This window comes from Coregonus lavaretus, assembly GCF_964263955.1.
Source record: "Coregonus lavaretus genome assembly, chromosome: 4".
NCBI classification, from domain to species: domain Eukaryota; kingdom Metazoa; phylum Chordata; class Actinopteri; order Salmoniformes; family Salmonidae; genus Coregonus; species Coregonus lavaretus.
In genome coordinates, this window is record NC_139991.1 from 60,443,462 (window position 1) to 60,515,550 (window position 72,089).

The 72,089-nt window shown below is 43.6% G+C and overlaps 2 protein-coding genes across 4 annotated transcripts; both read right to left on the reverse strand.

The window, feature by feature from the left end:
* Positions 1-23,150: 23,150 nt before the first annotated feature.
* LOC311127629 (complement C1q-like protein 4) lies at positions 23,151-24,486 on the reverse strand. Its single transcript, XM_084159454.1, has 3 exons — positions 24,052-24,486; positions 23,720-23,848; positions 23,151-23,543 (listed from the first exon to the last, which is right to left on the reverse strand). Exons 1-3 carry the CDS (start codon positions 24,311-24,313, stop codon positions 23,242-23,244), a joined length of 693 nt encoding a protein of 230 aa, XP_084015580.1. The 5' UTR covers positions 24,314-24,486; the 3' UTR covers positions 23,151-23,241.
* Positions 24,487-25,635: 1,149 nt separating this feature from the next.
* On the reverse strand, positions 25,636-30,292 carry wdr45 (WD repeat domain 45). Of its 3 annotated transcripts, none has more exons than XM_084159708.1 (11): positions 30,160-30,292; positions 29,742-29,839; positions 29,538-29,612; positions 29,219-29,323; positions 28,347-28,452; positions 27,985-28,079; positions 27,612-27,691; positions 26,997-27,205; positions 26,643-26,744; positions 26,378-26,523; positions 25,636-26,201 (listed from the first exon to the last, which is right to left on the reverse strand). In XM_084159708.1, exons 2-11 carry the CDS (start codon positions 29,788-29,790, stop codon positions 26,092-26,094), a joined length of 1,077 nt encoding a protein of 358 aa, XP_084015834.1. In that variant the 5' UTR covers positions 29,791-29,839; positions 30,160-30,292; the 3' UTR covers positions 25,636-26,091. The 3 variants fall into 3 exon arrangements, with proteins under 3 accessions (XP_084015834.1, XP_084015832.1, XP_084015833.1); XM_084159706.1 differs by having other exon boundaries at positions 29,742-29,866; XM_084159707.1 differs by having other exon boundaries at positions 29,742-29,862; positions 30,160-30,247.
* Positions 30,293-72,089: the final 41,797 nt, after the last annotated feature.

A 72,089-nucleotide genomic window follows, 5' to 3' on the forward strand; every position in this document is an offset into this window, starting at 1 on the left:
CTACGGTCACAAGACGCAGGCCTCCTAATTGTCCCTAGAATTTCTAAGCAAACAGCGGGAGGCAGGGCTTTCTCCTATAGATCTCCATTTTTATGGAACAGTCTGCCTACCCATGTGAGAGACGCAGACTCGGTCTCAACCTTTAAGTCTTTACTGAAGACTTATCTCTTCAGTAGGTCATATGATTGAGTGTAGTCTGGCCCAGGAGTGTGAAGGTGAACGGAAAGGCTGGAGCAACGAACAGCCCTTGCTGTCTCTGCCGGGCCGGTTCCCCTCTCCACTGGGGTTCTCTGCCTCTAACCCTGTTGCAGGGGCTGAGTCACTGGCTTGCTGGTGCTCTTTCATGCCGTCCCTGGGAGGGGTGCGTCACTTGAGTGGGTTGAGTTACTGACGTGATCTTCCTGTCTGGGTTGGCGCCCCCCCCCTTGGTTTGTGCTGTGGTGGAGACCTCTGTGGGCTATACTCGGCCTTGTCTCAGGATTGTAAGTTGGTGGTTGGGGATATCCCTCTAGTGGTGCGGGGGCTGTGCTTTGGCGGAGTGGGTGGGGTTATATCCTTCCTGTTTGGCCCTGTCCGGGGGTTTCTTCGGATGGGGCCACAGTGTCTCCGGACCGCTCCTTTCTCAGCCTCCAGTATTTATGCTGCAGTAGTTTATGTGTCGGGGGGCTGGGGTTAGTTGGTTATACCTGGAGTACTTCTCCTGTCTTATCCAGTGTCCTGTGTGAATTTAAGTATGCTCTCTCTAATTCTCTCGTTCTCTCTTTCTCTCTGAGAACCTGAGCCCTAGGACCATACGTCAGGACTACCGGGCATGATGACACCTTGCTGTCCCCAGTCCGCCTGGCCTTGCTGCTATTCCAGTTTCAACTGTTCTGCCTGCGGCTACGAAACCCCTACCTGTCCCAGACCTGCTGTTTTCAACTCTTTAATGATCGGCTATGAAAAGCCAACTGAGAGACCTGAGCCCTAGGACCATACGTCGGGACTACCGGCCGTGGTGACTCCTTGCTGTCCCCAGTCCGCCTGGCCTTGCTGCTATTCCAGTTTCAACTGTTCTGCCTGCGGTTATGGAACCCCTACCTGTCCCAGACCTGCTGTTTTCAACTCTTAATGATCGGCTATGAAAAGCCAACTGAGATTTATTCCTGATTATTATTTGACCATGCTTGTCACTTATGAACATTTTTGAACATCTTGGCATGGTTCTGTTATAATCTCCACCCGGCACAGCCAGAAGAGGACTGGCCACCCCTCATAGCCTGGTTCCTCTCTAGGTTTCTTCCTAGGTTTTCGCCTTTCTAGGGAGTTTTTCCTAGCCACCGTGCTTCTACACCTGCATTACTAGCTGTTTGGGGTTTTAGGCTGGGTTTCTGTACAGCACTTCGAGATATTAGCTGATGTAAGAAGGGCTATATAAAATAAAATTGATTGATTGATTGATTGACAGTACTGTGCAGCCGTCTTCATCGATCTGGCCAAGGCTTTCGACTCTGTCAACCACCGCATTCTTCTTGGCAGACTAAATAGCCTTGGTTTCTCAAATGACTGCCTCGCCTGGTTCACCAACTACTTCTCAGATAGAGTTCAATGTGTCAAATCGGAGGGCCTGTTGTCTGGACCTATGGCAGTCTCTATGGGGGTGCCACAGGGTTCAATTCTTGGGCCGACTCTTTTCTCTGTGTATATCAATGATGTCGCTCTTGCTGCTGGTGACTCTCAGATCCACCTCTACGCAGACGACACCATTTTGTATACATCTGGCCCTTCATTGGACACTGTGTTAACAAACCTCCAAACAAGCTTCAACGCCATACAACACTCCTTCAGTAGCCTCCAACTGCTCTTAAACACTAGTAAAACTAAATGCATGCTCTTCAATCGAACGCTGCTGGCACCCGCCCACCCGACTAGAATCACTACTCTCGACAGGTCTGACCTAGAGTATGTGGACAACTACAAATACCTAGGTGTCTGGTTAGACTGTAAACTCTCCTTCCAGACTCACATTAAGAATCTCCAATCCAAAGTTAAATCTAGAATCGGCTTCCTATTTCACAACAAAGCCTCCTTCACTCATGCTGCCAAACATGCCCTCGTAAAACTGACTATCCTACCGATCCTTGACTTCGGCGATGTCATTTACAAAATAGCCTCCAACACTCTACTCAGCAAATTGGATGTAGTCTATCACAGTGCCATCCGTTTTGTCTCCAAAGCCCCATACACTACCCACCACTGTGACCTGTACGCTCTTGTTGGCTGGTCCTCACTACATGTTCTTCGTCAAACCCACTGGCTCCAGGCCATCTATAAATCACTGCTAGGCAAATCCCCGCCTTATCTTAGCTCATTTGTCACCACAGCAGCACCCACCTGTAGTCTGCGCTCCAGCAGGTACATCTCACTGGTCATCCCCAAAGCCAACACCTAAATTGGCCGCCATTCCTTCCAGTTCTCTGCTGCCAATGACTGGAACGAATTGCAAAAATCTCTGAAGCTGGAGACTCCCTCACTAACTTTAAGCATCAGTTGTCAGAGCACCTTACCGATCACTGCACATGTACACCGCCCATCTGAAATTAGCCCACCCAACTACCTCATCCCTTTTGCACCCCAGCATCTATATTTGCACATAATCTCTATCATTCCAGTGTTAATACTAATTGTAATTATTTTGCACTATAGCCTATTTATTGCCTTACCTCCATAACTTGCTACATTTGCACACACTGTATATATAATTTTTTGACTTTATGTTTTTTTTACCCCATATGTAACTCTGTGTTGTTTTTATTGCACTGCTTTGCATTATCTTGGCCAGGTCTCAGTTGTAAATGAGAACTTGTTCTCAACTGGCTTACCTGGTTAAATAAAGGTGAAAATATATATATATATATTAGCTAGCAGTCATCATCATGAATCAAGTTTACAACCTACTGGCACATCCTTTTTAATCCTTGAAATATTAAGAGAAATAATGAAGAGAAATTATAGATAAAACGTATTGGTGCTCATCGGACCTTGGACATAAACAACCCAACAAGTTGGAAATCGCAAATTCAACATTGAGTGGTTTGGAAGGAATCAGTGGCTAACTGCAAGCATTGCAAAGCAATCACTAGCCTGCTATTCAGTGGAGTGGGTGTGTGGTCCCAAGTCTGGGTACATTTTGAACGGTCATCCAACTCGAATTGTAAATCGGGAACTCAGGACTCTTTCTAGAGCTACGACCTGAAGATCACTGACGTCATCATGATTCCCAGTTGTATTGAAAGCACTATAAATCCAGAGAATTTGATGACAAAATTTGCCCATGAAGGACCGCCACGCCACCTTCCTGTTCGAGTGAGCACAACAAGGTGAGTCCAAAATGTATTGTATGCTGCTGCATAAATGATGTTATATGCCAGGGAGATATGTATACTGTTGTGTAGTAAACTGTTAGTAGCCAATGTGCCTCACCCTAATAATTTGGTATATTTTCTCCTCTTAATTTCGCCTACTGTTCTGACTGTTTTAGAGAAATGTCATCATCGAATATTGTAAGAGCTTTCATTGTCTGCTTATATGCCTCCGTTATTTATCCTACAGTTCTGACTTGGTGTACAGTGAGAATACTGTAAGAACGGCCCATGTTCTGAATTCTGTCGCTGTACATTTAGAAAATGCTTAACAAATAGTTATATTGACTACGTTCGTCCTAGCTCGCTCATTAATGTTATTAAGCGGATAAGAGGCAATCCGAAATTACGGATTGCCTCTTATCCGCTTGTCGTCCCCTTATGCCATAGTTTGTACATCTAAATTGTCAGTAGAAACCACATTTGTTTAAGCAAGTCAGCCATATCAGCTATGTTTTTTTTAAGGCAGTAAATTAGGCTGAATTAATTGTTTCGCTGCCAGACAAGGCTCAGCTGATAGCTAGGTGTAGCAGTGCCCTGTAGCTCAGTTGGTAGAGCATGGCGCTTGCAACACCAGGGTTATGGGTTCGTTTCCCACGGGGGGCCAGTATGAAAAATGTATCCACTCACTAACTGTAAGTAGCTCTGGATAAGAGTGTCTGCTAAATGACTAAAATGTAAATGTGTTGGGACTGCTGTTGGGACAGCTTTATGTGGGCCCTAACAGTTTGTGGGCACCGTTTGTCACCGCTATAGTGGAATTAATGTATTGTTTAGTGTAGTGGCTTTGCTGGCATGCATCCCCCATTTTTTGGGGGGGGTTTTGCCCCACCAAGATTTACATGCTAAAATCGCCACTGTACCTGTATGACTGTGACACATTTATACATTCTATTGCTAGTGACAACAAGGTGAAATTAAACAAAATGGTACAAACAGAGAATGTAAATGAGGCTCAGGTTCAAAACCTACTGCCTGTGGAGAATTTAAATTAGGGAATGTCAACTGCTCAGAGAAGACCCTCAGACTGCCAACTTAATATGCAAAATGTACACACTTTTGAGGATAAAGAACCTGCTACTGATTTTCATCCTGATGTAGCCAAGAGTTCGTATGAGGAAGTGTCAGTGGTGCAGCTCAATCAAATCTCAGACACCCAATATATTGGGAATGAATAATACCACTTAGAGACAGAAAGTTGTGGTAAAGGTTTATCAGATGAGGAAATAATAAGCTCTATGAAAACTGAATCAGATGAGCAGCATGTAACTGGAGAGGTTGACGTCAAGGACACACTGAAATGTGTTTTGTCAGATGAGGCAAATTTTGGAGGGTTAAGGGCATACCACTCCAAATAATGGTATGTTTACATTGACTCATGATGAATGGGAGAGGGTCCATTCGGAGAGAAGTGGTAGGTATTTCAAAAAGTTCTCATGGGTAGGCCTATTTGCAGGAAAGATTAACAAGTCCATTCCTTACTGTGTAGTACATTTTCGATATCATCAATTTTCAGTCGCTCAGAAAAGGATATCACTTTTTCTTTTTTGCTCCAGAGAGGGAGCAACTTGCATTGTCATTACATAATACTGCCGCAAATAAGGTACATAAGGAATTACTAGCCAATGCCGACCTCCGATGATTGGGCACTCAGAACAGAAGTGGCAATGGAGTAGATACATCAGTATTGAGAAACATAAAATCTAAACAACCCACAAATAACTTTTTGAATTCTGATGAAATCAAGTCACTGTAATTACTAAAAGAAAAATACTAAGAATTTAACATCAGCACAAAGAATAGGTTTTCCTGTAAAGTGCTATATTTGTACCGTATAGTGTCCATACACCCCATTTTTAGCTGTTTGACCACAGTAAAAGTCCAGCAACTCTCCATATTATTCAGAGCCCAATGAAATGACACCATACATAGATTCTACAGACCCCACTGAGTACTCCCCACCAGTGGTGTAAAAATACTTTAAAGTACTACTTAAGTAGTTTTTATGGGTATCTGTACTTTACTTTACTATTTATATTTTTGACACCTTTTACTTCACTACATTCCTAAATAATAATGTACTATTTACTCCATACATTTTCCCTGACACCCAAAAGTACTTGTTACATTTTGAATGCTTAGCGGGACAGGAAAATTGTCAAATTCATGCACTTACAGTTGAAGTCGGAAGTTTATATACACTTAGGTTGGAGTCATTAAAACTTGTTTTTCAACCACTCCATACATTTCTTGATAACAAACTATCGTTTTGGCAAGTCGGTTAGGACATCAATTTTGAGCATGACACAAGTAATTTTTCCAACAATTGTTTACAGACAGATTATTTAACTTAGAATTCACTGTATCACAATTCCAGTGGGTCAGAAGTTTACATACACTAAGTTGACTGTGCCTTTAAACAGCTTGGAAAATTCCAGAAAATGATGTCATGGCTTTAGAAGCTTCTGATAGGCTAATTGACATCATTTGAGTCCATTGGAGGTGTACCTGTGGATGTATTTCAAGGCCTACCTTCAAACTCAGTGCCTCTTTGCTTGACATCATGGGAAAATCAAAAGAAATCAGCCAAGACCTCAGAATTTTTTTTGTAGAACTCCACAAGTCTGGTTCATCCTTGGGAGCAATTTCCAAACGCCTGAAGGTACCACGTTCATCTGTACAAACAATAGTACGCAAGTATAAACACCATGGGACCACGCAGCCGTCATACCGCTCAGGAAGGAGACGCGTTCTGTCTCCTAGAGATGAATGTACTTTGGTGCGAAAAGTGCAAATCAATCCCAGAACAACAGCAAAGGACCTTGTGAAGATGCTGGAGGAAACAGATATAAAAGTATCTATATCCACAGTAAAACGAGTCCTATATCGACATAACCTGAAAGGCCAGCAAGGAAGAAGCCACTGCTCCAAAACCGCCATAAAAAAGTCAGACTACGGTTTGCAACTGCACATGGGGACAAAGATCTACTTTTTGGAGAAATGTCCTCTGGTCTGATGAAACAAAAATAGAACTGTTTGGCCATAATGACCATCGTTATGTTTGAAGGAAAAAGGGAAAAGCTTGCAAGCCGAAGAACAGCTCTGTCAGGAGGAATGGGCCAAAATTCACCAAACTTATTGTGGGAAGCTTGTGGAAGGCTACCCGAAACGTTTGACCCAAGTTAAACAATTTAAAGGCAATGCTACCAAATACTAATTGAGTGTATGTAAACTTCTGACCCACTGGGAATGTGATGAAAGAAATAAAAGCTGAAAGAAATCATTCTCGCTACTATTATTCGGACATTTCACATTCTTAAAATAAAGTGGTGATCCTAACTGACCTAAGACATGGAATTTTTACTAGGATTAAATGTCAGGAATTGTGAAAAACTGAGTTTAAATGTATTTGGATAAGGTGTATGTAAACTTCCGACTTCAACTGTATGTAAGAATGCTGTTCATCAACGAAAGCTCAGCCTTCAACACCACAGTGCGCTCCAAGCTCATCACTAAGCTCAGGGCCCTGGGTCTGAACACCTCCCTGTGGAACTGGGTCCTGGACTTCCTGACCGGCCGACCCCAAGTGGTGAAGGTAGGCAACAACACCTCTGCCACGCTGAACATGGGGGCCCCACAGGGGTGTGTACTCAGCCCCGTCCTGTACTCCCTGTTCACTCATGACTGCATGGTCACACAAGTCTCCAACTCAATCATCAAGTTTGCTGATGACACGACAGTGGTAGGCCTGATTACCATCAATGATGAGACAGCTTACAGGGAGGAGGTGAGAGCCCTGGTGGAGTGGTGCCAAGAAAGTAACCTCTCCATCAACATCAACAAAACGAAGGAGCTGATCGTCAACTACAGGACACAGCAGAGAGAGCACACTCCCATTCACATCGACGGGCCGCAGTGGTATGGTCAAAAGCTTAAAGTTCCTCGGCGTGCACATCACTTACAACCTGAAATGGTCCCTTCACACAGACAGCATGGTAAAGAAGGCGCAACAGTGCCTCTTCAACCTCAGGAGGCTAAAGACATTTTAGCTTTGCCCCTAAGACCCTCACAAATTTCTAAAGATGCACCATTGAGAGCATCCTGTCGGGCTATATCACCGCCTGGTACGGAAATTGCACTGTCCACAACCGCATGGCTCTCCAGAGGGTGGACACACCACAGGAGGTTGGTGGCACCTCAATTGTGGAGGACGGACTCGTGGTAAATGCTGGAGCGGAATGGTTTCCATGGTTTCTATGTGTTTGATGCCATTCCATTTATTCCGTTCCTGCCATTATTATGAGCCGTCCTCCCCTCAGCAGCCTCAACTGACACACTCACCACTACGCACACACCCACACACCACTTCTGCTGCTGCCATATTGTTTGCTGCTATTATTATTATTATTATTATTTATCCTTCTATCAGTCACTTTCTCCTAATCTCTTGCCTACAGGTACCCCAGATAGAGACAGAGGGCAATTACCAATGTGTCTGGACAGCGTGGGGGTAATATAACTGGGTGTGCTGCCATCACTCAAAACGGGGTCCTCCATCACAATGCCACACTGGGTCCGTATAACACCGGCCATATGCTCACTTTTCTGGATGCAATTTATACAATGCTTGTCCCTGATCCAGATCAGGAGCTTGCTAGATTTGTGGTTATATGGGACAGTGTTAGTTTTCACCGGGCTGTTCTGGTCCAAAACTGGTTTGCCACCCATCCACAATTTGTAGTTCTGTACCTACCCCCATATTCACCTTCTCTACATCCCATAGAGGAATTATTCTCAGCCTGGCGCTGGAAAGTGTATAATCGCCAACCCTATGCCCGCATGCCGCTTCTCCAGGCAATGGAGGACGCATGTGGGGACATAGAGGTTGCCTCTGTCCAAGGTTGGATACGCCATGCTAGGAGATACTTCCCTCGATGTTTGGCAAGAGAAAACATATCTTGTGATGTGGATGAAGTATTGTGGCCAGACCCAGCCCGGAGAAGAGATGAAGCGTATCTTAGCACTGGTGACTGCCTCCCCACTACCAATTCCTGGACTGCCCCCCGGGACCCCACACACACAATTGTGTTCTTTACTGTATTCTAAAGAATATACTTTTGGTTTACATATGTTTATGGTTTTGTTGTATGCTACTGTATACAACAGTAATGTTTGGCCTAATAAATATTTTCTGTTTCTACATTACATTGGTGTTTACAGTGTACTTGTTACCCCTCTCAGGAGATTACTTTCACTGTAGAACATTGTATTGAAATGTAGATATAAGCCTATGAAAGACCAAAGAGCTTTAGATTTAGAACAACAGTGTTTACATGGTATATCCATAAATGTACTATTATGAAAGAAGTGTTTGCCATTTGAAGCAAATGCTTCATTCTGACGTGTTTATGGCATTTTGAATGCAGTGTTACATTTTGAAGGAGATGTGAGGCGTTTTGCATTTTGTGTGTGCAGTTTTAGGAATTGTGTGTAGAGTTTTGAAAAAAGGAGACAGTTTTGAAAACGTGTGTAAGCAGTAATGGGACTGAGGTGCATATACTGGATGTGGTGGCAGTGGCGGTACGTGCGTGTGTCAGTGTGTGTAAGAGTGATGTCCTAAGGGGGAAGTGTTCTACTTAACTGCCTTTCCACTGTTTCCCCATCCCACATTAATCTCCCTCCCCAGGGGAACAGTTCTATCGATTTGTGGTTCCCGGGACGTCAATCAAATTTGAAAGGAGATGAACAAGATTGGAGAGAGATGAGAAGCAGGGGAGGGAGGTGTTAATCTAAGTGTGTGCAGTGTGTGTTTGTGGGTGTGTGTGTGTGTTAGCGCATGTGTGTGAGTGCACTTGCGTGTGTGTCTTTGTTAGTGTGTGTGTGTGTGTGTGTTAGTACATTATTTTGCTCACGTCATCACCTCGACTCATCCAAGGTGTCAGACACAGACAAGGATGTATGATCAATCACACTACACTCATAATAATATCCATATGCTGACAGGTTAACTATGTGTCCATAGACATTAAATGCAAACACAGCGTGTTAGTATTCTATGATATTATGTTTTGCGTTCATCTTCAAACCTGGTCCAGGAGAGCATGATGCAGTACACCAGCCCAGCACCAACACAGCACATTACACTAATTAACAGTCAAACTTGATTAGCTAAATCACATGTGGTAGTGCTGGGCTGGAACTAAAGCCTGCACACCCTGAACACTGGTGAGGTATATTGAGCCACCCACGGCCCACCTACAATTCAACACAGGCTCAAAACCATCTGTGTGCAAGCATGCAGGCGTGTGTTTACTGAAAGGAGTAATCCATTAAAAGCCTACAATCACACACTTTCCCTCAATAGCACTGCTACTGTGTAACCTCATCTCAACATCTATTTCTCTCTTTCTCTCCCTTCCATCTCCCTCTCACACCATTTTTCTCTCCCCCAAGAGCAAAGATCATCAGTCTGATTGTACATCATTTCCCTCCCTTACTTCAAGAGGAATAGAATGGTGAACTCAACACATCATGATATCACAGGCTGGGCTGGTGTGACTGTCAGGTCTGTTCTAGTCAATACATTTCTACCTGAACACTTTGTAAAGTTGTGCCCTCCTGAATAGCAGGTGGGAGAGAGAGAGAGAGAGAGAGAGGGGGAGGGGGAGAGAGAGAGAGAGAGAGAGAGAGAGAGAGAGAGAGAGAGAGAGAGAGAGAGAGAGAGAGAGAGAGAGAGAGAGAGAGAGAGAGAGAGAGAGATTCAGTCATGCAGACAAGCTTTATAGGTTTAGATTTGTAGACAGAGACAGAGCTCCAAGAGCAGCTGACAGAAACTCTGCCAACATTCTAATGTGAAACAGTTACTCAGACACACTTCATATTCAGTTCATCCTTCATTTCCTTAATTGTACCGAGAGGTAGTGTTTTTTCAGGAGAGTTATGCCGCGTTCACATGCTAGTCGGAACTAGGAAACTCTGGAATTTCCGACTTGCTAACTGGTTGTTGTTATACACGTGCCAACTTTCAACCAGCTAGCAAGTCAGAAATTCCAGAGTTCCGACTAGCACGTGAACGTGGCATAAGTGGAGAGAAGCCTGAGAGAGGTGGTTTTGGCCTCGTTTGTTGGACAATTTTTTTTTAATTGACAGGCTGAGATGAAGAGAGAGAAATAATAACTGTCTTATTATCAGATTATCTCTTTCTCTCTCTCACACAGTTGAGACAATGTAAATCACAACACCAATCTCCCGAGTGGCGCAGTGGTCTAAGGCACTGCATCGCAGTGCTAGCTGTGCCACTAGAGATCCTGGTTCGAGTCCAGGCTCTGTCGCAGCCATCCGCGACCGGGAGACCCATGGGCGGCGCACAATTGGTCGTCCAAGGTAGGGGAGGGTTTGGCCGGCAGGGATGTGGGTTCGTTTCCAGTGTAACACAAAACAAACAAAAAAACATGTATTCGTTCACTAACTGTAAGTCGCTCTGGATAAGAGCGTCTGCTAAAATGAATATCATTTTGTCTGACTGGAGAGAGCAAGATGTGACTAGATGTCACTTATCTAATTCTCGCTGTGTATCTGAATATGTAATATGTAGAGAGAAGCTGTCTTGTTTGTCTACTGATTGTGATCGGACCCCAGCTGTGCACTAAAGCCCAGTCTATCTGTGAGGTGTAGATTAGCGTGCTGGGTTGTGTGGTTCAGAGTTAGGGCACCAGGCAATATTTAATTAAGGTACAATAACATAGTTTGATTGTAATGTAAAGTATTGTGCTAGATTATTAAACTATGAGATGCTGAAGGTGGAGAGAAAAAGAGGGAGGAGAGGGAGAGAGAGGGGGAGAGAAAGAAACAGAGAGCGGAGAGGACAGAGCTGACAACTGTTGTTAATGGAGACAGGATAAAAGCAGTGACAGTCTGATTGGAGCAGAGGGAAAGGTCAGGGGGTCAAGAGAGAAAATTAGCCGGGGTTGGAGTGCTGTCGTCATAGCCCTACAATAAGACCAGAATTGACAGGAAGATTCAGACAGAACTTCCTGTTTTGTTCGAGTCCTGTGAGTGATTCCTTCTTTAGTCAAATCAAATCAAATGTTATTGGTCACATGCTTCGTAAACCACAGACTTAGACTAACAGTGAAATGCTTACTTACGGGCCTTTCCCAACAATGCAGAGAGAAAGAAAATAGAGAAATAATAGAAAAGTAAAATATTTAATAATAAAATAATTAATAAATACAAAATGAGCAATGATAACTTGGCTATATACATGGTGTACCAGTATCAAGTCGATGTGCAGGGGTACGAGGTACTTGAGGTAGATAAAACTAGGAATAAAGTGACTAACCATTATCCATTGAATGAAATGATATCAATGAGAGTATAAGGATGGATGTGTGTGCATGTGTGTCTCTGCATGCATTTGATATTACAGTTGTACTATATTGAGAGATACGGAGGCAGTAGGCCTAGTTGGGGGTAAAACATGTATTCATAAATATATTAATTAATTAATTTACCAGAAACCAAACAACAACTATTTCTCTCTCTCTCTCTCTCTCTCTCTCTCTCTCTCTCTCTCTCTCTCGCTCTCTTTCTCTCTCTCTCTCTCTCTCTACCTCTCTCTCCACGTCTCTCTCTCTTTCACTCTCTCTGGCTCTCTCTCTCTACCTCTCTCTCTCTCTCACTCTCTCTCTCTACCTCTCTCTCCACCCCTCTCTCTCTCTCTGGCTCTCTCTCTACCTCTCTCTCCACCTCTCTCTCTACCTCTCTCTCTCTCTCTCTCTCTCTGGCTCTCTCGCTCTACCTCTCTCTCTCCACCTCTCTCTCTCTCTCTCTCTCTCTCTCTCTCTCTCTCTCTCTCTCTCTCTCTCTCTCTCTCTACCTCTCTCTCCACCCCTCTCTCTCTCTCTGTCTCTCTCTCTACCTCTCTCTCTACCTCTCTATCCACCTCTCTCTCTCTCTCTCTCTCTCTCACTCCAACTCTATTCTCACTCTATCTCTCTCTCTCTCTTTGTGAAGTTAAGATCTTACCTCACCTCCTCTTTGTGATAATTGTTGTCTATTTTACTTCCGGTTTCCAAAAGTCACATTCTATAGTTGGGCTGACTAGTAATGAGGACCGCCCTCTACTCTGATCTGCATGGTGCTAGCATCCCACAGGCTCTAATTACGTGCACACATGCACACACACACACACACACACACACACACACACACACGAACACATAATCCACAGTGTCACACAATCACACTGAAAAGTTAATTTCCCTCATTGCTGGTACTAATGGACTCTGACACACAGGAGGACGGGAGGCGTGCATAGATTCCATTAGATTCCAGGAAAACGTTTTAATCACTGACTTTTAAATGTGTGTGATGAGTGTGATGACTGCACCAGAAGAAGGAAACACAGACCTGATTGCTGAATGTGAACCTCAGTCTCTCTTCCCAGCAAACAAATGCTGAGTGTATGGTTGCTTCCCAAATAACACACTATTCCCTTTATAGTGCACTACTTTTGACCAGGACCCATAGGGCTCTGGTCTAAAGAAGTGCACTATGTAGGAAATAGGGTGCCATTTGGGCACTGCCTATGAGTGCTCCTGCAACAATCTTCCATCTGAATAACTGTTCTTATTCTAATGAAGCATAATTACAGTAGACACTGTTAATTAGCAGGATCATCATGGCCGCATTGTATCTGTTCATTAGAATTATATACAGACAGACACAGAGCGGAGGAGACACTCTCTGGAGAAAAAAAACACACTCAGCAACCCCTAGAAAGTGTTTAGTTTTCTCAGAAAACCAAGCAACTTTCTAGGACAACCAAAGAACCCTTAACAAAAACGGATTAATATCTATTTTTGAGGAAGAACAGCTTGTGACCCCTACTCTCCCTCGTTATGTTGTTAGCGAGAGAGATAAAGAGAGAGAGACCCACAGAGCACACCACGTCATTTCAACGTGGATATGTGGGTAATATTTGGTTGAGACATTGATCAATGAGATTTCAACCTTTATTCATCCACTAAAAAGACAGCCAGAAGTTTGTTGCATTCACAATGTGTTATCACTATACTTTCAACCATCTAAACTCACAACCAAATTCCAATAGAAAAACAATGTCAGATGTTTTGGATTTATACAACAACTTAATGTGTTGTCACTGTGCTTCAAACTTTATATAAAGTGCATTTAAAGTTAGATTTGATTTGATTTAGTCCTGTTCTTTAACTTAGATTTTTGGTTGAGATGGAGACGAGAATCCAACATATCAATTACTAATTTGTAGACAAACTGAAATTAAAGCCAGACTAAGTCAGTGGCACAGATGGAACTAACTATCTAAGCAGAAGATACATCTCCTTTAAATGTTGATATTTAATTTCATTGACAACCAAACCCAATTCAATATCCAGTTTGTCTACAAATTCATAATTGATATGTTGGATTCACGTCTCCATCTCAACCAAAAATTAAGTTAAAGAAAAGGACTAAATCAAATGAAACTTTAAATGCACTTTAAATAAAGTTTGATTTGATTTAGTCCTATTCTTTAACTTTGATTTTTGGTTGAGATGGAGAAGTGAATCCAACATATTCATTAACAACTTGAAGATTACATTTAAACAACCAAAGCTTGAAACCCTAGGCTTATTGTATTGTCTATTTTTAGTTGAATCCTGGGTTGAATTAAAACAATAGCGGTTGATGACAAATGCAATATAGGCATAAATATTGATGATATATGACTTGTAAAGTATGGTTACATTTCATTTGCTCTGTTAAACCTACCCTTTGGAATGACTTCGATAGAAACAGGAAATCTATTTAGTTATTAAAAGATCTCTCAGTAATCATTCTCATGATAGCATATTTACATTTTTAGTCATTTAGCAGACGCTCTTATCCAGAGCGACTTACAGTTAGTGAGTGCATACATTATAATTTTTTTCATACTCGCCCCCCGTGGGAATCAAACCCACAACCCTGGCGTTGCGAACGCCATGCTCTACCAACTGAGCTACATCCCTGCCGGCCAGTCCCTCCCCTACCCTGGACCAATTGTGCGCCGCCCCATGGGTCTCCCGGTCACGGCCGGCTACGACAGATCTCTAGTGGCACAGCTAGCACTGCGATGCAGTGCCTTAGACCACTGCGCCACTCTAGTAGTAGACAGTGACATATCAAAACTAAGCAGGGTTTGGTTAAAATCCTGGATGGGAGACCAAACGAATAGCTGTATATAGATCAATTGTTCAATAGGAGGTGCTGCCCAGCCTATAGTTTTTTTTCTGATAGTGGATATAACTTTGAAGATCTATATTTTCAAAGCTGCAAATTCAACAAACATAGTTTGTCTATGTTGAAAATTGGTTACCATGATGACATAATCCTGTGGTTGAAATTTCACCCTCAAAACAACAGTTGATGACTTTTTTCAAATTCCAATGTATTTTCCACATAGATTCCATGTCACAATATGTTGACAAATTACGTTGAAACAACGTTTATTCAACCAGTTTGTGCCCAGTGGGGAGTGATCAAGAAAATAGAGGGAGAGGAAGAGAGAGAGTGAGAAAAGGATAGTGAGGGATACAGAGTGGTTGTTATGTGGAGAGAGAGGTGAAGAGGTTTGGCCTTACGTAGATCTGCTGGCTGAGGCTAGCTGGCTGCACACACACCAATCAGTCTGAACCCTGTCTGACGTTTTCTTTCTTGTGGTGTTGTTTTCTCTGTCTCTCTGTGTCTTTGTCCTCCTAAACAGCTTCTATCCCCTAGCCATAAGACTGTTAAATGGCTAACAACTAATGCTCTTCCACAGACTATTGACTCTATGCCCATCCACAGGGATCTACCCACTCAGACAAACACCCTCACTGTTATCCTTACTCACACGCACACCAGTGGAGGCTGCTGAGGGGAGGACGTCTCATAATAATGGCTGGAACGGAGCAAATGGAATGGCATCAAACACATGGAAACCATGTGTTTGATGTGTTTGATACCATTCCACTTATTCCACTCCAACCATTACCACGAGCCCGTCCTCCCTAATTAAGGTGCCACCAATCTCCTGTGATGCACACATATATACTCACATGCACACACTCACATACATCTTCACTCACACACTCATTACTGACACCACAAACTTATGCCCACACGCACACAACCCCTCACACCTACACTGCTGCTAAAATTATTATTGATTAAATGTATTACTACCACTTTGCTGCTACTCACTGATTATTGATTGTCATTACCATTAGTATCTACACTATATATAAAAAATGTGGACACCCCTTCAAATTAGTGGATTCGGCTATTTCAACAACACCGTTGCTGACAGGTGTATAAAATCTAGCACACAGCCATGCAATCTACATAGACAAACATTGGCAGTAGAATGTCCTTACTGAAGAGCTCAATGACTTTCAACGTGGCACAGTCATAGGAATGCACCGTTCCAACAAGTCAGTTCATCAAATTTATTCCCTGCTAGAGCTGCCCCGGTCAACTGCAAATGCTGTTATTGTGAAGTGGAAACATCTAGGTGCAACAACGGCTCAGCCGCGAAGTGGTAGGCCACACAAGCTCAAAGAACGGGACGGCCGAGTGCTGTAGCGTGTAGCGCGTAAAAATCGTCTGTCCTCTGTTGCAACACTCACTACCGAGTTCCAAACTGCCTCTGGAAGCAACGTCAGCACAAGACCTGTCGTCAGGAGCTTCATGAAATGGGTTTCCATGGCCGAGCAGTCGCACACAGGCCTAAGATCACCATGCGCAATGCCAAGCGTCGGCTGGAGTGGTGTAAAGCTCACCGCCATTTGACTCTGGAGCAGTGGAAACGCGTTCTCTGGAGTGATGAATCACGCTTCACCATCTGGAAGTCCGACGGATGAATCTGGGTTTGGAGGATGCCAGGAGAACGCTACCTGGACGAATGCATAGTGCCAACTGTAAAGTTTGGTGGTGGGGGAATAATGGTCTAGTGGAAAGCTTTCCTAGAAGAGTGGAGGCTGTTATAGCAGCAAAGGGGGACCAACTCCATATGAATGCCCATGATTTTGGAATTCGATTTTCGACGAGCAGGTGTCCACATACTTTTGGTCATGTAGTGTATCTATGTATCCTGCTACTGGTCACTATTACTCCTGTTTACATGTATATATTAGTATATTAGCATAAATATTTATATTACTGAACAAAAAAAGAAACGCAATGTGCAACAATTTCAAAGATTTTACTGAGTTACTGTTCATATAAGGATTGAAATAAATCAACTGAAATAAATTCATTTGGCTTAATCTATGGATTTCACATGACTGGGAATACAGATGTGCATCTGTTGGTCACAGATACCTTTTAAAAAAGGTAGGGGTGTGGATCAGAAAACCAGTCAGAACCTGGTGTGACCACCATTTGTCTCATGTAGCGCGACACACTTCGTATGGAATTGAATGGCACGACCATGGGCCTCAGGATCTTGTCACGGTATCGCTGTGTATTAACATTGCCATCGATAAAATGCAATTGTGTTCATTGTCCGTAGTTTATGTCTGCTCATACCATAATCCCACCGCCACCATGGGGCACTCTGTTCACAACTTTGACATCAGCAAACCACTCGCCCACACGACGCCATACACGTGGTCTGCGGTTGTGAGGCCAGTTGGACGTACTGCCAAATTCTCTAAGACGCCGGCTTATGGTAGAAAAATGAACATTCAATTCTCTGGCAACAGCTCTGGTGGACATTCCTGCAGTCAGCATGCCAACTGAACACTCCCTATAAATATTGAGACATCTGTGGCATTGTGTTGTGTGACAAAACTTCACATTTTAGAGTGGCCTTTTATTGTCCCCAGCACAAGGTGCACCTGTGTAATGATCATGCTGTTTAATCAGCTTCTTGATATGCCACACTTGTCAGGTGGATGGATTATCTTGGCAAATAAGAAATGCTCACTAACAGGGATGTAAACAAATTTGTGCACAAAATGTGAGAAAATAAGCTTTTTGTGTGTATGGAACATTCCTAGAGACCAACACTTTACATGTTGTGTTTATATGTTTGTTCAGTATATATTCCAGATCCCAGTCACTTTTCAGCCCTGTTTACAAGTAGAATTCCTTCTGAAAATATTCAGACCCCTTGACTTTTTCCACATTTTGTTACGTTACAGCCTTATTCTACAATGGATTAAATACATACAAATTATCATACCCTACAATGACAAAACGAAAACAGGTTTTCATTGATCATCCTTGAGATGTTTCTACAACTTGATTGGACATGATTAGGAAAGGCAAACACCTGTCTATATAAGGTCCCACAGTTAACAGAGCAAAAACCAAGACATGAGGTCAAAGGAATTGTCCGTAGAGCTCCGAGACAGGTTTGTGTCGAGGCACAGATCTGGTGAAGGGTTATCATAACATTTCTGCAGCATTGAAGGTCCCCAAGAACACAGTGGCCTCCATCATTCTTAAAAGGAAGAAGTTTGGAACCACCAAGACTCTTCCTAGAGCTGGCAATCGGGGGAGAAGGGCCTTGGTCAGGGAGGTGACCAAGAACCTGATGGTCACTCTGAGATAGCTCCAGAGTTCCTCTGTGGAGATGGGAAAACCTTCCAGAAGGACAACCATCTCTGCAGTGCAGTGCTAAAGAAATCTAAAAACCTGTTTTTGCTTTGTCATTATGGGTTATTGTGCGTAGATTGATGAGGGGGAAATGCACTGTATATCCGCCTATCACGCCTACACTGACACTCTTGCACACTCACACTAACACACACACAGACATACACTCAGTTACACAGGTGCTGTCAGCCGAACGCATCTCTGGGGGCACAGTGCCTGCCTTCCAGGACATCTACAGCACCCGGTGTCACAAGAAGGCCAAGAAGATCATCAAGGACCTCAGCCACCCGAGCCACGGCCTGTTCACCCCGCTACCATCTAGAAGGCTGAGACAGTACAGGTGCATCAAAGCTGGGACCGAGAGACTGAGAAACAGCTTCTACTGTACATAGTAATTGAACACTGGTCACTTTAATAATGTTAACATACTGTTTTACCCACTTTATATGAATAGCCTCCTGAGAGCCTAAATACGTTTTGGATTTTTTTGGGGGTGAAAATAAATTTGGGGTGAAAATACATGAACGTCAAACTCTAAATAATAATTACATTTTTTTAAAACATTTTTACTCATTTAGCAGACACTCTTATCCAGAGCGACTTACAGTTAGTGCATACATTATTATTTTCATACTGGCCCCCTGTGGGAATTGAACCCACAACCCTGGCGTTGCAAACGCCATGCTCTACCAACGGAGCTACATCCCTGCCGGCCATTCCCTCCCCTAGACGACGCTGGGCCAATTCTGCACCGCCCCATGGGTCTCCCGGTCGCGGCCGGCTACGACAGAGCCTGGATTCGAACCAGGATCTCTAGTGGCACAGCTAGCACTGCGATGCAGTGCCTTAGACCACTGCGCCACTCGGGAGACTTACACACACTTATTTTCAAATGTCCATAAAATGTGCTAATTTTGACATTGTTTTAAGAACCAGGAAGATAAGGTTGTCAAGGTCACATGTGATATCATTGAAAAGCCCAGACTATTCTCTCAAAGGGACAACAGGACTTAATACAGTCGCTTGTATGGCCTCAGAGATACGGACCAAGAACTGATGTCCACTAGAGAGGACAACAATGAATTTCTGGGTCTCAGGAGGATACTATATTCTAGTCATGGCTCATCCTATATAACTACTGCTGTACACACCGTTTCTATTCATATACTGTCCATACACAACATTATACACTGAACAAAAATATAAACACAACATGTAAAGTGTTGGTCTCATGTTTCATGAGCTGAAATAAAAGATCCCAGAAATGTTCCATACTGTCACGATCGAGGTAAGGAGTAGACCAAGGCGCAGCGTGATGAACAAACATACTTTAATTAGTTAAAGCATCAAAATACAAAACAAAACACGACTCGTGACGTCCACGGTATCAATGACCGAACACGGAACAAAAACCCACAACCACAAAGGGAAAACATACAGTTAAATATGGCTCCCAATCAGAGACAACCAGCCAACAGCTGACACTCGTTGCCTCTGATTGGGAGTCACTCAGGCAAACATAGAATACAACAAACTAGAATGAACACCAACACAGAAATACACACATAGAAATGAACACACCCTGGCTCAACATAATGAGTCCCAGAGCCAGGGTGTGACAGTACCCCCCCCTAAAGGCGCGGCGACCGCGCCTCAACTAAACAAACCAGGGGAGGGCTGGGCGGGCATACCTCCTCGGCGGCGGTTCTGGCTCCGGCCTTGACCACCACCCTCCAATACACCCCCCATAGTGCCCCTGGTCCAGTCTGGCCCCGCCGGCTGGAGCAGGACTGGACTTAACAGGAGCGATCCTTACCAGGCTGTCGACTCGCACCCCTGGCTTGGTGCGTGGAGGAGGAACGGGCCTTACCAGGCTGACGACGCGCACCCCTGGCTTGGTGCGTGGAGGAGGAACGGGCCTTACCAGGCTGACGACTCGCACCCCTGGCTTGGTGCGTGGAGAAGGAACGGGCCTTACCAGGCTGACTTCTCGCACCCCTGGCTTAGTGCGAGTGGCAGGAACAGGCCGGACCGGGCTGGCGACGCGCACCGTAGGTTTGGTGCGAGTGGCAGGAACAGGCCGGGTCGGGCTGGCGACGTGCACCGTAGACTTGGTGCGGGTGGCAGGAACAGGCCGGACCGGGCTGGCGACGCGCACCGTAGGTTTGGTGCGAGTGGCAGGAACAGGCCGGGTCGGGCTGGCGACGCACACCGTAGGCTTGGTGCGTGGAGCAGGAACAGGCCGGGCTGGGCTGTCGACGCACAACGTAGGCTTGGTGCGTGGAGCAGAGACAGGCCGGGCTGGGCTGGCGACGCACACCGTAGGCTTGGTGCGTGGAGCAGGGACAGGCCGAACCGGGCTGTGGAGACGGATAGGAGGCCTGGAGTGAAGAGCGGCCACCACCCGTCCTGGCTGAATGCCTACCCTCACACACTCTGTGTGAGGCATCCGCACAGGACGTACAGGGCGGTGAACCCCTGGCCTGGTGGCCTTCTGGATCCGCCCCCTTTTCTCCTCCGCCAGCCCCGTCGTCCATGCCGTGTGCCCCCCCCTAAAAATTTTCTGGGGTTGCCTCACGACCGTCCGACGACGACCCTGATCACGCCGTTGCTCCTCTCTCCGTCGCCTCTCCACTGTCTCACTCCATGGCCGGCGATCCATCCCGGCCAGGATTTCCCCCCAAGTCCAGGACCCTTTACCGTCCAATATCTCCTCCCATGTCCAGGCTGCCTGCTCCTGGACACGCTGCTCCTCTTTCGCCAGGGCCTTTCCCGGCGCTTCCTCCCATGTCCACCCCAAGGGCTGCCCCTGGACACGCTGCTTGGTCGTTGCATGGTGGGTTTTTCTGTCACGATCGAGGTAAGGAGTAGACCAAGGCACAGCGTGATGAACAAACATACTTTAATTAGTTAAAGCATCAAAATACAAAACAAAACACGACTCGTGACGTCCACGGTATCAATGACCGAACACGGAACAAAAACCCACAACCACAAAGGGAAAACATACAGTTAAATATGGCTCCCAATCAGAGACAACCAGCCAACAGCTGACACTCGTTGCCTCTGATTGGGAGTCACTCAGGCAAACATAGAATACAACAAACTAGAATGAACACCAACACAGAAATACACACATAGAAATGAACACACCCTGGCTCAACATAATGAGTCCCAGAGCCAGGGTGTGACACATACGCACAAAAACCTTAATTATCTCAAATTCTGTGCACAAATTTGTTTACATCCCTGTTAGTGAGCATTTCTCCTTTGTCAAGATAATCCATCCACCTGACAGGTGTGGTATATCAAGAAGCTGATTAAATAGCATGATCATTACACAGGTGCACCTTGTGCTGAGGACAATAAAAGGCCACTCTAAAATGTGCAGTTTTGTCACACAACACAATGTCAAGGTTTTTCAAGTTTTGTGGGAGCGTGCAATTGGCATGCTGACTGCAGGAATGAGCACCAAAGCTGTTGCCAGAGAATTGAATGTTAATTTCTCTACCATAAGCTGCCTCCAAAGTTGTTGTAGAGAATTTAGCAGTACGTCTAACCAGCCTCACGACCGCGTCGTGTGGGCGAGTGGTTTGCTGATATCACCGTTGTGAAAAGAGTGCCGCATAGTGGCGGTGGGGTTATGGTACGGGCAGGCATAAGGCTACGTAAAATGAACACAGTTGAACACCCCTTGACTTTTTCCACATTTTGTTACTTTACAGCCTTATTCAAAAAATTATTATTTTTTTTCCTCATCAATTTACACACAATACCCCGTAATGACAAAGCACATATTTATTTTCTTTTTTTGATTTGAGCAAATGTATTCCAAATAAAAAAAGGACATTTCACATTTACATAAGTATTCAGACCCTTTACTAAGTATTTTGTTGATGCACCTTTGGCTGTGATTACAGCTTTGAGTCTTCTTGGGTATGACGCTACAAGCTTGGCACACCTGTATTTGGGGATTTCTCCCATTCTTCGTTGCAGATCCTCTTAAGCTCTGTCAGGTAGGATGGGGAGCGTTGCTGCACAGCTATTTTCAGGTCTCTCCGGAGATGTTTGATCGGGTTCAAGTCCGAGCTCTGGCTGGGCCACTCAAGGACATTCAGAGACTTGTCCTGAAGCCACTCCTGTATTGTCTTGGCTGTGTGCTTAGGGTTGTTGTCCTGTTGGAAGGTGAACCGTCGCCGCAGTCAGAGGTCCTGAGCACTCTGGAGCAGGTTTTCATCAAGGATCTCTCTGTACTTTGCTTCGTTCATCTTTCCCTTGATCCTGACTAGTCTCCCAGTACCTGCCACTGAAAAACATCCCCACAGCATGATGCTGCCACCACCATGCTTCCCCGTAGGGATGGTGCCAGGTTTCCTCCAGACGTGACACTTGGCATTCAGGCCAAAGAGTTCAATCTTGGTTTTACACTCACATGCACAAAACACACACATGCATATTGCTCCACACAGGTTGGAGCGATGCAGCATGTGCCACACTGCCCACCTGCTCATGGTCTGACACACAAACACAGTATGAACTCACAGACACACAGACACACACTCACACATAGGTAGGGTTTATATTATTACCTCATCAGCATAGCAGGTATTTATATGGTAGTGTCTATAATGTTACCTCATCAGCATAGCGTCATGTCTCTCCTCCTCTACTATGAGCAAGCGTGCGGAATGTCATTCACCTATTAACTTCAGCCTATGAACATGGCACACTAAGGCAATTCCACCATGCTTGCTGCCTATGGGCTCACTCATGCAATAATCACTTTCCTTTCTTTCAACCAATGGGCATAAATCTAGGGTAGTAGTTATATGTCTACGCATAGGGCAACCTGTCATTCAAATCTGGCTCTGAGAACCATTTCTCGTAGACGAGGCTTACCCCCAAACTATTCAATTCAAATTCCCTATTGCATTCTGTCTCTGTTGTGATTCAGTTAAGTCTGTACTCGATTGAACTGCTGATTGTCATGATTGGTATGAATGAAACATTTAAACACAACAATTAGTTTATCTGAGGGACGGTTTGGGGAAGGGAAAGTGGCTGGTCAACTTTTGATGAAAGACATTGATGACAGTGGAATTTAATGGCTAAAGCTTTATTGATTTCTAGATTGAACAATAGATTGAACAATGCATTGTGAAGATTATAAATCATAATTGAATCACATGGCGACCTACTGTTGGCAACCAGATGACAAGAGTGGGAAAAGCAGATGGCCTATGAAAGTGTTGTGGTTGTTGTCACTATCAGCAACCCATGTATTTTTCAGGAGACGCATGTAGACCTGCACTCCCACCTCCAGCTCCAAAGAGATCCCATTGGTGGAAGTCTCATAGCGGGTACCGCTGTCATGGTTGAACACAGTGACCTGCTTGACTCCATTCTTATACAGCTGCAGACCCATTGCTTTGGAGGCATCATTACAACCAGAGAAGCTGAAGTAGTAGACTCCCCTCACTGGTGCTGTGAAGATCCCTGTGGATGAGGGAACACAACAAGTCTGACACCACTACCACCAAGACATAAAGCAACGTAATGTAGTGACAGTGCTCAAAATCCCTCCAAGTCAAAAGATCAACCAATATTTTTAGATTGTCTCTCTGTCTGTATATTTAATGGATACTGTAGCTGTATGCACACTGAAAATAGACCTGTATTTGGATTGTAGGCGGAGCCAGTGTTGGTGAAGATGTTTTTGTAGATCATTGTGATGTCTGTGTTGAAGGGACCAGTGTTTCCAGACACTCCCAAAGAAGCTGCAAACGCCACATATGGCCGCTCTGCAACAACAATAACAAGAATCTTGTATTTCCCAACTACAGTAGCCTATAAATACATTATATTCCATGCTAACAAAATTGTTATCTGTTATGGGACTTCAGTTGAATAACTAATGAATTTAGTGTGCATTCAAATTATTTGTCATTATTAGAATGTTTTATCAAATGTCTGATTTTAGAATTTTCAATGTCCATGCATTTACCTTTATTCTGTTTTCTTAGTTCCTCCATTTGTCTTTCAGTGGTTTTCAGTTGGCCCTGCAGGGCTTGCAGCTGTGTCTGTGTGTGTTTCAGCTCCACTCTCTGCTCCGCCATGGCAGCGCTCATCTCTCTCAGCACAGCATGGACATCAGCATGACAGGTGGTTTCAGTGTTTTTCACAGCACCATCAACCCTGTTCTGTTGAGCCAATGCCCCAGACAGACAGCAGAACAGCAACACCAGCACACCTACAACACTCTTCATTCTTCTGCTGGATGCTTGTAATTCTCTCTCCTTTAGGGTACTTTTCTGACTGTTGATTGGCTGACTGAACTAAAGTCTACTCTCTCCCTGCTCACAACAACAGCCAATATGTTCTATAATTTCTGTGTCCTGGCTATTATACTTGCTTCATCCAGTTTGTTCTTCCTCACAGCAAAGCTGAATAAATGGTTTCTAAATTAGGTACAGCTGAGGGGTTTGTCTTGCTGGGAAAGTTTTTTATTTCTTCCCACTGTTGGTAACTGTGTGGTTTCCCTTCCGTGTAGCTTGAGAGATTCTTCCACTCATCATTTCTATTCATGGTATTTTCAGCCATGTCAGCGAGCTAGATGAGGAAGTCTTTATTGATGCTGTGCATAGTTTTTTAAACAATCATCTGCTCAAAGACATTGGATATGCATATTACAGTGCCTTCAGAAAGTTTTCACACACTTTGACTTTTTCCACATTTGTTGTGTTACAGCCTGAATTTAAAATGGATTAAATAGAGATTTTTGTTCTAATCATTTTGCAGATGCTCTTATCCAGAGCGACTTACAGGAGAAATTAGGTGCCTTGCTCAAGGGCACATCAACGTAACCTTTCAGTTACTGGCCCAATGCTCTTAACCGCTAGGCTACCTGCTGCCCTAAATCTACACTGGAGTTGCTTACCAAGAAGACAGGTAATGTTCCTGAGTGGCCGAGTTACAGTTTTGAATTAAATCTACTTGAAAATCTGGCAAGACCTGAAAATGGTTGTCAAGCAATGACTAATAACCAATTTGACAGAGCTTGAAGAATAAAAAATAAAAAAATGGACAGGTGTTGCACAATCCAGGTGTGGAAAAGTCTTAGACTTACCCAGAAAGACTCACAGCTGTAATTGCTGCCAAAGGTGTTTCTACAAGGTATTAACTCAGGGGTGTGAATACTTATATAAATGACATGTTTCTGTATTTCATTTTCAATATATTTGCTAAAATTTCTAAAAACATGTTTTCACTTTGTCATTATGGGGTATTGTGTGTAGATGGGTGAGAAAAAATATATTTTATCCATTTGGAATTCAGGCTATAACACAAGAAAATGTGGAATAAGTCAAGGGGTATGAATACTTTCTGAAGGCACTGTTTATGTAATATTTTCCTAAATTGAATTGTTGTCAGTAGGAGCATTCTCTATGTTGGTATTCATCCACTTTTACCATTAACCTTATATATACCTGTGCCTGCATCTGTAATCATGTCCTGGAAGTGACTACACTACATCAGAACTGGTCTCATATATTCAGTCAACTCAAAGTGACCACAGAAAAGCCAGCAGTCAGAGTAAAAATGTTTTTAATCTTCATACATATTTAGATAAACTTTATTACAATAAAAACACAAGACAATCATGTAAAACAGACCTTTAGACCACTTGTATGTTTCTGTAAAACCGGCTCTGATTCTTTAGCTTCACCTCTTCGTTCGAGTCTAGATCCAATCTACCATCACCACCACCACCATCATCATCCCCTGCATTATCATCAGGTCTCTCCTCCCCTGATCCTCTGCACTCCCTCCCTCTCTCTCTCTCTTGCCCTCCTCTCTTTCCTCCCTCCCTCCTCACACCCATCATCATCATCATTACCATCATCACCATTTCCACCATCATCATCATCATACAATCAACACTATCATCACCATCATCAGGTCTCTCCTCCCCCTGCTCCTCTGCCCTCCCTCGCTCTCCTCTCTTTGATCCCTCCCACCTCCTTTTTCCCCCCTCTCCTTCCTCTCAGAAGTCGTCGTCGTCACAGATGTCCAGGTAAACGTCGAAGGCTTCCCGGTTACAGTTGCCATCAGGGGTGAACACGTACTTATGGAAGGTCCCGTCAACACAGATAGCTAGAAAAAGGTGGAATGCAGAAAAAACTTTTACACTGCAATGCGCCAGTGCTTAATCTATTATAAAAGTAGCCGATATTGTATTGTGTATTATTAATTCCGACACTACAATGAATTTCCCAGCTAGGACGATAACTATAATGATTGATAGATATGAGATATTGCTGTGGACTGACCGATGACAGAGTTGACGTTTTTGGAGGTGTTCTTCCCAAATGCACAGATACAGGCACACTCCGCCGGGACAGTGAAACTTGCCAATGACCACTGGCTGTCCACATACTGACCAATCACAGGGCCCACCTTCCCCACGCGAGCCAATCTGGGGAGAGGATAAGAGAGGAGATAGTGGCATGAACAAGCCATTAACAATAAATGGTCAAATTTGGATTTGAGGTACGCACAAACACACTCTCTCACACACACGTTCGTGCATCTTACGCAGAGCGTCTGTTGAGTTTAGTGTCTTTGAGAGCGAAGATGTGAACAGTGCCCTTGTCACTAGAGGCACACAGGAACGAAGAGTCATGACTGAAGTTGATACTGGAAGAGAGAGAGCGAGAGAAGAGATGAGACTCAATTCCATTTCCCCTCCCTCCCTCCCTCCCTCCCTCCCTCCCTCCCTCCCTCCCTCCCTCCCTCCCTCCCTCCCAGTACCAGTAGAGTGTAGCAGTGTCCGTTCCTCCCTCCCTCCCTCCCTCCCTCCCTCCCTCTCCTCCTCTCCCTCCCAGTACCAGTAGAGTGTAGCAGGGTCTGTTCCTCCCTCCCTCCCTCCCCTCCTCTCCCTCCCAGTACCAGTAGAGTGTAGCAGGGTCCGTTCCTCTGCGTAGCTCCACTAGTTTGTCTCTGGTGGTGGTATCAAACAGTCTGATCAGGGTGCCCTTGCGGGAGGCCGAGGCTGCCACGCTGCCAGGCTGGTTGAGTGCCAGGCAGGCGATCTCACTCTGGTGGGCATTGATGGTGAAGGGGGCAGACGACGTGCCAGGTTTAGTGTTGGACAGGTCCTGGAGCGGAGAGAGGGATGCAGAGGGAAGGAGAGAGAGAAGTAGAGGAGGGAGAAGGAGAGAGGGAGAGAGTTAAACACTGACTGGGACCTCATGTAAGGAAGCATTTCACTGTATGGTTTACACCTGTTGTATTCTGTTATGTGACAAATAGACTTTGATTTGGGTAATGTGAAACATGATCAACACACACAGAGCAGGACCAGATTGTTTTTGAAAGAGTTTCTTGTCTCTACAGTTATGATTTCATTTATTTGATAAGGGAGGGCAGAGAGTCTTCAAACACTATGAATCCGTAAGTCAATGCAATGACATGTGAAGGTGATCTTATGAACAGCTTATAAACCAACATAGTTAGTTAGTATAGTACCATGGAATTAACTTTTACATGAAATGGATGAATTACCACAAGCTGCAGACTTCCACATTTATGTCCAGGGAAGACCAGCAGCTGTTTCTCCAGACTGGGGCATAGGTCACACAGTCCTGACAGAGAGAAAGAGAGCGAGAGAGAGGGGATACACACATCTATCAGATAAACATATCCATGCGTGTGTGTTTTGTTTGGTTTTACTATCCTTGTAGGGACCAGAAGTCCTCACAAGGATAGTAAAACAAGGAAAATTTGGACAAGTGGGGACATTTCGCCGGGACCTCACAAGGAAAAAGGCTATTTTAGGCTCAGGATTAGGGGTTTAGGGTTAGGGGTTTAGGTTAGGGTTAAGGGTTAGGGAAAATATAATTTTGTAAAACATAGATGTGTGTGTATGTGTGTGTACCTTTAGGGTTGTCTCTGGTGTCAAACTCAAACCGTTTCACAGGGTTGTCAGGGAAACTGTAGACATAGATTCTGTTCTTTAACACAATGATGATCCTAAGAGAGAGAGAGAGAGAGAAGAGAGAGAGAGAGAGAGAGAGAGAGAGAGAGAGAGAGAGAGAGAGAGAGAGAGAGAGAGAGAGAGAGAGAGAGAGAGAGAGAGAGAGAGAGAGTAAGCGAGGAGAGAGAGGAGAGGGTGGAGAGAGAGAAATCAGAGGGAGAGAAGGGTTAGTAAAACATCTATAAACAACACACTGTAGGGAGCTCTATGTGCAGTTGGGGTTTGTTCAGGAGAATGTTCAGAACGTTCAGATAGTCACTCACTTGTCGTGTCTCATGCGTACGGCCAGAACAGGCTTGGTGAAGGTAAACTCCAGCACCAGCTTGTCCTTGGGGTCCCTTCCCTCCCGAGCATCATCCCAGACCAACACTAGGATTAATAACTATACATCAGTTTGTGAATTAAATTAAAACAATACATGATGAGAATCATTATCACATTTCTATATCAATATGAACCATTTATATAAATATGAAATACAATCAGTTCAAGTCACCTATTTTCTCTTGAAAATCACTTGGATTGTGAGCAGGTGGCACTGCCACAATTGACTCAGCAATATGACATTGCCACGAGCAGCACCACAGACATTGAGATGAGAGTGATGCAAGACTTTGCTATCACACAGTCATACACATGCACATGTGAATGAGTGTGCTTCACGCTGCTACAATGTGATAGCTAAGGGACCAAAACTGGGGTGTATTCACGTCTTGCAATGGAAACTGATTAAGAAGCAAACAGGGGCATATTCATTACGCCGATTCTATTGCGAAACGTTTCTTAAACGTAAGCAAACGAAACAGGGAGGGACCTACCTGAATTTGTCCAATAGAAACTAGTTTTGCTCCATTTTCTTCCGTTTGGTTCTTAAACAGTAAACGTTTTTCTTAATGCATACACTCCAGAGCAAACGGAACGGAACGGGGAGGGACCTACCTGACTTTGTCCAATAGAAACTCTTGTTTTCGTTGCAAAAAGTTCTTACGTTTGATGTAAACGGTTTCTGTTGCAAAACGTTTTCCAACAGAATCAGAGTAATGAATACACCCCAGCTTTAAGTTTAGCCCCTCTCTTCAACTGACTCTACCTTTAAAGTCTATTCAGTAATTTTAAAAATATGTGGTCCGCTCACCAGAGATCTCAGAGAACTTGGGGTTGACTCCTCCTCCTACTACAGCCAGCAGGTTGGAGCGATGCAGCATGGAACACTGGGCCACACTGCCCACCTGCTCATGGTCTGACACACACAAACACTAAAACAGACGGCTGATACCACAGGTCTGAAATACATTTACATCTTAGTAATTTAGCAGATGCTCTAATCCAGAGCGATTCACAGTAAGTAGTCAGTGCATACATTTTCATACTGGTCCCCCGTGGGAATCAAACCCACAACCCTGGCGTTGTAAGCGCCATGCTCTACCAACTGAGCCACACGGAATTCCACTCACCAAGGTGTCCCTTCTCCATAAGAGGCTCCACATTGTATATCCTAACACCTGTCTCCATGGCACAACAGAAACAACCTGAGGTAGAGACCGATAGAGTGGGAAGGGGGTAAACTGTTAAATTGACACTGTTTGAAACAAGACTGATAAAAGTTATGTCCTCTCCTACAGATTTCTGTCTGGCTTCACAGAGAATTAGTGTCTTACTCTGGTCCTGGTTGAACTGCAGACTGTTGACTCCTCTCGGTTGGGCCATGTTGGAGGAGTGACGTAAGGCAGATGTTATCAGCTAGTTAGCTACAGATCTGAAGAAAACACAGGCTTGGTTCTGCCTTATGAACAGGGCGAGGCATTATGATTGACACAAAAGAAAAGAGAAAGAAAACAAAAGACAACGGTTTACAAGGGACACCACAATCTAAGTGGTTTTCAAGAGAAAATAGGTTAGCTTGCCTGGTAAACAAACGCCAGGCAGTGACTCAGGCTACCGACGATTAGATAGCTAATGTTGCTATCAAGTTACAGTATCCAGCATAGCTAGCTAGTGTAGCTATAATGTACTGCTGCAGTTATCGTAACAGCTGTATCATATTCCTGGAACCGCATGAATTGTTTCAAAGCTTACCATGAAGCGACAGAAAACGAGTTGGGTTAAAAGAGTAATCGGTCTTGACACGGCAAAAATATCTCAACAACAAGGCTAGAAAGCTAGCTACACAGTGACGAAATATTTTGTTGTTGTTATTTTTCCTGCAGATGACGTCGGCGCGTGTTTCTGCTTTCTGACTTCTTCTTCGGTACCTCCAGACCACAAACAAGTCATGCCGCCATCTAGCGTGCTGAAGTAAAATCCAACTATGGAAATATGGTTACAAAGCCAAATTGGTGTGTGTGTGTGTGTGTGTGTGTGTGTGTGTGTGTGTGTGTGTGTGTGTGTGTGTGTGTGTGTGTGTGTGTGTCAGCATAGCCACGGGAAGTAGGGGTGCTGAAGATGCCCCTGAAGAATCTGAAGAAGAAAAAATATATATATATATACAGTACCAGTCTAAAGTTTGGACACACCTACTCATTCCAGGGTTTTTCTTTATTTTTACTATTTTCTACATTGTAGAATAATAGTGAAGACATGAAAACTATGAAATAACACATATGGAATCATGTAGTAATCATGTAGTAAGTGTTAAACAAATCAAAATATATTTTAAATTTGAGATTCTTCAAAGTAGATAGCCTTTGCCTTGATGACAGCTTTGCACACCCTTGGCATTCTCTCAACCAGCTTCATGAGGTAGTCACCTGGAATGCATTTCAATGAACGGGTGTGCCTTGTTAAAAGCTAATGTGTTTGAGCCAATCAGTTGTGTGGTGACAAGGAAGGGGTGGTATACAGAAGATATCCCTATTTGGTAAAATATCCAAGTCCATATTATGGCAAGAACAGCTGAAATAAGCAAAGAGAAATGACAGTCCATCATTACTTTAAGAAATGAAGGTCAGTCAAAACGGAACATTTCAAGAACTTTGAAAGTTTCTTCAAGTGCAGTCGCAAAAACCATCAAGTGCTATGATGAAACTGGCTCTCATGAGGACCGCAACAGGAAAGGAAGACCCAGAGTTACCTCTGCTGCAGAGGATAAGTTCATTAGAGTTAACTGCACCTCAGATTGCAGCCCAACTAAATGCTTCACAGAGTTCAAGTAACAGACACATCTCAACATCAACTGTTCAGAGGAGACTGCGTGAATCAGGCCTTCATGGTCGAATTACTGAAAGGAAACCACTACTAAAGGACACCAATAATAAGAAGAGATTTGCTTGGGCCAAGAAACACGAGCAATGGACATTAGACCGGTGGAATACTGTCCTTTGGTCTGATGAGTCCAAATTTGAGATTTTTGGTTCCAACCGCCATGTCTTTGTGAGTTGCAGAGTAGGTGAACGGATGAGCTCTGTATGTGTGGTTCCCACCGTGAAGCATGGAGGAGGAGGTGTGATGATGTGGGGGTGCTTTGCTGGTGACACTGTCTGTGATTTATTTAGAGGTGACACTGTCTGTGATTTATTTAGAATTCAAGGCACACTTAACCAGCATGGCTACCACAGCATTCTGTAGCGATAAACTATCCCATCTGGTTTGCGCTTAGTGGGACTATCATTTGTTTTTCAACAGGACATTGACCCAAAACACACCTCCAGGCTGTGTAAGGGCTGCTTGACCAAGGAGAGGGATGGAGTGCTGCATCAGATTACCTGGCCTCCATAATCACCCGACCTCAACCCAATTGAGATGGTTTGGGATGAGTTGGACCGCAGAGTGAAGGAAAAGCAGCCAACAAGTGCTCAGCATATATGGGAACTCCTTCAAGACTGTTGGAAAAGCATTCCTCACTAAGCTGGTTGAGAGAATGCCAAGATTGTGTAAAGCTGTCATCAAGGCAAAGGGTGGCTATTTGAAGAATCTAAAATATATTTGGATTTGTTTAAAACTTTTTTGGTTACTACATTATTTCATGTGTGTTATTTCATAGTTGTGATGTCTTCACTATTATTTTAAAATGTAGAAAATAGTAAAAATAAAGAAAAACCCTTGAATGAGTAGGTATGTCCAAACGTTTGACTGGTACTGTATATATATATTCATCTAAAAATTGTTTGGTTGTTTTTCACAAAAGTAGTGCACTGGGCCTTTACTAGTCCTGTAGCCTATTAGCAGACAGATATAGCCTTCTGTAGCACAGCCTAAACAGTTTTTACAGCGCCGCAATATATCTCAGTTTATTGCATAAATCGTACATGCATTGGATTGCAATGCTGGTGCCGTAAAATAACATTCTCTGTGTGAAAGGACTTGTCCATTGTGCTGTTATTCAAGGTCCTTTATTACCTTGTTGGTAATGAGTGCGGGATGGTTGCATTTTGGCTTCTGGTCAAATGGATGAATCTAGCGGGGAACACATGCAAGATACAGACACCACGCCTGCAGACCTACCACAGATCTTACTTGCAGTGGTGTATTGCAATTTATAATTTTTTTGTGAGGGAGCGCAAAAAATATATGTAAATGATTGAATTTAATTGATATTGGGTAACAGATATGTACAGCAAAATGTACAATGTGGACTCAGAGAATATCACTTAAAAGTATTAATTAAAACGCTTGTTTCCAAAGTGGTCCTCGATGGTAACAACAATAACACATATAATGATTAAAAGGCAAGACAAAATGACAAACAACCATAAATACATTCATTTATATTTGTCACGCCCTGGCTCTGGGGACTCTAGTATGTTGAGCCAGGGTGTGAGTTTTCATTTGTTTTTGTGTTCGGTCTAGTTTTGTATTTCTATGTTGGCCAGTGTGGTTCTCAATCAGAGGCAACGTGTATCAGCTGTTGCTTGTTGTCTCTGATTGGGAACAATACTTAAGCAGCCAGTTTTCCCACAGTGTTTGTGGGATCTTGTTCCTTTAGGTTTGTGTCTGAACCGAGGACGTCACGTTATCGTTTTGTTCGTGTTATTACTTTAATAAAAAGATATGTTCACCTTCCACGCTGCGCCTTGGTCCTCCTTCAGCGATCGTGACAATATTGACATCCTAGAAAGTGGCACTATTCACTGCACTTTTCCCTAACCTTAAAAATTAACCATATTAATTTCACATCGACCTTAAAAAAGCGATCTATTCATTGCACATCATACCTTTCATTCAAATAAATACACCTAACCAGTAGCAGGGGGCACAAGGGGCAGTGGAGTGCTTTCTCTGACTTCGATAACATTGTCCAAATGAAAACCTTTGCCTGCTTTTTAAAGCTATTTCTACTTTTTCTTTGCTTGATCTCCAAGGGGAGGCTATTCCATAGACAAATCCCTGTATAGAAAAACGTACTCCTCGCAGTACTGTTTACTCTTGGGATTTTGCAAGACATAACACTAGCTCTGGTATTGTAACTGTGCTGGTTATAGACCATATCAATGTGGTTTTTCATATAACCTGGGGCACGATCATTTAAGATGTCAAACATATGATTAAGTTTAAGTTGGTCCACTCTGGACTCCAAAGGCAACAAGCCCACCTCCCGGAACTCCTGTACCCCTATATGGGTCCTAGTGGGGACATTAAGCATATACCTGATAACATTATTTTGCATGACCTGCATTCTCTTTTTCAGCTTTCTTGATAGCCCACTATACCAAGCAGAGCATGCATAATCAAAATGACACTGAATCAAGGTTGAGACAAGCAGTTTCTTAATTTTTATGTTAAAATATCTAGTGTTACGATATGCAAAGTTCAATTTGTTCGCCATTTTAGAAATAATTTAAGCAGCAATCAGATCTCCAGAAAGGGATTGATCTAGGTACACACCAATATAAGTTACACTTGTTTTAGATTCAATCTCCTTGCCTGCACAGTTTACCTTTATTCTGTCAGCCCTAAGCAAACTACGTTTTGTTCCAAACAAAATTGATTATGTTTTCCCAAATGTAGCGACAATTTGTTGTCAGTCAACCAATCTCTAACAAAATGCAATTCCTTACTCAGGGTCTCCTCTATGTAAACTAAATCCTTCCCTGATACCAGTATGGCTGAGTCTTCAGCATAAAGCAGGAGTTTGCACTTTACTGTATCTGGCATATCATTGATGTGAATACGAAATAAGATAGGCCCCAAAATTGATCCCTGCGGTACTCCACAGGATATTTCTTTGGCCTCTGACAGAACATCACCAACATTACATACAGTTGAAGTCGGAAGTTTACATACACTTTTTTCAACCACTCCACAAATTTCTTGTTAACAAACTATAGTTTTGGCAAGTCGGTTAGGGCATCTACTTTGTGCATGACACAAGTAATTTTTCCAACAACTGTTTACAGACAGATTATTTCACTTATAATTCACTGTATCACAATTCCAGTGGGTCAGAAGTTTACATACACTAAGTCGACTGTGCATTTAAACAGCTTGGAAAATTCCAGAAAATGATATCATGGCTTTAGAAGCTCCTGATAGGCTAATTGACATAATTTAAGTCAATTGGAGATGTACCTGTGGATGTCTTTCAAGGCCTATCTTCAAACTCAGTGCCTCTTTGCTTGACATCATGGGAAAATCAAAAGAAATCAGCCAAGACCTCAGAAAAGAATCGTAGACCTCCACAAGTCTGGTTCATCCTTGGGAGCAATTTCCAAATGCCTGAAGGTACCACGTTCATCTGTACAAACAATAGTACGCAAGTATAAACACCATGGGACCACGCAGCCGTCATACCGCTCAGGAAGGAGACGCGTTCTGTCTCATAGAGATTTGGTGCGAAAAGTGCAAATCAATCCCAGAACAACAGCAAAGGACCTTGTGAAGATGCTGGAGGAAACAGGTACAAAAGTATCTATAGCCACAGTAAAACGAGTCCTATATCGACATAACCTGAAAGGCTGCTCAGCAAGGAAGACGCCACTGCTCCAAAACTGTCATAAAAAAAGCCAGACTATGGTCTGCAACTGCACATGGGGACAAAGATCGTACTTTTTGGAGAAATATCCTCTGGTCTGATGAAACAAAAATAGAACTGTTTGGCCATAATGACCATCGTTATGTTTGGAGGAAAAAGGGGGTTGCTTGCAAGCCGAAGAACACCATCCCAACCGTGGAGCACGGGGGTGGCAGCATCATGCTGTGGGGGTGCTTTGCTGCAGAAGGGACTGGTGCACTTCACAAAATAGATGGCATCATGAGGAAGGAAATGTATGTGGATATATTGAAGCAACATCTCAAGACATCAGTCAGGAAGTTAAAGCTTGGTCACAAATGGGTCTTCCAAATGGACAATGACCCCAAGCATACTTTCAAAGTTGTGGCAAAATGGCTTAAGGACAACAAAGTCAATGATTTGGAGTGGCCATCACAAAGCCCTGACCTCAATCCTATAGAAAATGTGTGGGCAGAACTGAAAAAGCGTGTGCGAGCAAGGAGGCCTACAAACCTGACTCAGTTACACCAGCTCTGTCAGGAGGAATGGGCCAAAATTCACCCAACTTATTGTGGGAAGCTTTTGGAAGGCTACCTGAAACGTTTGACCCAAGTGAAACAATTTAAAGGCAATGCTACCAAATACTAATTGAGTGTTTGTAAACTTCTGACCCACTGGAAATGTGATGAAATAAATAAAAGCTTAAATAAATCCTTCTCTCTACTATTATTCTGACATTTCACATTCTTAAAATAAAGTGGTGATCCTAACTGACAGGGAATTTCTACTAACTTGATGAATGTTGTTGTAAACGATTGGAGTGCCCTTGGTGGTTCTAAAAGGACAGCGCTAAATAAACTTTGATTTGATTAGCTTGAACACATGGTTAAAATATACCCTATTACAGAATAAAAGAAAACAGAGGGGTGAACTATCAATTCTTATAATTTATTTGCATAGATGTAATAAAACAATCAATTGACCAATTAGTTAACATAAATCATTACTACGTAGAATTGCAATACATTATTTTTTTTAAAGCCATAAAATCAAAATGTTGGTGTGGTGTATTCTTGCATCTCAATAAACTATAACCTAAATGCATTACTACCTCTAACTTGGCCCAATTTCCATTTCCATTTTCTCATCCCGACATAGTCTACCAAGCTAGAACAGGCCCTGTGTCTCAACCAATAGCCAATATAGGCTAAATGTCCCAAGCAGGGCTACAGCAACTTCCAGAAAGGGTCAGCCTCTTGGGCTTTGCGGTGGCCACTCTTGTTTGGGTGTCCTCGGCGGAACAGTGTCGCTGTGATCAAGTGGTCAGATATCATTCTGGGTTCCACTGCGCAAGAGCAGTTAGGTGGAGTTTTATGAACATCAATGCAGACACGGTTAATTTAGATATATATATTTTTTTCAATTTAAAGTTTTATTAAGTTTTCAATCAACCAACCAAACACATTCCACATTCACAGATGTGAATTAAAAAAAAAAAATTAAAAAAATAATAATAAAAAATTGTTTTATATATGTATATATATATACATACATATATATACATACATACATACATACATACACACACAAATAATAATTATAACAAAATTTAAATTATAGAACTTGCAGCAGCACTATCAAGGTTCTTATTAGCTATTTCCAGCCTTAGCTGAGATGACGAGCCAATAATTAGTTTTTAGGTTTTACAGCACCTTACACAACACGCATCTGCCCATCTCCCTGATTCCCCCATTCACTCTGTCCAATTTGAAATATAGTTGAGTAGTGGAGACCAGAGTCTATCAAACTTGGGCTGTCTCTTGTGGAGGTCATAAGTGAGCTTTTCAAGAGGGAGAAAGTCAACAATCTGGTCAATCCACATTTTAAATGTAGGAGAAGTATTAGAGGCCCACAATAGAAGAATACATTTCTTAGCAAAGTATGTAATGGTCATGAGCAAATTTTCTCTGTCAGGATCAAGAACAAAGTCCTGCTGGGCATTAAGAAGATAGAGACACGGGGTCATATCAAACTGTACATCTAGTATTTTCTGTGCAGCAGTATGTATAGATTGCCAAAATCTGGCAATCTCTCTGCAGCTCCAAAATACATGCATATAGGTTCCACTTTCAGAGGTACATCTATTACAATTAGGAGAAATGTCTGTTTTCATTTTATGGAGTCTCAGGGGAGTGTAATAAAATTTGTAAAAAAAATTGTAATTAGATTCTTTCATTTTTACATTAGTAGAGGAGCAGTATACCCTGTCGCAAACCTCCGCCCATAACTCATCACTGATAGTCAGACCAAGGTCCTTTTCCCATATTATTTTCAAAGGAGTAAAGGAGGATCCTCCTTTCTCAGAAAGGAGTCTATAGATATAGGATATTTTGCCTTTAATGGATTGTGCTGTGACAAGAAGGGTTTCAACTTCATTCAACTGAGTTCTAAACCTCCTCTTGGAAGTAAATGAGGAGATGACATGTCTAATTTGTAGATATTTAAAAAAATGGGATCTTGGCACATTGAATTCATTGCAGATCTCTTGAAAGCATTTCAGTGTAGTGGTCTTCTGATGAAATAGGTCTGAAAAGGTCCTGATTCCTAGAGTATGCCAAAGATTAAAGTTGGCATCTCTCAGGGCTTTTGGCAAGTCTGGGTTGCCTACTATAGGCGAGTGAGAACATATTTGGGAGGAGATGCCCAAGTATTTCTTACAGTCCCTCCACGCTCGTAGGGTACTGTAAATCACAAATGTTTTGGCTATGTTGCCCACTTCACTAAAGTTATCAATGAATATAGTTGAGCTTAGTGGCAATGAACCACAAGATTGGGCTTCTATCTGGCTCCACGTTGACTCTTGTCTGTTTGTGATCCATGTTAGCATGTTGCGGATTTGGGCAGACCAGTAGTACAATTGAAGGGAGGGAAGGGCAAGACCACCCTTAGATTCAGGTTTCGATAGAGTGGAAAGCTTGGTCCTAGGTTTTTTATTGCCCCATATAAATTTGGTGATGCTTTGGTTAATTGTTTTGAAAAAGGAAGCTGGGAGATAGCATGGGAGCATCTGAAATAAATAGTTCAGTCTAGGGAGGATGTTCATACGGATTACATTAATTCTTCCTACTAAGCTAATTGGGAGGGAGATCCAGGTTTGGAGGTTGTTCTTGATTTGATCCAGGAGTGGAAGATAATTCTCTTTGAAAAGCCTATTCAGATCTGGTGTTATGAATATCCCAAGGTATTGAAACCCCTGTGTCTTCCATTGGAATGGGCATAGTGTCTTCATAGAACTGGTGAGTATAATATTGAGAGGGCAGACAGTGGATTTGTTAAAATTAATCTTATAACCTGAAAACGTGCCATACTGAGCAATTGTATCTAAGATGGGAGGAAGGGATTTCTCAGGGTTGGATATGTAGAGCAAGACATCATCCGCGTAAAGCGAAATCTTGTGCTGCAGGCCGCCTGCAGGAACACCCATAATACTTGGATTGCTCCTTATCAACTCTGCCAGAGGCTCCGCCCCCAACAAGTAGAGCAGGGGGGACAGCGAGCACCCTTGTCTTGTGCCCCGTCCCAAAGGGAATCTGTCAGAGTTCAGTCCGTTAGTAGTCACCATGGCATTTGGATGAGAGTATAGTGATTTGATCCATTTAATAAAGTTTGGGCCCATGTTGAACTTCTCTAAGACTGAGAACAGAAAGCTCCACTCCATCCTGTCGAACGCCTTCTCAGCATCCAGTGAAGCCAGCAGGACAGGGGTCTTCTGTGCGTTTACTTGATCAATAATATCAAAAAGACGGCGAATGTTATCAGAAGAGTATCTGTCTCTAATAAATCCCGTCTGGTCCGCTTTTATTATTTTGGGAAGAAGAGTGTTTAGTCTTTTGGCGAGCAATTTGGTGATTATTTTGTAGTCGAAATCCAACAAGCTTATGGGCCGGAAGGAGGAGCAGGATAGGGGATCCTTGTCTTTTTTGAGCAACACTGTAATGCGAGCTGTGTGCATTGAGTCTGGGAGAACTCCGTTTTTGCAAAAATCCTCCAGCATTGGCATGAAAATAGGGCTAAGCTGGGGCCAAAAAGCTTTGTAGAACTCTCTGGGGAATCCATCTGGGCCTGGGGACTTGTTAGGTGGCATGGAGGTAATTGCCTCCAGGATCTCCTCAGGAGTGAAGGGGGAGTTGAGATCTTCTTGGTCGGTCTCTGATAGTTTAGGTAGCGAGATTCCCTCTAGGAAGGAGTGGAGTTCTGCCTCCGTGTGTTTTCTCTCAGAGGTATATAGTTTGCAGTAAAAATCATGAAAAGTTAAATTGATCTTTTTTGGATCATATGTGACCTCATCCTCTGCTGTTCGGATAGCCATAATTGTACGCTCTGACTGCTCTTTTTTTAATTGATAAGCAAGCAATCTACTAGGCCTATTGCTATACTCATGGTATTTCTGTTTAGTAAAGAAAACTTTTTTTTTAATCTCCCGAGTATAGTCCAAATTCAGTTTGGCTTTGGCTGCTTTAAGTTGACTCCAGGAGGTGCTGTCTGGGGATTGTTTATGTACTTTTTCACAGCGTTCCAGCTCCCTCTCCAGATCTAGCCTGTGTGCTTCCATTGCTTTTTTCTTAGAGGAAGCATATGCAATTAGATGACCTCTTAGTGTGGCTTTAGCAGCGTCCCACATTGTGGCCGGAGAAACAGGAGAATCTTTGTTGTCTTGTGTGTAGTTGTCTATCCATGTAGTTACCAATGTATGGAATGCTTCGTTTGATAGCATGGAGGTGTTGAATTTCCAGCTCTTTGATCTCGGGATGTTTTTGCAGAGGTCAAAGCGGAGGTGGACAAAGGCGTGATCCGAAAGCGCTATGGGTCCGATTGTACACGTGGCTGAATTTATGAAACTCTTTGGGATAAAAATGTAATCTATACGGGAGTAGGTGTTATGGACATTAGAGTAGTATGTATAGTCCATAGCTGAGCTATTAGTCTCTCTCCAGATATCTATCAGTCCCATCTCTTTAGTAAGAGAGTTCAACATCTTTGCAGATCTAGGATTTGTGGTGGTGATTTGAGATGATTTGTCTAGGGTTGGGTTCAGGGTACAATTAAAATCTCCGGCCAACACTCCAAAGGAAACACAATGCTCATTGAACAGAGTTATCATTTTCGACATAAAAGCAGGAGTATCTGTGTTAGGGGCGTATATGTTTAAGATAGTAATTGGTTGCCCATACAGTGACCCAGTTATCAAGATAAATCTCCCCTCCGGATCAGATATGTTTTTGTCAATTATGAATGGAACATTCTTATGGATAAGTATTGCTGTACCTCTACTGTTGGATTTGAAAGATGAGAAATACACCTGTCCCACCCAAGCTCTGCGGAGATTGGCATGTTCAGCATCACAGAGGTGTGTCTCTTGCAATAGCGCGATGTCTGCTTTTTCCTTTTTTAGAGCACATAGTATCTTTTTCCGTTTTATTGCATGGCCTAGACCGTGGCAGTTCCATGTCAATAGATTTAAGGTACTAGTCATCGTCATCGAACAGTAATCGAACTTTAGTGCAAGTCATCTCTGGGTAAAGGTGGATCGTAGTTACAGCTGCGTTCACATAAAAGGAAAGTAAATGGTTTACATAAAATAACAATCTCTGAACAACCCAGCCGAGTTCCCAAACAACTCGACATATCCCGTTGGATCTATTACCTCCCCGCTCAGTCACAATTCTGTGTTCCAACAAAAAAAAAGACCGGGAACAGTTAGCAACGCACAACGTCTCCCCCTCCCCACCAAAGAAATGCCTCATCCTCTCCGCCCGCATTGAGTAACTGACAACGTAGCCCCCGTCCAGACCACATTAAGAAAGGGAGAAAATAAAATCAATAGCCCAGCCTACATACAGTAGGCCTAAGTTATAATATGGGGCCTATCCCTCTCAGCTAAAGGAACATAAATATAGATTGGACGGCTATAATGAAATTTAGCAGGGCGGTGGGTCTTTGGATATCGGCTATATGTTGTCTTACCTCCTTTAGTAATAACAGTAATCGCATTAATCGCATTTAGTCAATGGTCCATTTCTCATTGACCGGGGTTGTCTTTCAAAAAACGTTTTGCCTCTTCGGGAGTTTTGAAGTGTCGCAGGGCTCCTTGGTGAAGAATCCTGAGCTCGTTTGGGTATTTGAATCCCCTAAAGATGCCTCGGTCAATGGAGCATTTCTTCACCTCGTCAAACTCTCGGCGCTTTCGGCGTATTCCAGCTGACAGGTCCTGGAGTAAGGTGAGTTTGGCGTTTCCCACTGTAATGGTGCTGGTTTTCGCCGCCTGTAGGACTCGTTCCTTGTCGGTGAATCTCAGGAAACGTATGGTGATTGGGCGCGGTGGTTGTCTGGCTGCTGGTGGGGGCCTCAGTGCTCGGTGAGCTCTCTCGAGTTCTATGGGCCTGTCGGTGGACAGGTGGAGCCACTCGGGAAGTTTGTCTTGCAGGTAGCGGATCAGTGGCATGTTTCCCTCTTCTTTTTCGCCCAGATTTAATAGAACACAATTATTCCTTCGCCCCCTGTTTTCCAGGTCCTCTGTTTTCTCTTCCAGCTGCTCTATTTTTTTTTTAGCATATGCTATTGTTTCCATGGCGTCTGTCAATAAGTTTTCCGTGGATAGGATTCGCCCCTCTGCCTCGTCCAGGCGCCCCGCGTTTATGGTTATCTTGTTGTTTATGTCAGGCAAGGCATTTTCCAGGATTGTCACCTTGCCCCCTATCGCACTGAGCTGAGCGTTAATGGCATCTAGTTTAGTGTTGAGTTCTGTACGTTGGGATCTCAGCTCAGAAAAGATGTCTTCGACAGAGTGCGAGGTTGGCATTCGTTGGGCCTCGGGGGGGGACGGGTCCTCTTTCTCCTGGCTAATGGCGCTAGCTTTTTCTGAAGCTAGCTGCTTCTTGGAGGCTTTTTCCGTCGCTAGTACTCGAGTCCGGGTAAAAATGTCACCTGTAGTGTTGCCTTTTGAAGCCGCCATGACTTTTTGACTAAAGCTAAATGAGTTTAAACTTGAAGTGGAGGTAAGATTAGGAATTGGAAACTACTTGTGCGGAGCTCCTAGTTCATGCGGCCATCTCGTTCAAGGGTCACGTGATGCTCCAATTTAGATATTTTTTAAAACATTCTGATGTTCTTAGCTTGTCAAGCCTCCAACAGGCCCCTGCAGTGCACACATTTAGCCCACAGTTCTTCATCATTTGCCAGAGAGAAGACAGGGAAGAAACCACCATTTACCTACCTCTAGGCTGCTGTAGCCTACATATTTGTTTGGTTTGTCATTCTATAGTTTTTTATGAAAACTTTGTGATAATTAAATATCATTTATTTAGAATTGATCAGAATACATTTTCCATGTATTCTCAAATTGAAAAAAGTGAGGGAGTGCTACTCCCTCGTGCTCCCCCAGCACACAACATCTGCTTACTTGTGAAGCGATGGCAGCTGCACAGGCTATTTAATAAAAACATTTGTTTTTACTTTTATGGCCAAGAATATTGTTTTCACAAAAGTAGTGCACTGGGCCTTTACTAGTCCTGCATTAGCGGACCGATAGCCTCTGTAGCATGCACATTTTTTATAGCGCCGCATACAAAACAGTAAATCTGATAATACTTGTGGAATATAAAAATACTTAATCAATATATGTTTTCCAGTTTCTTGAAATACTTTGCAAAAATAACTTATTTCTATGTGAAAACTGAAATGGTCTATTCATTCCATTTACACTCTTATACAGAGCAACTTACAGTAGTGAGTGCATACTTTTTCATACGTTTTCGTTTTGGTCCCCCGTGGGACTCGAACCCACAACCATTGCAAGCGCCATGCTCTACCAACTGAGCCACATCATCACATCACATCATCACAAACCACTTGATGTCTCAATGTACTCTATTACTGTGTTGTGCATTGTTTTTCTTCATGGTGAAGGAAAGTCTACAGGTACAAACCTAGATGACCAGCCTATGTACAGTACAGTAATGTACATTTGCATTAAGTAGTTTGTAAGAATGGTAAATTAATACTGCACAGAAAGTGGTTGTTTTCCATGTTATTTGATCAAGCAAAATATTTAATTTGATGTGGATGTTTTGTGTCTTTGCCCATAGCTTTGCACCTTTTGATGTAAATGTTTGAGGACTGTTTTATTCTTTCTAGATTCCATTAGAATGACAATCTCAGAGAAAGGAACAGGGCAACAGCTCTTACAATTCCAACTATTGAATCCTGCAAGATACTGTTCTTAATTATACAACTACCTGTTTTGCCAAAGCAGAGATGCTGAAACAATGTTTTTGCCAACAGATCGGTCCGCTAATACTAGTAAAGACCCAGTACACTACTTTTGTGAAAATATATTTATTAAACAATATATTAGATTTTTTTATTCATGTTATTTTTTTATTCAGAATTTTAGGGGGTGCTGCAGGACCCTCAGCACCCCTACTGTACTTCAGTTCAAGTGAATTGTGCCAAATAGCTCTACTGTACTGCTTTGCTAATATCACATGTACTGTACTGTAGGCTACTCTGCTGTACTTCCTCACGTTTGGAGAAAATTCAGTGTAGTTTTGCTTTCATTTCCAATTGCTTTAAGTAATACAAGTGATTGAATGTAGAAGAAAGCAGACACCCTAAATGAACCCGATGTATCTGAGATCAGGCCTGTTTGTACGTTAAGTTCTCCTATGTCATGGTCCCTTGGTCTCTGAGCCTCAGGAGCGAGAGAGAGAGAGAATAAGGGGAGAGCAGGTGTTTATTATGCTCATTATGAAAATGAAAACAGGTTTTTATATCAGCTATATAAAACAACATTAGATGTCATTACTGTTGTTCTGGAGCTGTCTGGGACTAGTTAATACCGAGCCGCATATCTTTGTGTGTGTGTGTTCTGTGTGTATGTGTGTGTGTGTGTGTTTTGCTATAGTTATACTGTAGAGGGCCCTGTAGACTCATGTGGTGAGCTGCACTGAATGGACAGAGTCAGGTAGGAGACTGGGAGATCACAACACATCATAACATATTGGATCATATTATGTTATGAGATATCAGACACTCACAAAAGTTTTGTAACAGAGATAGAGAGGGAGAGAGGGAGAGAAGGCAAGAGAGGAAGATGGCAATAGGAGAAAGAGTGACAGACACTGACAAAGATACATTTAAAGTTGTTTTTGTCACATGCACAAGTACAGTGAAATGCTTAACTTGCAAGCCCTTCCCAACAGTGCAGTATTCAAAATCTAAATAGTAGAACAAAAAAAAAAATGAGGAAGAAGAAGAAGGAGAATGTAAGCTATACACAGGGGCGGTGCCAGAACCACATTTACAGTGTGCAGGGATACTGGAGTAGTTGGGTACCTGTAGGCAAGAGATTAGGAGAAAGTGACTGATAGAAGGATAAATAATAATAATAATAATAATAGCAGCAAACAATATGGCAGCAGCAGAAGTGGTGTGTGGGTGTGTGCGTGGTGGTGAGTGTGTCAGTTGAGGCTGCTGAGGGGAGGACGGCTCATAATAATGGCTGGAACGGAATAAATGGAATGGCATCAAACACATGGAAACCATGGTAACCATTCCGCTCCAGCATTTACCACGAGCCCGTCCACCAACCTCCTGTGGTGTGTGTAACTGGGTGTATGTGTGTGTATGTTAGTGTGAGTGTGCAAGAGTGTCAGTGTAGGCGTGATAGGCGGATATACAGTGCATTTCCCCCTCATCAATCTACACACAATAACCCATAATGACAAAGCAAAAACAGGTTTTTAGATTTTTTTTTGCAAATTTATTACAAATAAAGAACTGACATTTTCACATTTACATAAGTATTCAGACCCCTTACTCAATACTTTGTTGAAGCACCTTTGGCAGCGATTACAGCATCGAGTCGTCTTGGGTATGACGCCACAAGCTTGGCACACCTGTATTTGGGGAGTTTCTCCCATTATTTTCTGCAGATCCTCTCAAGCTCTGTCAGGTTGGATGGGGAGCGTCGCTGCACAGCTATTTTCAGGTTTCTCCAAATGTTCGGGCTCTGGCTGGGCCACTCAAGGACATTCAGAGACTTGTCCCGAAGCCACTCCTGCGTTGTCTTGGCTGTGTGCTTAGGGTTGTTGTCCTGTTGGAAGGTGAACCTTCGCCAAAGTCTGAGGTCCTGAGCCATTTGGAGCAGGTTTTCATCAAGGATCTCTCTGTACTTTGCTCCGTTCATCTTTCCCTCGATCCTGACTAGTCTCCCTGCCGCTGAAAAACATCCCCACAGTAAGATGCTGCCACCACCATGCTTCACCGTAGGGATGGTGCCAGGTTTCCTCCAGACGTGACACTTGGCATTCAGGCCAAAGAGTTCAATCTTGGTTTCATCAGACCAGAGAATCTTGTTTCTCATGGTCTGAGAGTCTTTAGGTGCCTTTTGGCAAACTCCAAGCGGGCTGTCATGTGCCTTTTACTGAGGAATGGCTTCCGTCTGGCCACTATACCATAAAGGCCTGATTGGTGGAGTGCTGCCGAGATGGTTGTCCTTCTGGAAGGTTTTCCCATCTCCACAGAGGAACTCTGGAGCTCTCTCAGAGTGACCATCAGGTTCTTGGTCACCTCCCTGACCAAGGCCCTTCTCCCCCGATTGCCAGCTCTAGGAAGAGTCTTGGTGGTTCCAAACTTCTTCCTTTTAAGAATGATGGAGGCCACTGTGTTCTTGGGGACCTTCAATGCTGCAGAAATGTTATGATAACCCTTCCTCAGATCTGTGCCTCGACACAAACCTGTCTCGGAGCTCTACGGACAATTCCTTTGACCTCATGTCTTGGTTTTTGCTCTGTTAACTGTGGGACCTTATATAGACAGGTGTTTGCCTTTCCTAATCATGTCCAATCAAGTTGTAGAAACATCTCAAGGATGATCAATGAAAACCTGTTTTCGTTTTGTCATTATAGGGTATGATAATTTGTATGCATTTAATCCATTGTAGAATAAGGCTGTAACGTAACAAAATGTGGAAAAAGTCAAGGGGTCTGAATATTTTCAGAAGGAATTCTACTTGTAAACAGGGCTGAAAAGTGACTGGGATCTGGAATATATACTGAACAAACATATAAACACAACATGTAAAGTGTTGGTCTCTAGGAATGTTCCATACACACAAAAAGCTTATTTTCTCACATTTTGTGCACACATTTGTTTACATCCCTGTTAGTGAGCATTTCTTATTTGCCAAGATAATCCATCCACCTGACAAGTGTGGCATATCAAGAAGCTGATTAAACAGCATGATCATTACACAGGTGCACCTTGTGCTGGGGACAATAAAAGGCCACTCTAAAATGTGAAGTTTTGTCACACAACACAATGCCACAGATGTCTCAATATTTATAGGGAGTGTTCAGTTGGCATGCTGACTGCAGGAATGTCCACCAGAGCTGTTGCCAGAGAATTGAATGTTCATTTTTCTACCATAAGCCGGCGTCTTAGAGAATTTGGCAGTACGTCCAACTGGCCTCACAACCGCAGACCACGTGTATGGCGTCGTGTGGGCGAGTGGTTTGCTGATGTCAAAGTTGTGAACAGAGTGCCCCATGGTGGCGGTGGGATTATGGTATGAGCAGACATAAACTACGGACAATGAACACAATTGCATTTTATCGATGGCAATGTTAATACACAGCGATACCGTGACAAGATCCTGAGGCCCATGGTCGTGCCATTCAATTCCATACGAAGTGTGTCGCGCTACATGAGACAAATGGTGGTCACACCAGGTTCTGACTGGTTTTCTGATCCACACCCCTACCTTTTTTAAAAGGTATCTGTGACCAACAGATGCACATCTGTATTCCCAGTCATGTGAAATCCATAGATTAAGCCAAATGAATTTATTTCAGTTGATTTATTTCAATCCTTATATGAACAGTAACTCAGTAAAATCTTTGAAATTGTTGCACATTGCGTTTCTTTTTTTGTTCAGTAATATAAATATTTATGCTAATATACTAATATATACATGTAAACAGGAGTAATAGTGACCAGTAGCAGGATAAATAGATACACTACATGACCAAAAGTATGTGGACACCTGCTCGTCAAAAATTGAATTCCAAAATCATGGGCATTCATATGGAGTTGGTCCCCCTTTGCTGCTATAACAGCCTCCACTCTTCTGGGAAGGCTTTCCACTAGACCATTATTCCCCCACCACCAAACTTTACAGTTGGCACTATGCATTCGTCCAGGTAGCGTTCTCCTGGCATCCTCCAAACCCAGATTCATCCGTCGGACTTCCAGATGGTGAAGCGTGATTCATCACTCCAGAGAACGCGTTTCCACTGCTCCAGAGTCAAATGGCGGCGAGCTTTACACCACTCCAGCCGACGCTTGGCATTGCGCATGGTGATCTTAGGCCTGTGTGCGACTGCTCGGCCATGGAAACCCATTTCATGAAGCTCCTGACGACAGGTCTTGTGCTGACGTTGCTTCCAGAGGCAGTTTGGAACTCGGTAGTGAGTGTTGCAACAGAGGACAGACGATTTTTACGCGCTACACGCTACAGCACTCGGCGGTCCCGTTCTTTGAGCTTGTGTGGCCTACCACTTCGCGGCTGAGCCGTTGTTGCACCTAGATGTTTCCACTTCACAATAACAGCATTTGCAGTTGACCGGGGCAGCTCTAGCAGGGAATACATTTCATGAACTGACTTGTTGGAACGGTGGCATCCTATGACTGTGCCACGTTGAAAGTCATTGAGCTCTTCAGTAAGGACATTCTACTGCCAATGTTTGTCTATGTAGATTGCATGGCTGTGTGCTAGATTTTATACACCTGTCAGCAACGGTGTTGTTGAAATAGCCGAATCCACTAATTTGAAGGGGTGTCCACATTTTTTATATATAGTGTAGATACTAATGGTAATGACAATCAATAATCAGTGAGTAGCAGCAAAGTGGTAGTAATACATTTAATCAATAATAATTTTAGCAGCAGTGTAGGTGTGAGGGGTTGTGTGCGTGTGGGCATAAGTTTGTGGTGTCAGTAATGAGTGTGTGAGTGAGGGTGTATGTGAGTGTGTGTATGTGAGTATGTGAGTATATGTGTGTGCGTCACAGGAGGTTGGTGGCACCTTAATTAGGGAGGACGGGCTCGTGGTAATGGTTGGAGTGGAATAAGTGGAATGGTATCAAACACATCAAACACATGGTTTCCATGTGTTTGATGCCATTCCATTTGCTCCGTTCCAGCCATTATTATGAGCCGTCCTCCCCTCAGCAGCCTCCACTGGTGTGCGTGTGAGTAAGGATAACAGTGAGGGTGTTTGTCTGAGTGGGTAGATCCCTGTGGATGGGCATAGAGTCAATAGTCTGTGGAAGAGCATTAGTTGTTAGCCATTTAACAGTCTTATGGCTAGGGGATAGAAGCTGTTTAGGAGGACAAAGACACAGAGAGACAGAGAAAACAACACCACAAGAAAGAAAACGTCAGACAGGGTTCAGACTGATTGGTGTGTGTGCAGCCAGCTAGCCTCAGCCAGCAGATCTACATAAGGCCAAACCTCTTCACCTCTCTCTCCACATAACAACCACTCTGTATCCCTCACTATCCCTCTCTAACACTACCTCTCTATCGCTCTATCTAAAAAAAACACAAACGCAATCTGTCTCTGCGACACTTAAATGATCAAATCTATTTCCATCATGCCCCCTCCCCTCTTTCCAATCTCTCTTTCCTCCTTTCCTTCCCCCATGGTTTACAGACGCGCCTGTGTGTGTGTGTGTGTGTGTGTGTGTGTGCACGTGTGCTACAGAGCATCCTGGGGCTTTTATAAGCATAATTATATTTCCTCTCTCACCCTGCATTAAATTGCTTCACCTACTAAACTACTTCACAACCTCAGAGGATAATACAGTAATGATAAAACGTAATCTATAGAGCGGAATTAATACTTGACAATAAGCTGGGATACGCTAACTCACTCACTCACTCAGTGTTAAACACACATCAGCACACAACACACACACACACATGCACGAACACACACACAACACACACACACTGTTGATGTGCTCGTCTTTAGCCATCTAGTGTTTAGCCAGCGCTAACGGCTTATTGGCCCACTCCCTCTAGTAGGCTGATGGTGCTTTGTGTCTGGGACTGATGCTAATGACATTATCATACTAATGATTCTGCCTCTTTCTCTTTCTCTCTCTTTCTGTCGCTCTCTTTCTGTCTCTCTCTTTCTGTCTCTCTCTTTCTGTCTCCCTCTTTCTCTCTCTCTCTTCTCTCTCTCTCTCTCTCTCTCTCTCTCTCTCTCTCTCTCTCTCTCTCTCTCTCTCTCTCTCTCTCTCTCTCTCTCTCTCTTTCTCTCTTTCTGTCTCTCTCTCACTTTCTGTCTCTCTCTCTTTCTGTCTCCCTCTCTCTCACTCTCTTTCTCTCTCGCTCTCTTTTTCTCACTCTCTCTCTTCCTCTCCCTCTATTTTCTTGAGCACTCCCCACTGGGCACAAACTGGTTGAATAAACGTTGTTTCAACGTAATTTGTCAACATATTGTGACATGGAATCTATGTGGAAAATACATTGGAATTTGAAAAAAGTCATCAACTGTTGTTTTGAGGGTGAAATTTCAACCACAGGATTATGTCATCATGGTAACCAATTTTCAACATAGACAAACTATGTTTGTTGAATTTGCAGCTTTGAAAATATAGATCTTCAAAGTTATGTCCACTATCAGAAAAAAACTATAGGCTGGGCAGCACCTCCTATTGAATAATTGATCTATATACAGCTATTCGTTTGGTCTCCCATCCAGGGTTTTAACCAAACCCTGCTTAGTTTTGATATGTCACTGTCTACTACTAGAGTGGCGCAGTGGTCTAAGGCACTGCATCGCAGTGCTAGCTGTGCCACTAGAGATCTGTCGTAGCCGGCCGCGACCGGGAGACCCATGGGGCGGCGCACAATTGGTCCAGGGTAGGGGAGGGAATGGCCGGCAGGGATGTAGCTCAGTTGGTAGAGCATGGCGTTCGCAACGCCAGGGTTGTGGGTTCGATTCCCACGGGGGGCCAGTATTAAAAAAATTATAATGTATGCACTCACTAACTGTAAGTCGCTCTGGATGAGAGCGTCTGCTAAATGACTAAACATGTAAATGTGCTATCATGAGAATGATTACTGAGAGATCTTTTAATAACTAAATAGATTTCCTGTTTCTATCGAAGTCATTCCAAAGGGTAGGTTTAACAGAGCAAATGAAATGTAACCATACTTTACAAGTCATATATCATCAATATTTATGCCTATATTGCATTTGTCATCAACCGCTATTGTTTCAATTCAACCCCGGATTCAACTAAAAATAGACAATACAATAAGCCTAGGGTTTCAAGCTTTGGTTGTTTAAATTTAATCTTCAAGTTGTTAATTAAATATGTTTGATTCACTTCTCCATCTCAACCAAAAATCAAAGTTAAAGAATAGGACTAAATCAAATCAAACTTTATTTAAAGTGCATTTAAAGTTTCATTTGATTTAGTCCTTTTCTTTAACTTAATTTTTGGTTGAGATGGATACGTGAATCCAACATATCAATTATGAATTTGTAGACAAACTGGATATTGAATTGGGTTTGGTTGTCAATTAAATTAAATATCAACATTTAAAGGAGATGTATCTTCTGCTTAGATAGTTAGTTCCATCTGTGCCACTGACTTAGTCTGGCTTTAATTCCAGTTTGTCTACAAATTAGTAATTATAATAATAATAATAATAATATGCCATTTAGCAGACGCTTTTATCCAAAGCGACTTACAGTCATGCGTGCATACATTTTTGTGTATGGGTGGTCCCGGGGATCGAACCCACTACCCTGGCGTTACAAGCGCCGTGCTCTACCAATTGAGCTACAGATTAAGCTACAGTAATTGATGTGTTGGATTCTCGTCTCCATCTCAACCAAAAATCTAAGTTAAAGAACAGAACTAAATCAAATCAAATCTAACTTTAAATGCACTTTATATAAAGTTTGATTTGATTTAGTCCTATTCTTTACCTTAGATTTGTGGTTGAGATGGAGATGTGAATCCAACATATCAACTATTAGTTTGTAGACAAACTGGAATTAAAGCCAGATTAAGTCAGTGGCACAAAAGATACATCTCCTTCAAATGTCGATATTTTGTTGTGTTGACAACCAAACACAATTCAATATAGCTTTTGCAATACACTAAATAGCCTAAAGTTAAAACTATCTTACAAACTAATGTAACATTATTTATTCAACCTTAAAATGAGTAACACATCCATGGCCACATTTTGAGGTTACTGTAATTCAGTGGTGGAAAAAGTACCCAACTGTCATACTTTAGTAAAAGTAAAGATACCTTAATAGAAAATGACTCAAGTAAAAGTGAAAGTCACCCAGTAAAATACTACTTGAGTAAAAGTTTAAATATATTTGGTTTTAAATATTTACATTTACATTTATTTAGCAGACGCTCTTATCCAGAGCGACTTACAGTTAGTGAGTGCATACATTATTATTTTTTTCATACTGGCCCCCCGTGGGAATCGAACCCACAAACCTGGCGTTGCAAACGCCATGCTCTACCAACTGAGCTACACGGGATTAAATATCCGTAAGTATCAAAAGTAAATGTTATTGCGAATGTATTTTATTTTATTTACGGATAGCCAGGGGCACACTCCAACACTGAGACATAATTTACAAACTAAGCATGTGTTTAGTGAGTCCGCCAGATCAAAGGCAGTAGGGATGACCAGGTTTGTTCTCTTGATCAGTTTATGAATTAGACAATTTTCTTGTCCTGCTAATCATTCAAAATGTAATGAGTACTTTTGGGTGTCAAGGAAAATGTATGGAGTAAAAAGTACATATTTTCTTTAGGAATGTACTGAAGTAAAAGTAAAAGTTGTAAAAAATATAAATAGCAAAGTACAGATACCCCAAAAAATTACTTAAGTTGTACTTTGAAGTATTTTTACTTAAGTACTTTACACCACTGCTGTAACTATACATGTCTTCTTATGTAAAAAAGCGTTCATATTCAAGATATCGTGCCAAGGTCGCAGCTCTGTGGAGATCTTCACAATTGCTATAATAATCTGTGCAGAATCTCGCACAGCATTGATAATTTGTACTATTTACTTTTAATGTAATCTCAACAGCAATCCAGGTCATTTGGCTGTGCTATTAGATGAAGCACAGTGATAACACATTAAGTTGTTGTATAAATCCAAAACATCTGACATTGTATTCCATTTGAACTTAGTTGTGCTATTAAATGGTTGAAATCGAAGTGAAAACACATTTAGATGAAAATTAAACCAAAAATCTGACATTGTTTTTCTATTGGAATTTGGTTGTGAGTTTAGATGGTTGAAAGTATAGTGATAACACATTGGGAATGCAACAAACTTCTGGCTGTCTTTTTAGTGGATGAATAAAGGTTGAAATCTCATTGATCAATGTCTCAACCAAATATTACCTAAATATTCACGTTGGAATGACGTGGTGTGCCCTGTGGGTCTCTCTCTCTCTTTATCTCTCTCGCTAACAACATAACGAGGGAGAGAAGGGGTCACAAGGTGTTCTTCCTCAAAATAGATATTAATCCGTTTTTGTTAAGGGTTCTTTGGTTGTCCTAGAAAGTTGCTTGGTTTTCTGAGAAAACTAAACACTTTCTAGGGGTTGCTGAGTGTGTTTTGTTTTACAGAGAGTGTCTCCTCCGCTCTGTGTCTGTCTGTATATAATTCTAATGAACAGATACAATGCGGCCATGACGATCCTGCTAATTAACAGTGTCTACTGTAATTATGCTTCATTAGAATAAGAACAGTTATTCAGATGGAAGATTGTTGCAGGAGCACTCATAGGCAGTGCCCAAATGGCACCCTATTTCCTACATAGTGCACTTCTTTAGACCAGAGCCCTATGGGTCCTGGTCAAAAGTAGTGCACTATAAAGGGAATAGTGTGTTATTTGGGAAGCAGCCATACACTCAGCATTTGTTTGCTGGGAAGAGAGACTGAGGTTCACATTCAGCAATCAGGTCTGTGTTTCCTTCTTCTGGTGCAGTCATCACACTCTTCACACACATTTAAAAGTCAGTGATTAAAAAGTTTTCCTGGAATCTAATGGAATCTATGCACGCCTCCCTTCCTCCTGTGTGTCAGAGTCCATTAGTACCAGCAATGAGGGAAATTAACTTTTCAGTGTGATTGTGTGACACTGTGGATTATGTGTTCGTGTGTGTGTGTGTGTGTGTGTGTGTGTGCGCGTGCATGTGTGCACGTAATTAGAGCCTGTGGGATGCTAGCACCATGCAGATCAGAGTAGAGGGCGGTCCTCATTACTAGTCAGCCCAACTATAGAACGTGACTTTTGGAAACCGGAAGTAAAATAGACAACAATTATCACAAAGAGGAGGTGAGGTAAGATCTTAACTTCACAAAGAGAGAGAGAGATAGAGTGAGAATAGAGTTGGAGTGAGAGAGAGAGAGAGAGGTGGAGAGAGAGGTAGAGAGAGAGCCAGAGAGAGAGAGAGGGGTGGAGAGAGAGGTAGAGAGAGAGAGAGAGAGAGAGAGTGAGAGAGAGAGGTAGAGAGGTAGAGAGAGAGAGCCAGAGAGAGTGAAAGAGAGAGAGACGTGGAGAGAGAGGTAGAGAGAGAGAGAGAGAGAGAGAGAGAGAGAGAGAGAGAGAGAGAGAGAGAGAGAGTGAGAAAGAGAGAGAGAGAGAGGTGGAGAGAGAGGTAGAGAGAGAGCCAGAGAGAGAGAGAGAGAGGGGTGGAGAGAGAGGTAGAGAGAGAGAGTGAGAGAGAGGTAGAGAGAGAGAGCCAGAGAGAGTGAAAGAGAGAGAGACGTGGAGAGAGGTAGAGAGAGAGAGAGAGAGAGAAAGAGAGAGAGAGAGAGAGAGAGAGAGAGAGAGAGAGAGAGAGAGAGAGAGAGAGAGAGAGAGAGAGAGAGAGAGAGAGAGAGAGAGAGAGCGAGAGAGAGAGAGAAAGAGTTGTTGTTTGGTTTCTGGTAAATTAATTAATTAATATATTTATGAATACATGTTTTACCCCCAACTAGGCCTACTGCCTCCGTTTCTCTCAATATAGTACAACTGTAATATCAAATGCATGCAGAGACACACATGCACACACATCCATCCTTATACTCTCATTGATATCATTTCATTCAATGGATAATGGGTAGTCACTTAATTCCTAGTTTTATCTACCTCAAGTACCTCGTACCCCTGCACATCGACTTGGTACTGGTACACCATGTATATAGCCAAGTTATCATTACTCATTTTGTATTTATTAATTCTTTTATTATTAAATATTTTACTTTTCTATTATTTCTCTATTTTCTTTCTCTCTGCATTGTTGGGAAAGGCCCGTAAGTAAGCATTTCACTGTTAGTACGTTAGTGCGTTAGCACACTCCGCCAACCCTGATGTTCTAGCAGTGTCTGAATCCTGGCTTAGGAAGGCCACCAAAAATTCTGAAATTTCCATCCCCAACTATAACATTTTCCGTCTAGATAGAACTGCCAAAGGGGGTGGAGTTGCAATCTACTGTAGAGATAGCCTGCAGAGCTCCATCATACTATCCAGGTCTGTGCCCAAACAGTTTGAGCTTCTACTTCTAAAAATCCACCTTTCCAGAAATAAATCTCTCACTGTTGCCGCTTGCTACAGACCCCCCTCAGCCCCCAGCTGTGCCCTGGACACCATATGTGAATTGATTGCCCCCCATCTATCCTCAGAGTTCGTACAGCTTGGTGACCTAAATCGGGATATGCTTAACACCCCGGCCATCCTACAATCTAAACTAGATGCCCTCAATCTCACACAAATGATCAACGAACCTACCAGGTACAACCCTAAATCCGTAAACATGGGTACCCTCATAGATATCATCCTGACTAACTTACCCTCTAAATACACCTCCGCTGTCTTCAACCAGGATCTCAGCGATCACTGCCTTATTGCCTGCGTCCGTAACGGGTCCGCGGTCAAACGACCACCCCTCATCACTGTCAAACGCTCCCAAAAACACTTCAGCGAGCAGGCCTTCCTAATTGACCTGGCCCAGGTATCCTGGATGGATATAGATCTCATTCCGTCAGTAGAGGATGCCTGGTTGTTCTTTAAAAGTAATTTCCTCTCAATCTTAAATAGACATGCCCCATTCAAAAAATACAGAACTAAGAACAGATATAGCCCCTGGTTCTCCTCAGACTTGACTGCCCTTGACCAGCACAAAAACATCCTGTGGCGTACTGCATTAGCATCAAATAGCCCCCGCGATATGCAACTTTTCAGGGAAGTTAGGAACCAATATACACAAGCAGTTAGGAAAGCAAAGGCTAACTTTTTCAAACAGAAATTTGCATCCTGTAGCACTAACTCCAAAAAGTTTTGGGACACTGTAAAGTTCATGGAAAATAAGAGCACTTCCTCCCAGCTGCCCACTGCACTGAGGCTAGGAAACACTATCACCACCGATAAATCTACAATAATCGAGAATTTCAACAAGCATTTTGCTACGGCTGGCCATGCTTTCCACCTGGCTACCACTACCCCGGCCACCAGCTCTGCACCCTCCGCTGCAACTTGCCCATGCCCCCCCCGCTTCTCCTTCACACAAATCCAGACAGCTGATGTTCTAAAAGAGCTGCAAAATCTGGACCCCTACAAATCATCTGGGCTAGACAATCTGGACCCTTTCTTTCTAAAACTAGCCGCCGAAATTGTCGCAACCCCTATTACTAGCCTGTTCAACCTCTCTTTCGTAACGTCTGAGATCCCCAGAGATTGGAAAGCTGCCGCGGTCATCCCCCTCTTCAAAGGGGGTGACACTCTAGATCCAAACTGTTACAGACCCATATCCATCCTGCCCTGCCTTTCAAAAGTTTTTGAAAGCCAAGTCAACAAACAGATCACCGACCATTTCGAATCCCACCGTACCTTCTCCGCTATGCAATCCGGTTTCCGAGCTGGTCATGGGTGCACTTCAGCCACGCTCAAGGTCCTAAACGATATTATAACCGCGATCGATAATAGACAGTACTGTGCAGCCGTTTTCATTGACCTGGCCAAGGCTTTCGACTCTGTCAACCACCGCATTCTTATTGGCAGACTAAATAGCCTTGGTTTCTCAAATGACTGCCTCGCCTGGTTCACCAACTACTTCTCAGATAGAGTTCAATGTGTCAAATCGGAGGGCCTGTTGTCTGGACCTATGGCAGTCTCTATGGGGGTGCCACAGGGTTCAATTCTTGGGCCAACTCTTTTCTCTGTGTATATCAATGACGTCGCTCTTGCTGCTGGTGACTCTCAGATCCACCTCTACGCAGACGACACCATTTTGTATACATCTGGCCCTTCATTGGACACTGTGTTAACAAACCTCCAAACGAGCTTCAATTCCATACAACACTCCTTCAGTAGCCTCCAACTGCTCTTAAACACTAGTAAAACTAAATGCATGCTCTTCAACCAAACGCTGCTTGCACCCGCCCACCCGACTAGAATCACTACTCTAGACGGGTCTGACCTAGAGTATGTGGACAACTACAAATATCTAGGTGTCTGGTTAGACTGTAAACTCTCCTTCCAGACTCACATTAAGAATCTCCAATCCAAAGTTAAATCTAGAATCGGTTTCCTATTTCGCAACAAAGCCTCCTTCACTCATGCTGCCAAACATGCCCTCGTAAAACTGACTATCCTACCGATCCTTGACTTCGGCGATGTCATTTACAAAATAGCCTCCAACACTCTACTCAGCAAATTGGATGTTGTCTATCACAGTGCCATCCGTTTTGTCTCCAAAGCCCCATATAATACCCACCACTGTGACCTGTACGCTCTTGTTGGCTGGTCCTCACTACATATTCGTTGCCAAACCCACTGGCTCCAGGCCATCTATAAATCACTGCTAGGCAAATCCCCGCCTTATCTTAGCTCATTGGTCACCATAGCAACACCCACCCGTAGTCTGCGCTCCAGCGGGTATATCTCACTGGTCATCCCCAAAGCCAACACCTCCTTTGGCCGCAATTCCTTCCAGTTCTCTGCTGCCAATGACTGGAACAAATTGCAAAAATCTCTGAAGCTGGAGACACTTATCTCCCTCACTAACTTTAAGCATCAGTTGTCAGAGCACCTTACCGATCACTGCACCTGTACACAGCCCATCTGAAATTAGCCCGCCCAACTACCTCATCCCTATATTGTTATTTATTTTGCTCATTTGTACCCCAGTATCTCTATTTGCACATCATCTCTTGCACATCATTCCAGTGTTAATACTAAATTGTAATTATTTTGCACTATAGCCTATTTTATTGCCTTACCTCCATAACTTGCTAAATTTGCACACTGTATATTATATGTATTTCTGTTGTATTTTTGACTTTGTTTTGTTTTACCCCATATGTAACTCTGTGTTGTTGTTTTTATCGCACTGCTTTGCTTTATCTTGGCCAGGTCGCAGTTGTAAATGAGAACTTGTTCTCAACTGGTTTACCTGGTTAAATAAAGGTGAAATAAAAAAATAAAATAAAATAGTCTAAGCCTGTGGTTTACGAAGCATGTGACCAATAACATTTGATTTGATTTGACTAAAGAAGGAATCACTCACAGGACTCGAACAGAACAGGAAGTTCTGTCTGAATCTTCCTGTCAATTCTGGTCTAATTGTAGGGCTATGACGACAGCATTCCAACCCCGGCTAATTTTCTCTCTTGACCCCCTGACCTTTCCCTCTGCTCCAATCAGACTGTCACTGCTTTTATCCTGTCTCCATTAACAACAGTTGTCAGCGCTGTCCTCTCCGCTCTCTGTTTCTTTCTCTCCCTCTCTCTCTCCCTCTCTCCCTCTCCTCCCTCTTTTTCTCACAGCCTTCAGCATCTCATAGTTTAATAATCTGGCACAATACTTTACATTACAATCAAACTATGTCATTGTACCTTAATTAAATATTGCCTGGTGCCCTAACTCTGAACCACACAACCCAGCACGCTAATCTACACCTCACAGATAGACTGGGCTTTAGTGCACAGCTGGGGTCCGATCACAATCAGTAGACAAACAAGACAGCTTCTCTCTACATATTACATATTCAGATACACAGCGAGAATTAGATAAGTGACATCTAGTCACATCTTGCTCTCTCCAGTCAGACATAATGATATTCATATTCATTTTAGCAGACGCTCTTATCCATGAATGCATACATGTTTTTTTGTTTGTTTTGTGTTACACTGGAAACGAACCCACATCCCTGCCGGCCAAACCCTCCCCTACCTTGGACGACGCTGGACCAATTGTGCGCCGCCCATGGGTCTCCTGGTCGCGGCTGGCTGCGACAGAACCAGGATCTCTAGTGGCACAGCTAGCACTGCGATGCAGTGCCTTAGACCACTGCGCCACTCGGGAGATTGGTGTTGTGATTTACATTGTCTCAACTGTGTGAGAAAGAGAAAGAGATAATCTGATAATAAGACAGTTATTATTTCTCTCTCTTCATCTCAGCCTGTCAATAAAAAAAAATCTGTCCAACAAACGAGGCCAAAACCACCTCTCTCAGGCTTCTCTCCACTTATGCCACGTTCACGTGCTAGTCGGAACTCTGGAATTTCTGACTTGCTAGCTGGTTGAAAGTTGGCACGTCTATAACAACAACCAGTTAGCAAGTCGGAAATTCCAGAGTTTCCTAGTTCCGACTAGCATGTGAACGCGGCATAACTCTCCTGAAAAAACACTACCTCTCGGTACAATTAAGGAAATGAAGGATGAACTGAATATGAAGTGTGTCTGAGTAACTGTTTCACATTAGAATGTTGGCAGAGTTTCTGTCAGCTGCTCTTGGAGCTCTGTCTCTGTCTACAAATCTAAACCTATAAAGCTTGTCTGCATGACTGAATCTCTCTCTCTCTCTCTCTCTCTCTCTCTCTCTCTCTCTCTCTCTCTCTCTCTCTCTCTCTCTCTCTCTCTCTCTCTCTCTCTCTCTCTCTCTCTCTCTCACTCTCACCTGCTATTCAGGAGGGCACAACTTTACAAAGTGTTCAGGTAGAAAAGTATTGACTAGAACAGACCTGACAGTCACACCAGCCCAGCCTGTGATATCATGATGTGTTGAGTTCACCATTCTATTCCTCTTGAAGTAAGGGAGGGAAATGATGTACAATCAGACTGATGATCTTTGCTCTTGGGGGAGAGAAAAATGGTGTGAGAGGGAGATGGAAGGGAGTGAAGAGAGGGAGGGAGAGAAAGAGAGAAGTAGACGTTGAGATGAGGTTACACAGTAGCAGTGCTATTGAGGGAAAGTGTGTGATTGTAGGCTTTTAATGGATTACTCCTTTCAGTAAACACACGCCTGCACGCTTGCACACAGATGGTTTTGAGCCTGTGTTGAATTGTAGGTGGGCCGTGGGTGGCTCAATATACCTCACCAGTGTTCAGGGTGTGCAGGCTTTAGTTCCAGCCCAGCACTACCACATGTGATTTAGCTAATCAAGTTTGACTGTTAGTGTAATGTGCTGTGTTGGTGCTGGGCTGGTGTACTGCATCATGCTCTCCTGGACCAGGTTTGAAGATGAACGCAAAACATAATATCATAGAATACTAACACGCTGTGTTTGCATTTAATGTCTATGGACACATAGTTAACCTGTCAGAATATAGACATTATTATGAGTGTAGTGTGATTGATCATACATCCTTGTCTGTGTCTGACACCTTGGATGAGTCGAGGTGATGACGTGAGCAAAATAATGTACTAACACACACACACACTAACAAAGACACACACGCAAGTGCACTCACACACATGCGCTAACACACACACACACACCCTTAGATTAACACCTCCTTCCCCTGCTTCTCATCTCTCTCCAATCTTGTTAATCTCCTTTCAAATTAGATTGATGTCCCGGGAACCACAAATCGATAGAACTGTTCCCCTGGGGAGGGAGATTAATGTGGGATGGGGAAACAGTTGAAAGGCAGTTAAGTAGAACACTTCCCCCTAGGACATCACTCTTACACACACACACACACACGCACGTACCGCCACTGCCACCACATCCAGTATATGCACCTTAGTCCCATTACTGCTTACACACATTTTCAAAACTGTCTCCTTTTTTCAAAACTCTACACACAATTCCCAAAACTGCACACACAAAATGCAAAACGCCTCACATCTCCTACAAAATGTAACACTGCATTCAAAATGCCATAAACACGTCAGAATGAAGCATTTGCTTCAAATGGCAAACACTTCTTTCATAATAGTAAATTTTTGGACATACCATGTAAACACTGTTGTTCTAAATCTAAAGCTCTTTGGTCTTTCATAGGCTGATATCTACATTTCAATACAATGTTCTACAGTGAAAGTAATCTGCTGAGAGGGGTAACAAGTACACTGTAAACACCAATGCAATGTAGAAACAGAAAATATTTATTAGGCCAAACATTACTGTTGTATACAGTAGCATACAACAAAACCATAAACATATGTAAACCAGAAGTACAGTAAAGAACACAATTGTGTGTGTGGGGTCCCGGGGGGCAGTCCAGGAATTGGTAGGGGGGGGGGGCAGTCACCAGTGCTAAGCTACGCTTCATCTCTTCTCCGGGCTGGGTCTGGCCACAATACTTCGTCCACATCACAAGATAAGTTTTCTCTTGCCAAACATCGAGGGAAGTATGTCCTAGCATGGCGTATCCAACCTTGGACAGAGGCAACCTCTATGTCCCCACATGCGTCCTCCATTGCCTGGAGAAGCGGCATGCGGGCATAGGGTTGGCGATCATACACTTTCCAGCGCCAGGCTGAGAATAATTCCTCTATGGGATTTAGAAAAGGTGAATATGGGGGTAGGTACAAAACTACAAATTGTGGATGGGTGGCAAACCAGTTTTGGACCAGAACAGCCCGGTGAAAACTAACATTGTCCCATATAACCACAAATCTAGCAAGCTCCTGATCTGGATCAGGGACAAGCATTGTATAAATTGCATCCAGAAAAGTGAGCATATGGCCGGTGTTGTACAGACCCAGTGTGGCATTGTGATGGAGGACCCTGTTTTGAGTGATGGCAGCACACATAGTTATATTACCCCCACGCTGTCCAGGGACATTGGTAATTGCCCTCTGTCCTATTACATTTCTTCCGCAGCGCCTGGTTTTGGTGAGGTTGAAGCCAACCTCATCCACATAAATAAATTCATGGTGAATTACATGGGCATCCATCTCCAATACTCTCTGTAACAGACAAAAGGATATACAGATGAGTAAATATGGTATGTCTGAAGTACTGGAAGTAGTGTTGCATACATACCTCTACAAAGTCATGTCGCAGATTTTTGACTCTCTCAGAGTTTCCCTCAAATGGTACCTTGTAAAGTTGTTTCATCGTCACTTGGTGCCGTTGGAGGATGCGTTGTATGGTCGACAGGCTTACAGCATTGATGTTGTTACAGTTTTTCTCGATTGTTTACACACATTTTCTGAAAGCATGCCTCATATTCTCAGAACTCTACACACAAATAAAAAAAAACACACACACACACACAATGGGCAAAACCCCTCAATTCTCCAGCAAAATGAAACTTTACATTCAAAACAATGTTATTTCTTATCAAAATGGTATTTTGTTTTCAAATGACACACACAAACCATCATATGAATAGACATTTATAAGAACCAGTTGAACACTGATGTGCTCAATGTAAAACACTATGATGAATGGAAAACACTTCTTCTCCATTCATCATAATGACTTAGGCCTTTTTTTGGTTCAGTGTTGCCATTACTACAGACAGTACATACATAAGTGTGTTGTAAAATATTTGAGAATATTGTTTTTATACCCAGAACATACAAATACACGGTAACAAATATATTTCATTTTTCCTACAAAAACAATCTACACAGTGTACATCCCATTCCCAACCAACACAAAGTTGCACATACAGTGGTCTACATACAAAACAGAAGCATTTAATGTATACAGTTACAGAAAAAAAAAAAAAAAAAAAAACAATGCTGCATCCTCTCTTCTGTTGCGGTCTGGCCACAGCACCTCATCCACATCACAAGCAATGTTTTCCCTGGCCAAGCAGCGGGGGAAATATCGCCTAGCATGACGATTCCAGCCATGAAAAGCAACAGCTGCTATATCTCCACATGCGTCTTCCATAGCTTGGAGAAGAGGTATACGCGTTTGTGGATTTCGGTCGTACACTTTCCATCTCCAGGCAGAAAAAAATTCCTCAATAGGATTGAGGAATGGAGAATATGGAGGGAGATAAACAACTAAAAAGCGTGGGTGGGCAGTGAACCAGTTACGAACCAGAGCAGCCCTGTGGAAACTTACGTTGTCCCAAATGACAACCTATCTGAGCTGCTCTGGGCCATCTACCTGATCTGGTGGAATGAGTGTGTTGTGTAGGGTGTCCAGGAATGTGATCAGATGGGCGGTGTTGTAGGGGCCAAGGGTAGCATGGTGATGGATGACGCTGTGGTGGGTAATCGCTGCACACATTGTGATGTTCCCTCCGCGCTGGCCAGGGACTTGAACAATGGCACACTGGCCGATGATATTCCTTCCCCTCTTCCGTCTTTTTGTGAGGTTGAATCCAACCTCATCAATGAAGATGAACTGGTGCTCCACTGCAGCCACCTCTAGCTCAAGGACTCTCTGAAACACACATGACAATATCAGAAATAGACATGGAGTGGTCACTATTGTGAAGCACAATCATTATGATTACAATACTGAAATATGTATAATTTATACAGTGTTGAGAGTATGCATCAATTGTGGGATTGTATAAGACTCACTTGCACATAGTTATATCACAATTATTTGACTCTTTCTGAATTGCGTTCAAATGGCACCCTGTAGACCTGCTTCATCCTGAGATTATTTCTGTGCAAGACATGGTCCAGTGTTGATAAGCTTATTACCCTATCAATATTTTGAAATATCTCATTGTTTTCTATTGTTTTTCTTTGTATTTGCCGTAATGTTATGGCATTATTTTCTAGGACCATGTTCATGATTTCAGTTTCCTGTTCAGGAGACAGAACACGTTCCCGACAACCTTGTGTTGGTAATCTTTCAGTTCTGCCAAACAAATAGTAAAATGCTGTAAATACAAAGTAGAAATACATTTCCCAAATACTTAAAACATACTTTATTTTTACAGTCCTACAGAACAGTCCACAGGCAATACTGTACTGCTGTACTCATTGAGTACTGTATTGATATGCAGTACTGCAATTTTCTAGTGAGAGTAGATTTCTTACCTATTCTCATTTCGGAATGTCCGGATGATGGATGCTACAGTGTACCTTAGAGTTACAAATGTTTATGCAATACTATGCAGTCATACGTATTTTACAGTACATTACTGTAATGATAAAATAGTCATTAGATAGTTGCATACCTGTTCTAATTTCTGAAGGTTCGAATTATGGACGCCACTGTAAATCGACTCAAGTTGGGCTGGACTCTCAGTCCAGCCTCTCTCATGGTCAAACTGTGGTTGATCACATGATCAACAAGTGTTGCCCTAATCTCATCAGAGATGGCTCTCCTTCCTTCTCTTCTTTGCCCTCTTCCTCTTCTTCCTCTTCTTCCTCCTCCTCCTCCTCCTTCTCCTTCTCCTCCTCCTCCTCCTCCTCCAACTCTTCGTCTTTGAATTTGTCCTCGTTGTTGTCCCCTGCCTCTCCCTCCTACTCCTCTTGCTCTCTGTCCATTGTTGGCATCCATTGTTCAAAACAGGTAATCTGACCTTTGACCTATTTATAGGCCTATACTACAGTAAAGCAGTGATTGGTTAGTGATCAGTTAAGCAATTAGTGTTTGCACATGTGAGGAGTGTGTGTGTGACCTGGTGAATAAGTGTAGCATTTTGATTGGTTGTGTTTGGAAAAGGAAAGCAAGTCACTTCCTGTTAGATTTTTGTGTTTTAGGTAGAGAATTGTGTGTAGTGTTTTGAAAAAAAGTGTTTTATGCAATTGATAACTGAGTCAAAGGCTGAGAAATAGCTTATGGTTTTGGAGATTTGGTGTGTAGTTTTGCACTTTGAGTGAGAGGTTTCAAAAATCGTGTGACATGAAAAGATTTTGTGTGTAAGCAGTTGGAAAAAACTGTAAAATGTGAATGATGTCCTCTAGGAAAATGTGTGTGTGTGTGTGTGTGTGTGTGTGATTGAACGCTGCTGAAAACACCTTGTTATCAAGCTGAATACACAGTCAATGTCGCAATGACAATAAAAGCCACACGAACACGCACGCACACACACACACACACACACACACACACACAGTCCTATTTTAAACAATGTACAGTATGTTATTGCCATTGCCACTTGATATGATTAACTGGTGTTATACTTTTAATGCATTTAGGTATCATCAGTCTTACTGTAAAATGGAAGATGACACACTCTCTCTCTCTCTCTCTCTCTCTCTCTCTCTCTCTCTATCTCTCTCTCTCTCTCTCTCTCTCTCTCTACCGCACCTGATGTCTCGACCTCTGAATGCTCGGCTATGAAAAGCCAACTGACATTTACTCCTGAGGTGCTGACCTGTTGCACCCTCTACAACCACTGGGATTATTATTTGACCCTGCTGGTCATCTATGAATGTTGGAACATCTTGAAGAATAATCTGGCCTTAATGGGCTTGTACTCTTATAATCTCCACCCGGCACAGCCAGAAGAGGACTGGTCACCCCTCAGAGCTTGGTTCCTCTCTAGGTTTCTTCCTAGGTTCCTGCCTTTTTAGGGAGTTTTTCCTAGCCACCGTGCTTCTACATCTGCATTGCTTGCTGTTTGGGGTTTTAGGCTGGGTTTCCGTATGAGCACTTTGTGACATCTGCTGATGTAAAAAGGGCTTTATAAATACATGTGATTGATATAGACATGCATACAACTCAAACCGAATAGGAAGTTATTCTAACTTCAACCTACACAGATGGTTACCTAACAAGACAATGGCAACAAGATCCAGTGCTTCGCCTTTCAGAAGCAGCTCCTATTGGTAGCTTCCGGTTGAAATACTTGTTTTAGATGTGAGTCAGGTTGTTGTGCAACATCCAGCTCTTCAATAGCAGCATCTCAAAGACATATGCATCAGAATAGTAGCGGTAGCCTGAGATGGGGAAACATCACATCTTTGTATAAGCTATTGGTCTAATATTGGGTTCATGTTATTGGCTGATGCACTGATCTTCAGATACAGTACATGAGTTCCATTTATTTAGATGGAGAGAGAAATAGAAGAAAAGAGAAAAGAGGTGAGGAGAGTAGTAGGAGAGGAGAGGACAGGGGAGGAGAGGAGAGAAGAGGAGAGGACAGGACAGGGGAGGAGAGGAGAGGGGAGGAGAGTAGTAGGAGAGGAGAGGAGAGGGGAGGAGAGGAGAGGACATGGGAGAAGAGGAGAGGGGAGGAGAGGAGAGGACAGGGGAGGAGAGGGGAGGAGAGTAGTAGGAGAGGAGAGGAGAGGGGAGGAGAGGACACAGGAGAAGAGGAGAGGGGAGAAGAGGAGAGGACAGGGGAGGAGAGGAGAGGACAGGGGAAGAGAAGATAGGGGAGGAGAGTAGTAGGGGAGGAGAGGAGATGGGAGGAGAGGAGAGTAGCAGGGGAGGAGAGGAGAGTAGCAGGGGAGGAGAGGAGAGGACAGGGGAGGCGTGGAGAGGAGAGGGGAGGAGAGGACAGGGGAGAAGAGGAGGGGGAGAAGAGGACAGGGGAGGAGAGGGGAGGAGAGGGGAGGAGAGTAGTAGGGGAGGAGAGGACAGGGGAGGAAAGGAGAGGGGAGGAGAGGACAGGGGAGGAGAGGAGGGGACAGGGTAGGAGAGTAGTAAGGGAGGAGAGGACAGGGGAGGAGAGGATAGGAGAGTAATAGGGGAGGGATGAGAGGACAGGGGAGGAGAGGGGAGAAGAGGACAGGGGAGGAGAGTAGTAGGGGAGGAGAGGACAGGGGAGGAGTGGACAGGGTAAGAGAGTAGTAGGGGAGGAGAGGACAGGGGAGGAGAGTAGTAGGGGAGGAGCGGACAGGGGAGGAGAGGACAGGGGAGGAGAGGATAGGGGAGAAGAGGAGAGGGGAGGAGAGGACAGGGGAGGAGAGGGGAGGGGAGAAGAGGACAGGGGAGGAGAGGAGAGGACACGGGAGAAGAGGAGAGGGGAGAAGAGGAGAGGACAGGGGAGGAGAGGACAGGACAGGGGAAGAGAAGAGAGGGGAGGAGAGTAGTAGAGGAGGAGAGGAGAGGGTAGGAGAGGAGAGTAGCAGGGGAGGAGAATAGAGTAGCAGGGGAGGAGAGGAGAGGACAGGGGAGGAGAGGAGAGGGGAGAAGAGGAGAGGGGAGGAGAGGACAGGGGAGGAGAGGAGAGGGGAGGAGAGGGGAGGAGAGGACAGGGGAGGACAGGGGAGGAGAGTAGTAGGGGAGGAGAGGAGAGGGCAGGGAGGAGAAGAGAGGGGAGGAGAGGAGAGGACAGGGGTGGAGAGGAGAGGACAGGTGAGGAGAAGAGAGGGGAGGAGAGTAGTAGGGGAGGAGAGGAGAGGGCAGGGAGGAGAAGAGAGGGGAGGAGAGGAGAGGACAGGGGTGGAGAGGAGAGGGCAGGGGAGGAGAGGAGAGTGGAGGAGAGTAGTAGGAGAGGAGAGGAGAGGGGAGGAGAGGAGAGGACACAGGAGAAGAGGAGAGGGGAGAAGAGGAGAGGACAGGGGAGGAGAGGAGAGGACAGGGGAAGAGAAGAGAGGGGAGGAGAGTAGTAGGGGAGGAGAGGAGAGGGTAGGAGAGGAGAGTAGCAGGGGATGAGAGGAGAGTAGCAGGGGAGGAGAGGAGAGGACAGGGGAGGAGAGGAGAGGGGAGAAGAGGAGAGGGGAGGAGAGGACAGGGGAGGAGAGGAGAGGGGAGAAGAGGACAGGGTAGGAGAGGAGAGTAGCAGGGGAGTAGAGGAGAGTAGCAGGGGAGGAGAGGACAGGGGAGGAGAGGAGAGGAGAGGGGAGAAGAGGAGAGGAGAGGGGAGGAGAGGACAGGGGAGGAGATGAAAGTGGAGGAGAGGAGGGGACAGGGTAGGAGAGTAGTAAGGGAGGAGAGAACAGGGGAGGAGAGGATAGGAGAGTATAGGGAAGGAATGGAGAGGACAGGGGAGGAGAGGGGAGAAGAGGAGAGGGGAGTAGACAATGGGAGGAGAGGAGAGGACAGGGGAGGAGAGTAGTAGGGGAGGAGAGGACAGGGGAGGAGAGGAGAGGACAAGGGAGGAGAGGACAGGGGAGGAGAAGAGAGGACAGGGGAGGAGAGGAGAGGGGAGGAGAGGAGAGGAGAGGAGAGGAGAGGAGAGGAGAGGAGAGGAGAGGAGAGGAGAGGAGAGGAGAGGAGAGGAGAGGAGAGGAGAGGAGAGGAGAGGACAAGGGAGGAGAGGACAGGGGAGGAGAAGAGAGGACAGGGTAGGAGAGGAGAGGGGAGGAGAGGAGAGGGGAGGAGAGGACAGGGGAGGAGAGGAGAGGACAGGGGAGGAGAGGACAGGAGAGGAGAGGACAGGGGAGGAGAGGAGAGTAGTAGGGGAGGAAAGGAGAGGACAAGGGAGGAGAGGACAGGGGAGAAGAGGACAGGGGAGGAGAGTAGTAGGGGAGGAGAGGAGAGGGGAGGAGAGGAGAGGAGTGGGAGGAGAGTAGAGTAGTAGGGGAGGAGAGGGCAGGGGAGGAGAGGAGAGTAGTAGGGGAGGAAAGGAGAGGACAGGGGAGGGGAGGGGAGGGGAGCAGTATGCTTTATTGATGTTCATTAAAGGATAACATATGTTTAGTTGTTACAGAGTCATTATGACAAATTAGCTAAGACGATACGGCACACACACACACACACACACTCACACACACACACACACACACGCACACACAAGCAATATGGACATCACCTCGGAGTCTGTGTGTCCCGCCAGGCCACTCATTAATGGCAGACTCAGGCGCCAGTAGAGATGACTTGGCACCGTCATCACAACAACCTCCTGACCAATCTGTGAGTGTGTGTGTATATGAAGCTGAAGCAGCTTTTAAAGTAGAACAAAACCGTGGTTTAGGATTGACCGGTGTGGAAGATACTAGTGAAATTATGCTTTATTAACTCATAATAATTTCCCATTTTCGTAATTCCATACTAGGTGATTATTCAATCAGATTAGCCCAATCAGAAGGTTAATTGGTGATGATATCAGAGCTCGTTAGGAGGAGGGCGTGATTTGATAAGATCCTTTTGCGACACGTTTCACCGCAACCGGATCCCAGATTACACCTCTATTGCCATGATATTTTACCCGAGCAGCTGGGGTTCTGAAATGGAACAGTGATTACATCCGTCTGCTGTGGAGGTGATATCCTGTTTAGTGTGAAACTGTTTGCCAATAAGGACATGGATTGTAAGGGAACCATCGCTTTGAGACAAATGAAACAACACTGTAAGACCAGTGGAACAACTACAATATCTGTCAGCAGGGCCGACCCTAGCTTTTTAGGGGCCCTACGCAAGATTTGGTTGGGTGGCCCACCCACCTCGTGGGGAAAATTGTTTTGTTTTAAAGTTAATTTCCTGCAATTCTACACATTTTGCCATGGGGCGTAAAGAAAATGTTGCAATTTTAATGCAAGCTTTCTGCAATTGTACACATTTTGCCATTGGGCAGAGAGAAGTTTAGCAATTTTATAAAAAATGTCATGCAATTTTTCCTCATTTTGCCATGGGGAAGAGATTAGTTTAAAAGCTAATTTCCTGCAATTCTACACATTTTGCCAAGACTTTGCCTTATTTATGATATCTGAGTGAAAAAATTTACAAATAAATGGGGGCCCCCTGGTGGTCAGGGCCCCTGGGCACATGCCCAGTGTGTCCGGTCGGTATTCAGACATGATTACTAGTTTAGATAGCTGGCATGGCAAATTGAGTGACTGACAGAAAACTGCTGATGCATAACCACATTTAGAAATTGCACCTTGTGTATTCTACTATTCTAACTCTTAACAGTAAGTTGAGACCGCTACTAAGTAAAAATTTAAAAATAATAATATCAAATGTTTATTTTGTGTTTTCTTTGGGTCTGGCCCCCTAGCGTCTGGTGGTCCTAAGCGACCGCTTATGTCTCTTATTCCTGGAGCCGGCCATGTCTGTCAGACAGACAAACACCCATCCAGCAGTAAACTAGCCAACCTTGTTAACACAGAGAGAAGATTAAAAAGAGAAATGGTTTGTATCGCAAATTAAGTCAGAGAGAGAAAGACACAAATAGAGGAGAGTGGGAGAAGAGTCACAGTGTGTGTGTGTGTTTTCTAGCTAGTGTGTGTCTGCTAGTGTGTGTTTGTGTGCGCGCTCGTGTGTTTGTGTGCGAGCGTGTCTGTGTGTGTCTGTGTGTTTCTGTTCTCTCAGAAGAGGCTGAAGGGACATTCTAGGCCCTAGCTACTTTTCCAGTAACCTCTCAGTGTTCTATAATACACTGCTCAAAAAAATTAAGGGAACACTTAAACAACACAATGTAACTCCAAGTCAATCACACTTCTGTGAAATCAAACTGTCCACTTAGGAAGCAACACTGATTGACAATACATTTCACATGCTGTTGTGCAAATGGAATAGACAACAGGTGGAAATTATAGGCAATTAGCAAGACACCCCCAATAAAGGACTGGTTTTGCAGGTGGTGACCACAGACCACTTCTCAGTTCCTATGCTTCCTGGCTGATGTTTTGGTCACTTATGAATGCTGGCGGTGCTTTCACTCTAGTGGTAGCATGAGACGGAGTCTACAACCCACACAAGTGGCTCAGGTAGTCCAGCTCATCCAGGATGGCACATCAATGCGAGCTGTGGCAAGAAGGTTTGCTGTGTCTGTCAGCGTAGTGTCCAGAGCATGGAGGCGCTACCAGGAGACAGGCCAGTACATCAGGAGACGTGGAGGAGGCCATAGGAGGGCAACAACCCAGCAGCTGGACTGCTAACTCCACCTTTGTGCAAGGAGGAGCAGGAGGAGGACTGCCAGAGCCCTGCAAAATGACCTCCAGCAGGCCACAAATGTGCATGTGTCTGCTCAAACGGTCAGAAACAGACTCCATGAGGGTGGTATGAGGGCCCGACGTCCACAGGTGGGGGTTGTGCTTACAGCCCAACACCGTGCAGGACGTTTGGCATTTGCCAGAGAACACCAAGATTGGCAAATTCGCCACTGGCGCCCTGTGCTCTTCACAGATGAAAGCAGGTTCACACTGAGCACGTGACAGACGTGACAGAGTCTGGAGACGCCGTGGAGAACGTTCTGCTGCCTGCAACATCCTCCAGCATGACCGGTTTGGCGGTGGGTCAGTCATGGTGTGGGGTGGCATTTCTTTGGGGGGCCGCACAGCCCTCCATGTGCTCGCCAGAGGTAGCCTGACTCCTCTCCTCTCCTCTCCTCTGACAGTGTCTATCCATCCATCTGTCTGTCTGTCTTTGTCTGTACTGTTATTGTAAAACTGACTAAGAGTATGTTTATAGTTTTAACTTAACAGGAAGTCTGCAGAAACATCATATGATATGACACATTGCATGACGCATTGTGTGTGTGTGTGTGTGTGTGTGTGTGTGTGTGTGTGTGTGAGTGCATCCATGTCTGTTATGTTCCACGTCTGTCCCGGGTCCAGACCACCTAAGGTGCGACAAACACAAGGTGAGGAAGTCTGAGTGTTCTGTCTGAACTGCAGCAGACAAATCCCATTTGATCCCATTTGTTTAATTTGTGTAATCACATTCTTATCTGTTCTGATTTGAAGCCGAGACGTTAATGGGCATTCAATTTGGTCAGTCTAGGGAGACTGGAGCCAAGTATATTAGATTGTGTGTTTTTTTCTCCATGTGGTTGAGTTAGTGTGTCTCTCAGGTCAGGACACACTGTGGAAATGTGATACAGTACCTCAGAAAACAATATGGTGAGAGAGAAAACCACTACCATTTTATAGCACAGTTAAATGTGTACATGTAACAGTTTAAGGGCTCTCTTGTACAAGGCTCTCTTGTTGGATGGAGGCCAAACTTGTTTCAGTTTAGAAAGCTTTTTAAAATGAACAGGTTTTTCATGTAAAAATTACTTTTAAAAGTTGTGTTGTATAACAATAATTACCCACTGGGAAAAAACGTGTTGAATCAACGTTGTTTCCATGTCATTTCAACCCAAAAAATCTGTGATGACATTAAATCAACGTGGAAAACTGATTGGATTTGCAAAACGTCATCAACGTGAGGGCATTTCATTTCTTTTCACCCAACCTTTAATCTAAATGACATTGTGACATTTTTGATTGATTTCACATTGAATTCACGTTAGTTGACAACTCAACCAAATGTAAATCAAAACTAGACGTTGAACTGACAAGAGGAAGGGTGAAAGGGTGTAGAGAGAGATGAAGAGAGAGGTGTTATGTACACAGAGAGGTCATGCATTGTTATCAGGGAGTGTTTTGAAGTTGTCAGGAATAAAGAGGTACTGATGTCACACACACACACACACACACACACACACACAACACACAGGTAATAACGTCATGTGTGTTCTTGGTAGTCTTTAAACTCATTTGAAACAAAAGTATACACCTCACACACATGATCATGGGACTTTGGCTTAAAAAAAGACGACACCTGTTCCATGTCAGATATAGAGTTGTAATGTATTACATTTTGAGTTTGCATCCCAATACTACACTTGATATACATCACAGAAGACTGAAATATAACAACACCGTTTGACATACAGTTGAAACCCTGAATTTTTGGCAAGAAAAAGAAGAAGAAAAAAGTTGAATAATTATATTATTAACATTCCACCAATGGGGCCACTAGGTAATTTGACTGCAGGAAAGGGCTACTAGAACATTTTACATTTACATTTTAGTAATTTAGCAGACACTCTTATCCAGAGCCACGTCTGGATGTGTGAGGGCATACATTACTTTTTTTTGTTTTTCATACCCCCCGTGGGAATCGAACCCACAACCCTGGCGTTGCAAACACC

Excerpts from the sequence above, each read along its gene's own strand:
- wdr45 (XM_084159708.1), bottom strand. The coding sequence starts at position 29,790 with ATGGCCCAACCGAGAGGAGTCAACAGTCTGCAGTTCAACCAGGACCAG. Across the intron at positions 27,692-27,984 it reads CACCAGAGACAACCCTAAAG|GACTGTGTGACCTATGCCCC; the intron begins GTACACACACAT and ends TCTCTCTGTCAG. Across the intron at positions 26,524-26,642 it reads AAACTCAACAGACGCTCTGC|ATTGGCTCGCGTGGGGAAGG; the intron begins GTAAGATGCACG and ends TCCTCTCCCCAG.
- LOC311127629 (XM_084159454.1), bottom strand. The coding sequence starts at position 24,313 with ATGAAGAGTGTTGTAGGTGTGCTGGTGTTGCTGTTCTGCTGTCTGTCT. Across the intron at positions 23,849-24,051 it reads ACTAAGAAAACAGAATAAAG|AGCGGCCATATGTGGCGTTT; the intron begins GTAAATGCATGG and ends TTGTTGTTGCAG. Across the intron at positions 23,544-23,719 it reads CGCCTACAATCCAAATACAG|GGATCTTCACAGCACCAGTG; the intron begins GTCTATTTTCAG and ends CCTCATCCACAG.